The sequence below is a fragment of the Phyllobates terribilis genome, unplaced genomic scaffold (genome assembly GCF_046119375.1).
Source record: "Phyllobates terribilis strain yellow unplaced genomic scaffold, ASM4611937v1 Scaffold_3__8_contigs__length_932513732, whole genome shotgun sequence".
NCBI lineage: Eukaryota > Metazoa > Chordata > Amphibia > Anura > Dendrobatidae > Phyllobates > Phyllobates terribilis.
The window spans coordinates 530,305,180-530,366,974 of NW_027362763.1; the positions used below are offsets into that span (position 1 = coordinate 530,305,180).

The 61,795-nt window shown below is 43.5% G+C and overlaps 1 protein-coding gene across 3 annotated transcripts; it reads right to left on the reverse strand.

The window, feature by feature from the left end:
- Window positions 1-5,126: 5,126 nt before the first annotated feature.
- On the reverse strand, window positions 5,127-60,587 carry ALDH8A1 (aldehyde dehydrogenase 8 family member A1). 3 transcript variants are annotated; one of them, XM_073673228.1, is made up of 7 exons: window positions 60,362-60,582; window positions 55,563-55,710; window positions 53,931-54,086; window positions 53,702-53,851; window positions 31,357-31,613; window positions 11,692-11,853; window positions 5,127-5,645 (listed from the first exon to the last, which is right to left on the reverse strand). In XM_073673228.1, the coding sequence occupies exons 1-7, from the start codon at window positions 60,575-60,577 to the stop codon at window positions 5,193-5,195; spliced, it is 1,542 nt and encodes a 513-aa protein (XP_073529329.1). In that variant the 5' UTR covers window positions 60,578-60,582; the 3' UTR covers window positions 5,127-5,192. The 3 variants fall into 3 exon arrangements, with proteins under 3 accessions (XP_073529329.1, XP_073529332.1, XP_073529331.1); XM_073673231.1 differs by lacking the exon at window positions 60,362-60,582 and adding an exon at window positions 56,510-56,642; XM_073673230.1 differs by lacking the exon at window positions 11,692-11,853 and having other exon boundaries at window positions 60,362-60,587.
- Window positions 60,588-61,795: the final 1,208 nt, after the last annotated feature.

The window sequence follows — 61,795 nt, forward strand, 5'->3', positions numbered from 1 at the left end:
AGAGAGATAAGTGAATCGATTAGATTCAAATCAAATTTGCAAATTCAAGCAATTTGGGATTGGATTTGTTCAAATCACCAAAACTGGTTTGCATCATTTTACACATGGTATAAGACTGCATCAGCCAAAGAAGGTCTAATCATGCAGGCTTCCTCATAATGCTTTGTAGCTATCATATCTCATGGTATAGCCATCCAGTCAGGGGGGATTATTATAGTCTTTATAAAAGCAGAGGCAGGAAATTCAGCAGCATTTTGGGGATACATCTGGATAAGATAATGTCATGTCACAGCTCACATTTTAACAACAGAGATAAGGAGAGAAAGCAATAAAAGACTGAATAAAGAACAGTTGTCATCTATTTACCAATAGACATTTATAATATGGTCCCTTTGACATTACTAGGATGTGCTTATGTTAAAGAGCTTGAAATGGGTTAGATACTGTCCTAGGAGACCTCATATTGTTATACACATATCTTCAAAACAATTGGAGTACTTGTGATTCATTGAAATCAATTTGGCTCAAATCGAATTTTTTGGAAAAATTTGCTGAAGCTGGAGAAATCAAACTTCAAAAGATTCCCTCATGTCTAATAAACATCTGCTCTGTACAATTATCAGAGTTCTCTTTTATATTGAACCTTTCCCTATGTGTGCACATAACATGACCAGGACTGATTTTATCTCCCGAAGAAGCGAGGGTGAAACGCGCGTAGGGTCGCGGGGATATACACCAGACAGAGCGCAAGAGTAAGTATACGGTCTTCATGCCCTACTTTGATTATACAATTTTTGAGGATATGAGACTTCCATCTTGGGCATCAATGTTTTAAACTATGTGCATTAGACACTTTATGGAGGAGTAGGAAGTTAGCACTCTAACATACCCTTTGTGCTGACAACTGTCTAGGTTGTTTTCCCTGTTTGGTAGCATCATAGTGCTGTGTTTTTATACATTTTATAGCAACTAAGGTTGTTTCAATAAAGATATTTAAAATTTAAAACTCTGGTCATGTTGGGTTTTTTTAGACCCTGGTTGTGTTTAGTTAAGTGTTTGGAGTTTCAAACGTGTTTAATAATTAAGGATACTAATGAGCTTACTATTGTCTGTACAATTATCAGAGTTCTCTTTTATATTGAACCTTTCCCTATGTGTGCACATAACATGACCAGGACTGATTTTATCTCCTGGAAGAAAACAGTGCAGGTCCCTAATCACTAACAGGAAGAAGTGATCTTACATATTATGAGGAATTCGTATAGAAAGTATATTGAAATTCTGTTTAACATTTTTATGTAATGTACCCTTATGTAAGGACGGTGCCAACATCGAAGTTAATTGGACATTTCTAAGTTCTTCACATGTATATTATGCAAAGGGAAGTCATTTTGAAAGATTTGGAAGGACCCCTCTGCTGAACAAACTTGATGCGGGGATGTTAAGTAACTTTTGTTGCCGGCCACAATGTATGCAACACTGAAGTGAGTCAGACTGCATTCACCAAGTTGATATTGATGATAGTCGTTACTTAGGGCAGCTTCTGTTATGAGGCAAGTCAAGATGATCATGAGTGGTCCGAGTTGTCTCTCAAGGGCGGTATTTTGCCTCTCCAAGAACTAGTTGTTAAACTGATAGTTTGGTTCCTTCAGACATGAATACAGTTGAAAATATGAGCAGCGTGCTGGCACTTCCGGGGTTGAGGTGACACGCCACAGCATGATGAGTAAAGATACCAGGAAAACGGAGCATTGTGGAGACAGGTGCAGTTGTGGAGAGTATGTGCCAGCTGCATAGGCAGCTTCCTTCTGAGAAGTGCCCCCACCACCAGGAAAGAGGAGCATGCTGACAAAGGCCCTGTATGGGGAGCTGTGTTTTTGTGCATCCGGCAGTCACATGTGTGACACAGCGTGTAAACAGTGATCTTTGCAGAGTAAAACTGGCAGAGTCTTGGTTGGCATGTATTGATTTTGGTGGCTTTGGCCCACTTCAAGTGAACTTGTTCACAACTGTAGCTTTCAAGGCTATGCCAAAGTCTATAACCACCAAGCCAAGTGCCACTGATTGTAACCATTAAAGCAGATATGTCACTAGAATGCAACACACACTGAATATATTGATTAATAGACCACATATGAGGCTGGTGTACTTACTTTCAAAATTCAGGTTAGAATGGCTGTATAATCCTGATTGGATGAGAATTTTATAAATTCAGCTAAAGAATTAGGCGGCGTGCCCACTATGCATTTTTCAAGTGCTTTTGCCTCGGAATTTCCGCAGCGAAAACGCTTAAAAAGTGCTTGGTAATACACGCCCCATGGTCCCCAATGATAATCCGCATGTGCTGTGCACATGCTGCGGAAATTTCCACTGCGGATTATCATTGCGGAAAAATACGCAGCATGTCCATTAATTTTGAGGACACGCAGCGTAATTGCCGCCATTGACTTGCATTGAAACGCATATTATTCGTGTCAGCACATTTGCACACACGGATATTAAGCGATTCTATGTGCGGATGGTACACGGGTTTGGAGAAAAGGAAACTCTCCTCCAGACCTGGGTACCATAGAACCTGTTAAAAAAAATAATTTAAAATAAAAAATAAAGATTATACTTACCTTCTGATGGTCCCCGGTCTCCTCAGCGATGCGTCCGGTCAGTTGTATGGGTCGCGGTGGTGTGAGGACCTGCCATGACGTCATTTAGTCATGTGACAGGTCACGCGACCGCCAACGTCAGCGGTCGCGTGACCTGTCACATGACTAAATGACGTCATCGCAGGTCCTTTCACACCACCGCGACCAAACAACAGACCAGACGGAGTGGAGAAAATACCGGGGGCCATCGGAAGGTAAGTATAATCTTTATTTTTTACCATTTTTATTCTTTTTTTTTAACTATTACTTGGTCACACTATATAAATCCATGCCTGTTGCATGGATTTATATAGTGTGACCAAGTTGTCAAGCACTTTCCAAGTGATGCTAAAATCGCTTGGAAGAGCGCTTGATAACCCGCATGCAGAAATGCATGCAAAAACGCTTGACAAACGCTTCTACCTGGCAGGAAAAACGCATGTAAAATCCGCATGCATTTTTCCTGCCAGGGAGTAGTGGAAAACATATGCAGCATTTCTGCATCATGGGCACTTAGCCTTAAATACCTCATGAGTCCAAGTGTACGCAAACTTTGCCCTCTCAACCTGACTGACAGCTGCAACTTATACTGATCAGTGTGAGATCTCAGCAGTAGTGACATTGAGGGATACTTAATCAGACTACAATGGCAGAGATTGAGTTTAAACCCCATGTCACACATCAGTGTAGTAAGCCGGCTTAAAAGCTGAGCCCACTCCATACAAAGCAGGGGGGCTGCTGTACAACCAACACCTGTCTCTAACAGCAGTGATTGGAACTGGCTCTTAACACTGCTGTTTAACCACTTAAAGGCTGCTGCCAATCTCTGACAGTAGAATTTAAGTGGTTCATATATCAATGCACATGATATAAAAGAAAGTTTGTTATATTCTGGGCAATATTTTCAGGAATCTTTGAGTGTGGATATGAATATGCTACTTTGACATGTACTCTACAGTACCTTGCAACTTAGAGGATCTGCTTCGAATGTCTTGGTGCCAGATAGCAAAAGTTTTGTGAAGTCCATGCCTCAGGCTATGTGCCCACGATGCAGAAATGAAGCAGAAAATTTCTGCAGCATTTCTGCATCTCCCTAGCAGAAAAAAACGCATGCAGATTGTACATGCAGATTGTACATGCAGATTGTGCATGCGTTTTTCCTGCAGAATACATGCGGATCCACATGCGGATTCACTTGCGTTTCCGCATGCAGATTGACAAGCGCTTTCCAGGCGATAGCATCACTTGGAAAGTGCTTGTCAACTTGGTCACACTATATAAATCCATGCAAACAGCATGGATTTATACAGTGTGAACCGTAAAAATTAAAACAAATAAAGCTATACTCACCCCCGAGGCCCCGGTGTGTGCTGCAGCGCTGCTTCCAGGCTGGTTCCCGGCTGCCGGCATATCGCGAGACAGAGCGGTGAAGGGCCTGCGGTCACATGACTGTGACGTCACCGAAGGTCCTTCAGCGCTGCTGGAATTCAGAGAGAAGACGCCGGACAGGTGAGTATAAACTTTATTTGTTATTTTATACTTTTTTTACAGGTACAATGGTACCCAGGTCTGGATGAGAGTCTCCTCTCCTCCAGAACTGGGTACCATCCGCACATAGAGACGCATAGAAGCCGCTTGTACAAATGTACAGTCGCGGTTTCTGTGCGTCTCAATGCAAGTCAATGGCGGGAGTTCCGCTGCACTTCCGCAAAATTAAATGACATGCTGCGGATTTTTGTACGTAGCATAAACGCTGCGGAAAAATCCGCAGCATGTGCATAGAACATGCGGAATCCCCTTGGGGACCATGGGGTGCGGATTACCTAGCGTTTTACAAGCGTTTCCGCTGCGGAAATTCCGCAGCATAAACGCTTGAAAAACGCTACGTGGGCACACAGCCTCAATGTTTAGAGCTATTTTGGTGGCATAACAAGGACCTACAAAAAGGTTGGTTTTGATGTTATGGCTGATCAGTGTATATATAATTAACTAGATAGTGGCCCGTTCTAACGCATCGGGTATTCTAGAATATGTATGTGGCCGACCAGGTGCGACTAATCAGCAAAGCAGTGTTTAAATGGGTTGTGCACTACTTTAAATTAACCCCCCAATGTATCCCCCCGGGGCCCCTAATGAATTTTGTAATTATGTCATGTTGTCAATACTGCTTGTGACAACATCGTTGACCATGCACAGCCAGCACGTAATTCCCCCGGCTGCAGCCGGCTCTTGCTTCCGCTTACATCACGACTATTTGCGGCTGCAGCCAGGGGTCTCCTGTTCGCCGGCCGCGACCAATCAGCGAACCGTGCTAGTGAGCTGCATCGCCGCTGACCTCCGTGCGGCAGATGAGCCGCTAACGGCTGCCATCTTGTTCTGAAATCCCGCATCGCTGATTGGCCGCGGCCGGACCAATCAGCGACGCGGGATTTCCTGGACGGACAGACAGACGGGATAAGCCGATTATATATAGTAGATAAAACACAGTTTGTAAATGGAATTATTCTGAGCTTTTTATTTCCTGTGTGATATGACACAGGTAAAATCGATAAATCAGTGTTTTATTGTAACAGTTTTTACTTCCGTGAAGAACTCATATGAATCCTTTGCCCCTTCTCTACCCAGGCCTGATGCCTTCATACCACCAAATGGTAGATTAAGGTCCCTCACTAACCAGCAGTTGGTCCATACCAGACCTGACTGAAGTCTCTTGGCAACACGATGAGTGCGGCCTACATCTCTTGTCCAAACAGTTGCAGCTAGGCCATATTTGACACCATTAGCCTTTTCAATCACTTCCTCTTCTGTATCAAATGGAACCACACATGTTACAGGGCCAAAAATCTCTTCTTGCATGCAGCAGGACTCTTCCTTCAATCCAGTGATAATCGTAGGCAACATGAAATAACCACCCTGGTTATTTGGTGGGATGTTTAGGGTATCCACGCCTTCACCACAGTTAACGGTAGCTCCTTCTGCCAAAGCCTTCTTTACATAGCTCCTTACCTGGAGAAAGATCATGTAGTGTAGGCTTTAGTTTTGCAAGATGGGGATAAAGAAGTTTGGATCCTAAAGCAAGCAAATGTTTAGGGATGTAACCAGGGGTGGATTAAGAGTAGCCAGGGCCCCGGGCAGTTTAGAAGGAGTGGGCCCCCCCCCACAGGTACCCGATGTATCACGTGACGTGTCACATGATCCCCTTTGATAGATCATGTGATAGGTCATGTGACTAACACAGATGCTTTGGTGACATCTGTAGACGGAAAATTATGGAATTTTTTTTCCATTATGTACACAGCCCTATACATAACATAGCACTATATATAGTAGAGCAGCGGTGGGAGATTAATTTCCTTGAGGGGCCACATGAGAGACCATGACTGTTGTGGAAGGTGAATCAATGGGCTGAAATCAATTCTGCTCAATATTAATAATATTAACAAAATAATAAAAAAATATATTAATTGTATGACTCAGGCTATGTGCCCACGATGCAGAAATGCTCTGGATTTTTCCTGAGCGTTTCTGCATCTCCCTGGCAGAAAAAAACGCATGCGGATTGTACATGCGGATTGTACATGCGGATTGTACATGCGGATTGTACATGTGTTTTTCCTGCCAGGGACAAGCGGATGCAAAGCGTTCTTCACTTGCATTTCCGCATGCGGGTTGACAAGCGCTTTCCAAGCGATTTTAGCATCACTTGGAAAGTGCTTGACAACTTGGTCACACTATATAAATCCATGCAACCGGCATGGATTTATATACTGTGACGAAAAGAATGTTTAAAAATAAAAAATAAATCTATACTTACCTTCTGATGGCCCCTGGAGTCTTGCTTCTCTGCATTCTCCCTTGTCGGAAGATCGCAGTTCACTGAAGGACCTGCCGACGTCAGCGTTGCGTGACCCGTCACATGACTAAATGACGTCAGCGCAGGTCCTTCAGTCCATCGCGATCTGCCGGCATGAGAGGAAGAGCGCACCACAGGCCGCCAGAAGGTAAATATAACATTTATTTTTTATTTTATTCTTTTTTTCACAGTTTCTATGGTACCCGGGTCCGGAGGAGAGTCTCCTGTCCTCTAGACCTGGGTACCATCCGCACATTGAAACGCGTGGATTCCGCATCTACATAAGCAGTGACGCGGAATCCATGCGTTCAATGCAAGTCAATGGCGGCGAAAACGCAGCACTTCCGCAAAATAATTGGTAGTGCTGCGTTTTTTTCCGCAATGATAATCCGCAGCGGAAATTTCCGCAGCATGTGCACAGCACATGCGGATTATCATTGGGGAACATGGCAGACCTTCTACCAAGCGTTTTTTAAGCATTTCTGCAGCGTTTTTGCCGCTGCGGAAACGCTTAAATGCATCATGGGCACAAAGCCTTAATATTGAGCAGAATTAAGTATGCCGACATCCCCCTATATACAGTTTGAGCCCCCACATAACTCCCTAGATACAGTATGAGTCCACACATAGCTCTATAGATACAGTATGAGCCCTCACATAGCTCCCTAGATACAGTATGAGCCCCCATATAGCTCCCTAGATACAGTATGAGCCCCCACATAGCTCCCTAGATACAGTATGAGCCCGTACATAGCTCCCTAGATACAGTATGAGCCCGAACATAGCTCCTTAGATACAGTGTGAGCCCGTACATAGCTCCCTAGATACAGTATGAGCCCCCACATAGCTCCCTAGATACAGTATGAGATCCCGCATAGCCCCTATATACAATATGAGCCCGCACAAAGCCTCCTATATATAGTATGAGCCCCCACATTGCTCCCTATATACAGTATGAGCCCGTACATAGCTCCCTATATACAGTATGAGCCCCACATAGCTCCCTACATACAATATGAGCCCGTACATAGCTCCCTTCTCTGATCGATTGTCGGTTCCACAGCCAGCTCAGAGAATGGTCGAATGCAAAATGCAGCTACCTGGGAGACACCTCTGACCACCGCATGAGGTGGCCCGAAGGCACCCCCCTGACGGCTGTACCCAGTTCACATGCCCCCCCTGATTCCCCTAGGTATGGCCCTGTATAGTTTATATGACAATACATGACTGGTATCTATAGTATAATCAGGGATGTGTCCTTCTGCCAGAAGCCTCTATAGATTGTGCAAGAGCAATACCTGCGCAGTCTGGCCACAGACAGAAAGACACATCCACATCCCAGACAGGGATGAGGAGTGTGGCGCCAGAGATCGCGGTATGCATAAGCACTGTGCGCATACCGCGATCTCCGGCACCATAAACACATACATGTTCGGTCCTGTCATCTCTGGAGAGGCCAGGGGAGGAGTGTGGCGCAGGCGCCGATTTCCGGCGCTATTTTAGTGAAGACAAATATGAACAGTGTCTTCGACAAAATGGACAGCGTGGTATGCACATGTGCGTACTTTGGCACCATTTTGTTGTATACACTCTGCACATTTGTATTCATTCGAATGAAACCAGATATTGCACTATGCGGACATGTGAAGCATGGACCAGAGTGAGGGGGGAGCATATACAAGGATGGGGGGAAGCATGGACCAGGATGGGGGAGCATATACCAGAATGGGGGAGCATATACCAGGATGAGGAGAAGCATGGACCAGGATGGGGGAGCATATACCATAATGGGGGGGAAGCATGGACCAGGATAAAGGAGCATACACCAGGATGGGGAAGTATACACCAGGATGGGGGAGCATACACCAGGATGGGGGAGCATATACCAGGATGGGGGACCAGGATGGGGAAGCATACACCAGGATGGGGGAAAAGGATGGGGGAGCATATACCAAGATGGGGAAGCATACAGCAGGATGGGGGAGCATATACCAGGATGGGGGACCAGGATGGGGGAGCATATACCAGGATGGGAGACCAGAATGGGAAAGCATACACCAGGATGGAAGACCAGGATGGGGGAGAATATACCAAGATGGGGGACCATGATGGGGAAGCATATACCAGGATGGGGGACCAGGATGGGGGAGCATATACCAGGATGGGGGACCAGGATGGGGAAGCATATACCAGGATGGGGGAGCATATACCAGGATGGGGGAGCAGGATGGGGAAGCATATACCAGGATGGGGGAGCATATACCAGGATGGGGGAGCATATACCAGGATACGGGGCCAGGATGGGAGAGCATATACCAATAAAAAAGCTCACCACCCTGGCGTAGAACAGGTTCAATAGCTAGTATGATATACTGTGATACAGACATTAGATGTTATATGCTATACACATTGTTATATCCCAGCTGATGTCTGTACCACAGTATACCATACAGTAATCGATATACTGGATGACATTTTTTGTACATGGGTATACACTGTACTGATCCCACTTGGACCTGCCTACAGGACCTCACATATTATACAGTACAGACCAAAAGTTTGGACACACCTTCTCATTTAAAGATTTTTCTGTATTTTCATGACTATGAAAATTGTACATTCACACTGAAGACATCAAACTATGAATTAAAACATGTGGAATTATATACTTAACAAAAAAGTGTGAAAGAACTGACAATATGTCTTATATTCTAGGTTCCTCAAAGTAGCCACCTTTTGCTTTGATGACTGCTTTGCACAAACTTGGCATTCTCTTGATGAGCTTCAAGAGGTAGTCACCGGAAATGGTTTTCACTTCACAGGTGTGCCTTGTCAGGTTTAATAAGTGGGATTTCTTGCCTTATAAGTGGGGTTGGGACCATCAGTTGTGTTGTGCAGAAGTCTGGTGGATACACAGCTGATAGTCCTACTGAATAGACTGTTAGAATTTGTATAATGGCAAGAAAAAAGCAGCTAAGTAAAGAAAAACGAGTGGCCATCATTACTTTAAGAAATGAAGGTCAGTCAGTCCGAAAAATTGGGCAAACTTTGAAAGTGTCCCCAAGTGCAGTTGCAAAAACCATCAAGCGCTAAAAAGAAACTGGCTCACAGGAGGACCGCCCCAGGAAAGGAAGACCAAGAGTCACCTCTGCTTCTGAGGATAAGTTTATCCGAGTCACCAGCCTCAGAAATTGCAGGTTAACAGCAGCTCAGATTAGAGACCAGGTCAATGCCACACAGAGTTCTAGCAGCAGTCACATCTCTACAACAACTGTTAAGAGGAGACTTTGTGCAGCAGGACTTCATGGTAAAATAGCTGCTAGGAAACCACTGCTAAAGACAGGCAACAAGCAGAAGAGACTTGTTTGGGCTAAAGAACACAAGGAATGGACATTAGACCAGTGTAAATCTGTGCTTTGGTCTGATGAATCCAAATTGGAGATCTTTGGTTCCAACCACCGTGTCTTTGTGCGATGCAGAAAAGGTGAACGGATGGACTCTACATGCCTGGCTCCCACCTTGGAGCATGGAGGAGGAGGTGTGATGGTGTGGGGGTGTTTTGATGGTGACACTGTTGGGGATTTATTCAAAATTGAAGGCATACTGAACCAGCATGGCTACCACAGCATCTTGCAGCGGCATGCTATTCCATCCGGTTTGAGTTTAGTTGGACCATCATTTATTTTTCAACAGGACAATGACCCCAAAACACACCTCCAGGCTGTGTAAGGGCTATTTGACCAAGAAGGAGAGTGAAGGGGTGCTACGCCAGATGACCTGGCCTCCACAGTCACCAGACCTGAACCCAATCGAGATGGTTTGGGGTGAGCTGGACCGCAGAGTGAAAGCAAAAGGGCCAACAAGTGCTAAGCATCTCTGGGAACTCCTTAAAGATTGTTGGAAGACAATTTCCAGTGACTACCTCTTGAAGCTCATCAAGAGAATGCCAAGAGTGTGCAAAGCAGTCATCAAAGCAAAAGGTGGCTACTTTGAAGAACCTAGAATATAAGACGTATTTTCAGTTGTTTCACACTTTTTTGTTAAGTATATAATTCCACATGTGTTAATTCATAGTTTTGATGCCTTCAGTGTGAATGTACAATTTTCATAGTCATGAAACTACAGAAAAATCTTTAAATGAGAAGGTGTGTCCAAAATTTTGGTCTGTACTGTATATGGAGCAGTATAGTATGTGACGTCCTGTAGGTTCAGGGTTGATCAGTCAGTGCAGGATCCGCTCTGCTGATGTCTGTGGTCGCTCTGCAGGGGCTCAGTGTGATTTATTGCAGGACTCTGAATTTTCCTGCAGATCTGGTGACTCTGGAGCCGATGACCCAGAGTGACCTGATTTGTAACAAAGGTCAGACTCCGGCAATAAGTCATACAGGGCCCCAGCAGAGCGGCCGCTGACCTGACACTAAGGGATCCGTGTGAACTCATCAGGAGGGGAGCAGCGTCCTGCAGCCCCTTCCTCACTCCAGACATCCTGCCCAGGGCCCGACCTCGACCTCGTATTTACCGCCATCCACTGATGCATGAGCTCCTCTCTGGCAGGATGAAGTGAAGAAGCTCCAGGCGCTGCTGTGTGACGTCAGTCCTGGAGACACAGCCACAGCGTGCAGGGGGCATGTCTGTCTCCCTGATGCGGCCGGCATCTAATGGTAATGTGCGGTCCCTCTGCCCCTGCCTCTCCAGAAAACATTATAATGAGGGCGATCTGGCCTTGGGCCCTGCCAGAGCCTCGGGCCCCGGGCGGTAGCCCAGATCGTCCCCATTATAATCCGCCTATGGATGTAGCTATATAAGGTGCAGTTGCAAGATTTGTATTTGGTCTCTGATGCCTGAAAATACCAAAAGCCCGAACGCCGCATAAAACACCTGTATTAGGCCATGGTCACATGTTCACTATTTGGCCACTGCTTTACATCAGTATTTGTAAGTCAAAGCCTGGAGTGGAGCAGTCAGAGGAAGAGTATGATAGAAACAAATCATTTTTCACTCACTCCTGGTTTTTGCTTACACATACTGAGGTAAAATACTGACCAAATACTGAGTATGTGAACGTGGCCTTATAGATGTAACAATGTAGGGGGGGTTCTCTTAAAAAATGTCCAACTGAAATTCAAAAAAATATATTATAGCTATAGAACACATTCATATTCCATAAATCAAAAACACTGTAAAGTAACATAAAATTACCTTTGCTAAATGCGCCTCACTAATCAAAGCTCCCATGCTGGCTGTGGGGTCAGAGGGAACAGACACCTTCCATTTTCTTGTAGCTTCCACAAACCTCTGCAGAAATTCATCATAAATTGAGCTCTGAACGTAAATCCTGCTAGTGCAAAGACAAATCTCCCCCTGCAAAACATGTATATCGCCAAGAGAATAAGCTCAGGATATGCTGCAGGAATGAACTAGAAGCTTCTACGATCCTCAACAATTAAATTTTAACACCAAGAAGAAAAAGTGTGACCTGGCATTGTTGTGTTGAAAAATGGCTCCTGGGACACTTTGGGGAAATGGACGTTTTTCAACACAAATTCCAGACTTCATGTTGCTTGTGCTATTACGAGCATCCTGCATGGCCTAAATGTGCTACTGTGGCGCCCCTGAGGGTTCGGTCGCCACAAGGGGGGATACTGCAGCCTGTCAGCAGGTGTAGTGTCTCCTCACCCAGGTAAGGAAGGTGCACTGGTCAGGACCCTGAATCTACATTCAACACTACACACTCCTGACCTATGGGAGGCAAGTTATGCACCATAGTGCTGCCTCAGCAGGATCACGAGTGGGAGGAACCAAAAGTTAGGGGAACCAAGTAGTGGGTGAAGGGTAGAACACAGTTTTAGTTTGCACACATAGTTTCATATATAATAGCCAGCCATCTTAAGCACAAGGTTCTTTGATTGTGGTCTTTGCAGCTGACAGTGGCCTTGTGTAGGAGCCTGCAGTGTGCTGAAGATGCACAGTCCTCGTGCTCTGACCTTGACACGAGGAGCGGGTATGAGTTAACAGTGTCTCTATCCCGGTCAAGTTCCCTTGCTTAAGAAGGTCGGGAGCTATAGTGACAGCTCCACAAGCAAAAGGATCCCAGGGAGCACGGATGGAGTGGCGTACGCCACCTGTACTCTCCATTCTGGCCCTGCCAGAGGGACTCCTGCTGCAAGAGGGGTACCGGCCCCCGAAATCTGACTTTGCCACTTCACGTCTCTGTCAGAGAAGCCCGGTAGGCTACAGTGGATCCAGTCGGGTGACAGGCGGAACGGAATTGCCGCCTTACCCTATATCTGTGCATAGTCCAGAGGGAGACCCAGCCTTTGCACGCACACACACAGGAGAGGTTCAAAGGGGACTGTTGGGAACACTCGGAGGGTCCTGATTGAAGTACCTGAATACCTTGGGTGCGCTGAACCCTCATCCCTGGAGGCCACAGTGATCCGTGAGGAGCAGGGAGAAGCCTTGCCGCTGCTTAAAAGAACTGTGAGTAAAAGACCTGGAAGACTATCCTTATGGCCTCTGGTTCCTTTATTTCTGCGCTGCACCGCACCGCACCTGAGTGACCCAGGACTACTCTCCCCATCCTCCTGTTACATCTGCCCTGAGGTCCAGCTCCGCCTGTGGGGAGTTATACCATTGCCTGCTGCCACAACATCCAGCCTCAGAGGACTGCTAGCAGCGCTGGTGGCTCATCACCAGACACCCCAGGTGGCGTAGTCGATAAATACCACTCAACCCTGATAGCCCATTATTTTTAATGTGACGGCCCTGGGCACGGAACGGGTCCAGGCCACGACTGCCTCCCCAACATCTGACCCGGCTCCGAGTACCCCATCTTCCCAGGGCAGGGCTGCGAGCGTCACACTACCATGGCCTGCGATATCTCCAGACTTGACTCCCATCAAGTAAATCTGGGACATCGTTGGTTGACAATTGCAAAGGGAGTTGCCAGCAGCAGATCTTGATGATTTGTGCGCCCAAGTTCATTCAGCATGGCAAAACATTCCTCAGACAACCATCAATAACCTCACTAATAATAGCCAAGGTATGTAACTGCGGGTGTTTCTAGGTGTGGTGTTTGTGCTCAATAGTGAATAAATCAAGATGTTTTGAAAATGATGTTTAATATTTTTTCATCCTTTGCATATCAATAATTTGTCTATCCATCCTGTGATATTCATAAATCCATGACTTTTCCTTCTTGGTTATGCAATTTCAATGTTGAGGAGTGTATTTAAAATCATACAGAACAACAATACTGATTAAGCCACGGCCCCACAGTATTTGGTCAGTATTCGGTCAGTATTTTTTCTCAGGAGTGGGAGTCAAAACCAGGCAAGGAACAATCAGAGAAAAGGTATAATAGAAACAAGTCACAAATTCTGCATTTATCACCCACTCCTGGTTTTGGCTCCCTCTCCTGAGAAAAAATACTGACCGAATACTGACCAAATACTGATAGTGGGGCCGTGGCCTTTGCAAAAGAATTGTAAGTAAATGTTATCTAAATAGTAAAAAGTAAAATTTATATAAAAAATTTGCTTCTTATTTACAGTAAAAGTATATATTTCACCCTGTTCTTCTTTAGAAATGCAACAGTGGCCTTAGATGTGTGTTTTGGATCATTCTCATGTCGGAAAATTGCACAACTACCAAGAGCACAGAGTAATTGTAGCATCTTCTCTTTCACTATAGAGCAGCACATGTTTAGATACATAATGCCATCAATGAGATGTAGCTCCCCGACACCAGCAGTACTTATGCCGCCCCACATAAGGACACTGCCACCATCATATTTCACTGTAGGCAAAATGCAATGCAATATAGTTTTGATGGCATCAATTTCAAAACTATTCATCTTGGTCTCATCACTGTAGCATCCCTGTAGTCTTCATATTTTTCAACATGGACCCTGGCAAATTGTAGGCAGGATTTTTGTGCATGGGCTTTAGGAGAGGCTTTCTTTGTAGACTACACCCATGCATGCCATTCATCTGCAGTGTACGCTGTATTGTCTCACATGAAACACTCACCCCGGTTCGTCTTTCTACTTTTTTAGGTAACTGCAGTGAACTTGCATGTAGATTTTCTTCAACCCTTGTGATCATCAGAAGATGCTCGTGTTTAGGTGTTAACTTTCATGGTCATCCTGGACGTCTCTGTGAAATGGTTGCAGTTCTATTTTTGTTTTATTTTTGTATAACTTTTGGTACAGTATTCTGACTGATAAGTAAAGCTCTACTGATCTTCTTGTAGGCTTCACCTTTCTTGAGTAAGCAAATTACTTTCTGTATCAGATCTTGTGACATTTCTCTTCCATATGGTGCTATTGCTGAGAGCATGAAATGGGATGGGGTTTTCTTTGATAATTAAGGCCCTTTTATAGTCAGCTGTCTGCTAGACACCTGTATAATGAATAATTAGATTTACCTGTGGTTGAATTCCTGTTAATTAGATCTTTGTAGCCTAAGACTTTCAATGGATGTACTTATTTTTGCACTATGGGCTTGAATGAATTTATTAGGAAAATTACTTTTTGGGTGTGCAAAATAACAAGTTTTGTTTTCAATCAATGGCCCACATTTGTGGGAGAACTTTGTATATGGTATCCAATACAGTGGTGGCCAAAAGTATTGGCACCCCTGCAATTCTGTCAGATAATACTCAGTTTCTTCCTGAAAATGATTGCAATCACAAAATCTTTGGTATTATTATCTTCATTTAATTTGTCTTCAATGAAAAAACATGAAAAAACACGAAAAGAATTGTCCTAAAGCCAAATTGGATACAATTCCACACCAAACCTAAAAAAGGGGTGTAACATACCTGGCGGCGTCCTTGCATAGTGGTCCATCTCCCACTGTGCAGGAGCGCGCATTTGATCTCCAGTCCAGACTGCCACTTTGGCTTCTTTCCATGTTGTCTGCTTTGCTTTGCTCTTGCTGTTTAGGGCGACGCCCGCCGAACTTCCTGATTCTTGTAGCTGCTGCAGACACACCCCTAATGCATCCTCAGCCTATTGCTGTATGTCACCTGGTATTTAAACCAGCTGCTTCTTGGAATCCATGCCTGAGCATCTTGTTCTGTCAGTTGGCTTCTGGTCGCTGACATGCCAGGTCCTGTCTATGTTTCCTGCCTTACGGTATCAGTTCCCGTGTCTGAACTGTGTCCTGTCTGTGCACTCTAGCCAGCTGTCTCTCTGCCTTCCTGGAGGCTGTATTTCCAGGCCTGTCTGAACACGCTCCTAGGCTGTTTGTCTCGCCCTCTGGGGGCCGCATACCCGGACTCGCTCCTGTATTTGTTGTAGTACAGTTCCTGTCTGAATTGTCTCCTAGCTTCCTACCTGTTTTATCTTTATGTCCGTTTGTTCCCTTTTTCGGCAGTGTCTGAACCAGCACTTGGCTTTACCTAGGCTCGTTCCTGCATTTTGTTGCAGTAACTGTTCTTGTCTGAACTGTCTCCTAGTTTCTTATCTGTTTTGTCTTTATGTCAGTTTGCTCCCTTTTTCTGCAGTGTCTGAACCAGCACTTGGCTTTACCTAGGCTCGTTCCTGCATTTTGTTGCAGTAACTGTTCTTGTCTGAACTGTCTCCTAGTTTCTTATCTGTTTTGTCTTTATGTCCATTTGCTCCCTTTTTCTGCAGTGTCTGAACCAGCACTTGGCTTTACCTAGGCTCGTTCCTGCATTTTGTTGCAGTAATTGTTCTTGTCTGAACTGTCTCCTAGTTTCTTATCTGTTTTGTCTTTATGTTCGTTTGCTCCCTTTTTCTGCAGTGTCTGAACCTGCACCTAACTTCTACTCGTTGTCATTTTACTTCCGTTTGTGAGTTGGAGTCCTTTCGCTATTTCTTTGCAAGTACCTTGTGTGTATTTGGTTCAGAGCCCTGTCCCCTTTGCTTTGTCTTTGTTTACCGCTTCGGCAATTTATCTCTGTCCAGTCTTACTTACCGCTTCGGCGGTTCCTGCCTGCTCAGCCTTGTCCACCGCGTCTGCGGTTTCCCTCTGCTTAGCCTTGTCCACTGCATCTGCGGTTTCGCTCTGCTCAGCCTTGTCCACCGCGTCTGCGGTTTCGCTCTGCTCAGCCTTGTCCACCGCGTCTGCGGTTTTGCTCTGCTCAGCCTTGTCTACCGCGTCTGCGGTTTCGCTCTGCTCAGCCTTGTCTACCGCGTCTGCGGTTTCGCTCTGCTCAGCCTTGTCTACCGCGTCTGCGGTTTCGCTCTGCTCAGCCTTGTCTACCGCGTCTGCGGTTTCGCTCTGCTCAACCTTGTCTACCGCGTCTGCGGTTTCGCTCTGCTCAGCCTTGTCTACCGCGTCTGCGGTTTCGCTCTGCTCAGCCTTGTCTACCGCGTCTGCGGTTTCGCTCTGCTCAGCCTTGTCTACCGCGTCTGCGGTTTTGCTCTGCTCGGCCTTGTCCACCGCGTCTGCGGTTTTGCTCTGCTCGGCCTTGTCCACCGCGTCTGCGGTTTCGCTTTGCTCTGCTTTATTACCGCATCTGCGGCTCTGAACCCGTCTCCCAGTTTGTACTGGACCCTACCCAGCCTGCACTCTAGCCTGCCTGTTCCTGTATTCCCCGGTGTGGGTCAACAGCCGTGTCCGGAGTCTGACCTGGAGTAGACCCTGGTCCCTCTGCTCGGCTCCTCCCTGTTGCACTGGCGTCGTATGCCGTCGTGCGACCTTGGTCGGATCGAGCAGATACTTAGTTACGCCCCTCCAGGCACTCTCCGGTTCATGGCACAGTGGAACCACTAAACACGCACACGCCAGTCAGTCCGGGCGTGTGCATTACAAGGGGGTGGACAAAAGTATTTGCACTGTTTGAAAAATCATGTGATGCTTCTCTAATTCGTTTAATTAACAGCACCGGTAACTTACCTGTGGCACCTAACAGGTGTTGGCAATAACTAAATCACACTTGCAGCCAGTTAACATGGATTAAAGTTGACTCAACCTCTGTCCTGTGTCCTTGTGTGTACCACATTGAGCATGGAGAAAAGAAAGAAGACCAAAGAACTGTCTGAGGACTTGAGAAACCAAATTGTGAGGAAGCATGAGCAATCTCAAGGCTACAAGTCCATCTCCAAAGACCTGAATGTTCCTGTGTCTTCCATGTGCAGTGTCATCAAGAAGTTTAAAACCCATGGCACTGTGGCTAACCTCCCTAGATGTGGACGGAAAAGAAAAATTGTCGGGAGATTTCAACGCAAGATTGTGCGGATGGTGGATAAAGAACCTCGACTAACATCCAAACAAGTTCAAGCTGCCCTGCAGTCCGAGGGTACAACAGTGTCAACCCGTACTATCCGTCGGCGTCTGAATGAAAAGGGACTGTATGGTAGGATACCCAGGAAGATCCCACTTCTTACCCCGAGACATAAAAAAGCCAGGCTGGAGTTTGCCAAAACTTACCAGAGAAAGCCTAAAACGTTTTGGAAGAATGTTCTCTGGTCAGATGAGACAAAAGTAGAGCTTTTGGCAAAAAGCATCAACATAGAGTGTACAGGAAAAGAAAAGAGGCATTCAAAGAAAAGAACACGGTCCCTACAGTCAAACATGGCGGAGGTTCCCTGATGTTTTGGGGTTGCTTTGCTGCCTCTGGCACTGGACTGCTTGACCGTGTGCATGGCATTATGAAGTCTGAAGACTACCAACAAATTTTGCAGCATAATGTAGGGCCCAGTGTGAGAAAGCTGGGTCTCCCTCAGAGGTCGTGGGTCTTCCAGTAGGACAATGACCCAAAACACACTTCCAAAAGCACTATAAAATGGTTTGAGAGAAAGCACTGGAGACTTCTAAGGTGGCCAGCAATGAGTCCAGACCTGAATCCCATAGAACACCTGTGGAGAGATCTCAAAATGGCAGTTTGAAGAAGGCACCCTTCAAATATCAGGGACCTGGAGTAGTTTGCCAAAGAAGAATGGTCTACAATTCCAGCAGAGCATTGTAAGAAACTCATTGATGGTTACCGGAAGCGGTTGTTCGCAGTTATTTTGGCTAAAGGTTGTGCAACCAAATATTAGGCTGAGGGTGCCAATACTTTTGTCTGGCCCATTTTTGGAGTTTTGTGTGAAATTATCAATGATTTGATTTTTGCTTCATTCTCTTTTGTGTTTTTTCCTTGCAAGCAAATTAAATGAAGATAATAATACCAAAGAATTTGTGATTGCAATCATTTTCAGGAAGAAACTGAGTATTATCTGACAGAATTGCAGGGGTGCCAATACTTTCGGCCACCACTGTATAAATGTTTTCTGATAAATCTGTTGGGTGTACTCACTTATGCTGAGCACTGTATTACACAGAGAGAGAGAAATGAAAGCAGCAGCATGGAATAGGAAGTTTAACCTGACATCTCACTGTGTTGGAGGTCTATGGTGCTTTGACATAGATACATTTGAGATATTTTTCAGAGTGGATGGTGTGTTTCTTATATTTCCCTATTGATTTATGGAAAGTTTAATGAAATGACAATAACCATTTAAATGTGTTCTCCCTAGCACACACATCCATCATCAGCAAATCCCAAAATCTAAGTCTACCACCGTGACATGCTTAACATATCGCTCTCCACAAGGAGAAATGTTACCCCTTAGATACAAGGTAGTAGTGAGTTTGATGTTTTGCAGAGTAGCACCATCTTGTGGTACAAATAGATACTGCTATGTATTTGATCTGAACTGATGAAAATACTGATGGCAGTTTCCAGGAGTTTCACAATCTGTCATACATTGACCTCAGTGATCGAAAAAAACAAACCTTATTAAGTTTGTAGAGAATATGCTGATCCTGACCGAAGCAAAGAAAGCTGATAAAGCATCAATATAATTCAAATAAATGTGAAAACAATCTTTGTCTGCCTTGTAATTATTACATGTACTTCTATGCTACAGCATGTTAAGGATATTTTTGTACTTCTTGTACCAATTTATTGTGCACTAAAGGGGTTGCCCACTACTCTGACAACCCCTTCTGAATCCCTATGTTTCCCTCAGTAAAATAATAACGCTTAGACCCACCTCCAATGCCAGAGCTATTTCAACTGTGTCGACACTGGCTCTCCTGAGGGTCATGTGACATTCTTATGTCATGCAATCCCTGGGGCCACTGTCAGACTGGAGTGTCTGGGGCCCACAGGAGGAATTGATCCTAGGAGCCCACCCTACAGCTATATGCTAATACCTGTTAGCCGTTATCCCTGTTAGAGTGGAGCGTCGACTGTAAATCACAGGCGGCTCCTGCACATCTACTGTACACCACTATAACTGGGATATACAATTACGGTAGTTTGCATTAAAGGGGTTCTTTGGTTAAAACAAGTTATCACCGATCCATGGGCTCCACAAAATAGGTGATAACTTATTGATCGTTTGGGTCCAAACATTGGAAAACGCACCTATTGGAAGAACGGGGAAGTTTTATCCATTGTCAGGACACTTATCCCCCCATTTTAAAATGCAGCGGCAGGTGTGACATCTGAAAGCATCTCCATTCATTTCTTTGGGGCTTCCAGAAAAAAACAAGAACAGCCACAGAGGGAATGAATGGATCAATGGTCAAGTCGCACATGAGCTCCAGTCTAATGGGGAAAAAAACTCCACATTCTACTAATCGGTGCAGGTCCCAGCATTCAGACCCCCACTAATCAATAATTTATCACTTATCCTGTGGAGAGTTTTCCCCGGAGAACCCCTGTAAGTGCATCTTGTTCCAAGTATTTAATCACTAATGGAAATAAAGAATCTTCTCCTAATTAATATCAGAAAGAGCAAATGACCGCCATACACAACACAATCCACTATACCAACACCAATAGTACCACATACAAGGGAGAAATAATGCCACACCATGACTAGACCACATATTACCACCACATAGTGACTGAATAATACTACATACAAGGGAGAAATACAGTGACACCTGTGACCAGACCACATATTACCACCACATTGTGACTGAATAATACCACATACAAGGGATAAATACAGTGACACCTGTGACGAGACCACATATTACCACCACATAGTGTCTGAATAATACCACATACAAGGGAGAAATACCACCACACCATGACCAGACCACATATTGCCACTACATAGTGACCAAATAATACCACAGACAAGGGAGAAATACCACCACACCGTGACCAGACCAGATATTAACAGAATATAGCGTCCAAATAATTCCCCATCATTGCTCTCCCCCATCCCCATCATTGCTCTCCCCCATCCCCATCATTGCTCTCCCCCCACCTCCTCCATCATTGCTTTCCCCCATCCCCATCATTGCTCTCTCCCATCCCGATCATTGCTCTCCCCTATCCCCATCATTGCTCTCTCCCACCTTCTCCATCATTATTATATCCTCCCTACCTTCTCCATCATTGTCATATCTCCCCCCACTTTCTCCATCAGTCATATCTCCCCCACCTCCTCCATCATTGCCATATCTCCCCCACCTCCTCCATCATCATTGCCATATCTTCCCCCACCTCCTCCATCATTGCTATATCTCCCCCCACCTCCTCCATCATTGCCATTTCTCCACCCACCTCCTCCATCATCATTGCCATATCTCCCCTCACCTCCTCCATCATCATTGCCATATCTCCCCCCACCTCCTCCATCATCATTGCCATATCTCCCCCCACCTCCTCCATCATCATTGCTATATCTCCCCGCACCTCCTCCATCATCATTGCCATGCCATATCTCCCTCACCTCATCCATCATCATTGCCATGCCATATCGCCCCCACCTCATCCATCATCATTGCCATGCCATATCTCCCCCCACCTCGTCCATCATCATTGCCATGCCATATCTCCCCCCACCTCCTCCATAATCATTGCCATATCTCCCTGCACCTCCTCCATCATCATTGCCATGCGATATCTCCCCCCACCTCCTCCATCATCATTGCCATGCCATATCTCCCCCAACATCCTCCATCTTCACTGCCATGCCATATCTCTTCCCACCTCCTCCATCATCATTGCCATGCCATATCTCTCCCACCTTCTCCATCACAATTGCCATGCCATATCTCCCCCCACCTCCTCCATCATCATTGCCATGCCATTTCTCCCCCCATCTCGTCCATCATAACTGCCATAGCTCCCCCCACTTCCTCCATCATTATTGCTCTCCCTCATCCCCAGGGTATTAGTTAAAGAAAAAAAAATTACCTCTCTGCTCATTCCCCACAGCATCGTCGTAGCCGACAACCTTCTCCCTGACATAGGCCCGCGCTGCATGATGATGTCATCAAGCCGCATATGCCTGTGTCAGGGAGAAAGAGCCGGGCAGGAAGCAGAGAATGGATCCCTCAGCTCCGCTGCCATTTTCCTCCTGTCAGCAGCGGAGATGGAGGGATCGCTCCCTGCCTGCCGCACATGATGTGGGCAATCTGGCCATGGGCCCACCGGAAGCTGGGGGTAAAAGAAGCAGGCCAGATTGACCACATTATCAGCCGCACTGCAAGGGCCCCCCTGCACCTCCAGGCCCGGGTGCAGGTGCTCCGGCGGCCATGTTAACCAGCGGGCCCCGGTGCATCCTGCTCGTGGGCCCGCCGAGGACCCGGGCCCACCGGAAAATTCTCTGGTGTCACGGTGCCCCAGTCCAACCCTGCCTGGGGCCAATTATCGGCCACTTCACTGACCCTTCCTTTGGACATTATTGATATCCGGAAACAGTGAGAGAGCTGCCACAGCTCTGACTTCCTCTAGATGTCAATTATGTCCGAAGGAGGGGTCACTGAAGTGGACACTAATGGACTGCAGGGAAAATAGCAACAGTAACAGTAAAATAACAACACCTATACTCAGCCACAGTGGTGGCACCATTCCAGTGGTGTTGGCACTGGCTCGCCTAAGAAAGACAGTGCCAACACTACTGGAACGGTGCCTGCACTAAAGATGAGTATAGGGATTGCTATTTTTCCTGGGAGAAAATATAGAAATTGAGAAGGGATATTCTGAGTAGTGGACAACCCCTTTAATACCAATCTTCATAGAAACGCCCTTAACCCCTTAAGCCCCGCGGGTGGTTTGCACGTTAATGACCGGGCCAATTTTTACAATTCTGACCACTGTCACTTTATGAGGTAATTACTCTCGAACGCTTCAACGGATCCCCCTGATTCTGAGATTGTTTTTTCGTGACATATTGTACTTCATGATTGTGGAAAAATTTCTTCGATATCACTTGCGTTTATTTGTGAAAAAAACAGAAATTTGGTGAAAATTTTGAAAATTTTGCAATTTTCAAAATTTGAATTTTTAAGCCCTGAAATCAGAGCGATATGTCACACAAAAGAGTTAATAAATAACATTTCCCACATGTCTACTTTACATCAGCACAATTTTGGAACCAAAATTTTTTTTTGTTAGGGAGCTATAAGGGTTAAAAGTTGACCAGCGATTTCTCATTTTTCCAACAAAATTTACAAAACCATTTTTTTAGGGACCACATCACATTTGAAGTCACTTTGAGAGGTCTTTATGACAGAAAATACCCAAAAGTGACACCATTCTAAAAACTGCACCCCTCAAGGTGCTCAAAACCACATTCAAGAACTTTATTAACCCTTCAGGTGCTTCACAGGAATTTTTTGAATGTGGAAGAAAAAAATGAACATTTAACTTTTTTCACAAAAATGTTAATTTAGACCCAATTTTTTTTATTTTCACAGGGGTAACAAGAAAAAATGGACCCCAAAATTTGTTGTGCAATTTCCCCTGGGCACGCAGATACCCAATATTTGGGGAAAAAATACTGTTTGGGCGCACGGCAGGGCTCGGAAGGGAAGGAGCGCTATTTGACTTTTTGATTGTAAAATTTGCTTGAATAATTAGTGGACGCCATGTTGTGTTTGGAGAGCCCATGTGTGCAAAAACTTTGGAGCTCCCCCACAAGTGACCCCATTTTGGAAACTAGACCCCCCAAGGCACCTTTCTAGATGCATAGTGAGCACTTGGAACCCCCAGGTGCTTCACAAATTGATTCGTAACAATGAAAAAGTGAAAAAAAAAACACTTTTTCATTTTTATGAATCAATTTGTGAAGCACCTGAGTGTTCCAAGTGCTCACAATGCATCTAGATAGGTGCCTTGGGGGGTCTAGTTTCCAAAATGGGGTCACTTGTGGGGGAGCTCCAATGTTTGGGCACACAGCGGCTCTCCAAACGCAACATGGTGTCGCTAACAATTTGAGCCGATTTTCCGTTAAATTTGTTAGAGGACACCATGTTGCATTTAGAGAGTCCCTGTGTGCCCAAACATTGGAGCTCCCCCACAAGTGACCCCATTTTGGAAACTAGACCCCCCAAGGCACCTATCTAGATGCATAGTGAGCACTTGGAACCCCCAGGTGCTTCACAAATTGATTCGTAACAATGAAAAAGTGAAAAAAAAAACACTTTTTCATTTGTATGAATCAATTTGTGAAGCACCTGAGGGTTCCAAGTGCTCACTATGCATCTAGATAGGTGCCTTGGGTGGTCTAGTTTCCAAAATGGGGTCACTTGTGGCGGAGCTCCAATATTTGGGCACACAGCGGCTCTCTAAATGCAACATGGTGTCCGCTAACAAATTTAACGCAAAATTGGCTCAAATTGTTAGCGACACCATGTTGCGTTTGGAGAGCTGCTGTGTGCCCAAACATTGGAGCTCCCCCACAAGTGACCCCATTTTGGAAACTAGACCCCCCAAGGCACCTATCTAGATGCATAGTGAGCACTTGGAACCCCCAGGTGCTTCACAAATTGATTCGTAACAATGAAAAAGTGAAAAAAAAAACACTTTTTCATTTTTATGAATCAATTTGTGAAGCACCTGGGGGTTCCAACTGCTCACTATGCATCTAGATAGGTGCCTTGGGGGGTCTAGTTTCCAAAATGGGGTCACTTGTGGGAGAGCTCCAATGTTTGGGCACACAGGGACTCTCTAAATGCAACATGGTATCCGCTAACAAATTGAATGGAAAATCGGCTCAAATTGTTAGCGGACACCACATTGCGTTTGGAGAGCTTCTCTGTGCCCAAACTTTGGAGCTCCCCCACAAGTGACCCCATTTTGGAAACTAGACCCCCCAAGGCACCTTTCTAGATGCATAGTGAGCACTTGGAACCCCCAGGTGCTTCACAAATTGATTCGTAATAATGAAAAAGTGAAAAAAAAAACACTTTTTCATTTTTACGAATCAATTTGTGAAGCACCTAGGGGTTCCAAGTGCTCACTATGCATCTAGATAGGTGCCTTGGGGGGTCTAGTTTCCAAAATGGGGTCACTTGTGGGGGAGCTCCAATGTTTGGGCACACAGGGACTCTCTAAATGCAACATGGTATCCGCTAACAAATTGAATGGAAAATCGGCTCAAATTGTTAGCGGACGCCACATTGCATTTGGAGAGCCCCTCTGTGCCCAAACTTTGGAGCTCCCCCACAAGTGACCCCATTTTGGAAACTAGACCCCCCAAGGCACCTTTCTAGATGCATAGTGAGCACTTGGAACCCCCAGGTGCTTCACAAATTGATTCGTAATAATGAAAAAGTGAAAAAAAAAACACTTTTTCATTTTTACGAATTAATTTGTGAAGCACCTAGGGGTTCCAAGTGCTCACTATGCATCTAGATAGGTGCCTTGGGGGGTCTAGTTTCCAAAATGGGGTCACTTGTGGGGGAGCTCCAATGTTTGGCCACACAGGGACTCTCTAAATGCAACATGGTATCCGCTAACAAATTGAATGGAAAATCGGCTCAAATTCTTAGCGGACGCCACATTGCGTTTGGAGAGCCCCTCTGTGCCCAAACTTTGGAGCTCCCCCACAAGTGACCCCATTTTGGAAACTAGACCCCCCAAGGCACCTTTCTAGATGCATAGTGAGCACTTGGAACCCCCAGGTGCTTCACAAATTGATTCGTAATAATGAAAAAGTGAAAAAAAAAACACTTTTTCATTTTTACGAATTAATTTGTGAAGCACCTAGGGGTTCCAAGTGCTCACTATGCATCTAGATAGGTGCCTTGGGGGGTCTAGTTTCCAAAATGGGGTCACTTGTGGGGGAGCTCCAATGTTTGGGCACACAGGGACTCTCTAAATGCAACATGGTATCCGCTAACAAATTGAATGGAAAATCGGCTCAAATTGTTAGCGGACGCCACATTGCATTTGGAGAGCCCCTCTGTGCCCAAACTTTGGAGCTCCCCCACAAGTGACCCCATTTTGGAAACTAGACCCCCCAAGGCACCTTTCTAGATGCATAGTGAGCACTTGGAACCCCCAGGTGCTTCACAAATTGATTCGTAATAATGAAAAAGTGAAAAAAAAAACACTTTTTCATTTTTACGAATTAATTTGTGAAGCACCTAGGGGTTCCAAGTGCTCACTATGCATCTAGATAGGTGCCTTGGGGGGTCTAGTTTCCAAAATGGGGTCACTTGTGGGGGAGCTCCAATGTTTGGGCACACAGGGACTCTCCAAATGCAACATGATATCCGCTAACAATTTGAGCCGACAATTTGTTAGCGGATATCATGTTGCATTTGGAGAGTCCCTGTGTGCCCAAACATTGGAGCTCCCCCACAAGTGACCCCATTTTGGAAACTAGACCCCCCAAGGCACCTATCTAGATTCATAGTGAGCACTTGGAACCCCAGGTGCTTCACAAATTGATTCATAAAAATGAAAAAGTGTTTTTTTTTTCACTTTTTCATTTTTACGAATCAATTTGTGAAGCACCTGGGGGTTCCAAGTGCTCACTATGCATCTAGAAAGGTGCCTTGGGGGGTCTAGTTTCCAAAATGGGGTCACTTGTGGGGGAGCTCCAAAGTTTGGGCACAGAGGGGCTCTCCAAACGCAATGTGGTGTCCGCTAACAATTTGAGCCGATTTTCCATTTAATTTGTTAGCGGATACCATGTTGCATTTAGAGAGTCCCTGTGTGCCCAAACATTGGAGCTCCCCCACAAGTGACCCCATTTTGGAAACTAGACCCCCCAAGGCACCTATCTAGATTCATAGTGAGCACTTGGAACCCCAGGTGCTTCACAAATTGATTCATAAAAATGAAAAAGTGTTTTTTTTTTCACTTTTTCATTTTTACGAATCAATTTGTGAAGCACCTGGGGGTTCCAAGTGCTCACTATGCATCTAGAAAGGTGCCTTGGGGGGTCTAGTTTCCAAAATGGGGTCACTTGTGGGGGAGCTCCAAAGTTTGGGCACAGAGGGGCTCTCCAAACGCAATGTGGTGTCCGCTAACAATTTGAGCCGATTTTCCATTCAATTTGTTAGCGGATACCATGTTGCATTTAGAGAGTCCCTGTGTGCCCAAACATTGGAGCTCCCCCACAAGTGACCCCATTTTGGAAACTAGACCCCCCAAGGCACCTATCTAGATTCATAGTGAGCACTTGGAACCCCAGGTGCTTCACAAATTGATTCATAAAAATGAAAAAGTGTTTTATTTTCACTTTTTCATTTTTACGAATCAATTTGTGAAGCACCTGGGGGTTCTAAGTGCTCACTATGCATCTAGATAGGTGCCTTGGGGGGTCTAGTTTCCAAAATGGGGTCACTTGTGGGGGAGCTCCAATGTTTGGACACACAGGGGCTCTCCAAACGCAACATGGCGTCCGCTAACAATTTGAGCCGATTTTCCATTCAATTTGTTAGCGGACACCATGTCGCGTTTGGAGAGCCCGTGATGTGCCTAAACAGTGGAGCTCCCCCACAAGTGTCCCCATTTTGGAAACTATACCCCTCAAAGATTTTATTAAGGTGTATAGTGAACATTTTGAACCCAGAGGTACGGCACATTATTTGTTTACATTAGGTCATCATATTGAATAAGTTTTCATTATTCTTGAGCGCAAGTGCTCGCTACTTGAGTTTGCATCGGGTACTCAGGTATGCACCATGTACAGCGTGTGCTCGAGTGACATGCTCGAGTCCCTGCTCCGCATGTTTCACGGTTATTAGACACCCAAAAAAAAACATGCGGGGATCGCTCGTGCATGGCAGGCAATCCCCGTAAAGTTTTTTGGCCGCGAAGCATATGGGGCAGAGACTCGAGCATGTCACTCAAATACCCACGATACTAAATGCATACCAGAGCACCCGATGCAAACTCAAGTAGCGAGCACTTGCTCTCAACACTAGTCGCCATATCGTCATCTTTTTTTCTTACTTTTGAAAAAAATCCCAACCCCAGCCCTAACCCTAGCACAACCCTAGCCCCAGCACAACCCTAGCCCCAGCACAACCCTAGCCCCAGCACAACCCTAGCCCCAGCACAACCCTAGCCCCAAACCCAGCCCTAACCCTAGCCCAATCCTAACTCAAGAGTTTATTTTTGACGCCGTTCCTTGTGCGGTATAAGTGATTAGACGACTTTATTCTTCGGGTCGGTGTGATTACAGCAATGCCAGAATCATATGGGGTTTTTATGACTGACAGCTGTCACACACTAAAAGACGCATTTTTTGTAAAATCTAGTTTTTGCATCGCCATATTTTGAGAGCTATAATTTTTCCAAATTTTGGCAGACAGTCATGTGACGGCTCGTTTTTTGCGGGATGACTTGACGTTGTTATTGGTGCCATTTTCAGGCACGTGACATTTTTTGATCGCTTTCTATTCCGATTTTTGGGAGGCAGAATAAACAAAAACCAACAATTCAGGAATTGTTTTTTTTTTTTTTTTTTTATTCTGTTCCGCGTGTGGTAAAATTGATGAGGCAGCTTTACTCTTCGGGTCAGTACGTTTACAGCGGTACCATATTTGTATAATTTTTCTATGTTTTGGCGCTTATACACAATAAAAGCTATTTTATAGAAAAAAATATTTTTTAGTATCGCTTTATTCTGAGAGCTATAACTTTTTTATTTTTCGGCTGATGGAGCTATATGGCGGCTTGTTTTTTGCGGGACGAGATGACGTTTTCAGCGGTATCATTTTTATTTATATGCGTCTTTTTGATCGCGTGTTATTCCACTTTTTGTTTGGCAGTATGGTGATAAAGCATTGTTTTTTGCTTGTTTCTTTTTTTTTTTTTTTATCGTGTTCACTGAAGGGGTTAACTAGTGGGACAGTTTTATAGGTCAGGTTGTTCCGGACGCGGCGATACCAAATATGTGTACTTTTATTGTTTTTTTTTTATTTTTTTTATAATAATATTTATTGATGGGTACATTATATTTTTATTTTTGGTGTATTATTTTTTTTATTTTTTTATAATATTTTTGCACATTTTTTTTTTTTTTTTTTTTCCACTTTCACACAGTTTATACACTTTATTACTTTGTCCCACTCTGGGACTTTCACTTTTTTTTTTCTGATCGCCTGCATGGCACAGGAATGGAGCACCATCCCTATGCCATGAAGGCTGTCAGAAGTGCACAGTGTGAAGATTGCTTGGAGATGCACTGCGCATGTCCAAGCAATCTTCCTGCTCTCTGGTGACCCGGATGTTGTCATGACGACATCGGGTCGTCATGGCAACACCCGGGAAGCCTTTGCAGACTGCGCTGGAAGCCGGAAGAGGAGGTGAGTATCGGCGATCACCTCCCCTTGCCCCCGCAATGCCGCGATCGACTTCGATCGACTTCGATCGCGGCATCGCGGGGGTTAATGTGCTGGGAGCGGTGCGTGACCGCTCCCTGCACATAGTACCGGGTGTCAGCTATGACAATCAGCTGACACCCGGCGGCGATCGCGCCCGCACAGCCTGTGTGCGCGCGCGATCGCCATGACGTACTAATACGGGTCTGGCTCTTAAGTCCCAGGGCACAGACGCGTATTAGTACGTCAGATGTTATTAAGGGGTTAAAGTGTAAGCGTTGTTTTAATTCTTATTTCATAAATCAATAGTACATATGAAAATAAGAAACTTTGTAATATATCTTATCAGAGAAATCTGCTTCTTTCTCTGCCAGGGTTGATCAATCATTATTAAACTTCTCAATTATGGGGTAAAATTCATATTCAGTAAAGACAGACTTTCCCATTACTGATATAGGAGATGGAAGCTGCTACTGATAAGATTCTTTGTAAATAGGGGGGAGGAGGAGGGAGGGGCTCTGTCACTAGCTCCTCCCTCCTCCTATCTGTATAGAATCTTATCAGTAGCAGCTGCCATCTCCTATCTCAGTAATGGGAAAGTCTGTCTTCACTGAATACAGATTTTACCTGAGAATTGAGAATTTTGATAATTACTGATCAATGTGTGACCCGGAGAGTTTGAAGAGCAGTGACATCACTCAGAGAAGGCCAGGAATGGCACAGGATACCAGAGAAGATGGTGGTAGGTGACTATATTAAGACACACACAATACACTATTTAGACATATATACATGTGTAAAAAAAAGTTCATGGGAGGGCTTCTTTTAAGAAGCACTTACATTATTTCTTTTACTCCCTAAATCTATGTAAATGTTAATGTAGTGTAGTGTCAGGGTGTTAATATACTCACTGATTGCCGTCTTCTCCTGTATTCAGCGCCACTCCACTTCTCTATGGCGCTCTGCGTGAACCGGAATTGGCTTTTACAATGTAAGTCTATGGGGCGTCAGAACAAGATTCAATAGGCTTACTTTGTAAAAGTGACTTCTGCCTCACACATAGGCCCCGATTCATCAAAAGTGCTTTATCCAGAAATCTGGAGTAAAACACTTTAATAAGTCATAAAACTATTACAGATCTCAAGATTTGCAAACTTTTTGCACATTTTGGGCTTTTTCATGCTAGTTTCACCCATTTCTGCCAAAATTAAGGGAGGTGGGGTGGGTCGGGGGAGTGACACCACAGGTTGCCTAATTCACGACAAGTTGTGGCATACCATACCCCAGAAATATAACTTCAGTACTTGACTGAAATAAGATTTGTCCAAGGCTCACGGAGTTGCTCACTACTTGTCAAATGCTCCTGATTCATTCTGGCCTTTTAATGAATCAGGAGTATCTGACTCCCCCAAACGTCCTCAAGACTGGCATTTATGACCCTCCTGATAACTGGGGGCCATTGAGTGCAGTGTGATCAAGAATCGTCCTACTGTGACTCAGCAGTGGAGTGGATAGGAAATGGGTGAGTATATTAACATACTGAGGCCACGGCCCCACTATCAGTATTTGGTCAGTATTCAGTCAGTAATTTTTCTCAGGAGTGGGAGCCAAAACCAGGTGAGGAGCAATCAGAGAAAAGGTATAATAGAAACAAGTCACCAATTCTGCATTTATCACCCACTCCTGGTTTTGGCTCCCACTCCTGAGAAAAAATACTGACCGAATACTGACCAAATACTGATAGTGGTGCCGTGGCCTGACACTACATTACACCAGTAATGGTCTATAAAAATAACTTTACACAACATTTTTAAATGTCTAAAAATGCACCAAATTTTTCCTCCACCATGAATCATTGTGATATCACCACAGCAGTGGTTCAGTCCCTTGCTTTGCAGGTACTCTTGTACAAGTTAGTTTCCTGAATGAGCAAGTAGTTCACATTGAAGTAAATGAACTCAACTGATTCAAAAATGTTGGTTCTCTGCCATTGCCATCTGGTGACCATTATTGGTACTGCAGTTATTTATTTTTTAACAACTTTTCATTTTTATTTTATTTTTTTTACTTTATATTTTTAACCGGGCTGGATTTCACTGCCTCCTCAGAAATTTTCATTGGCGAGTAAGCATATATTCCATTAAAGTTCTCATATTAAACTGCTCTAACACTCTTAATGCATTGAACATTTTATTGTTCAGGGAAATGTTTATATTTTTATATATATATATATATATATATATATATATATATTTGTTTATATATATATGAAAACAGAGATGATGACTTTTCATTTATAACTATACATGTCACTTACCTGATTAGAGAAACTTGATCTTACGGTAATAGTAACACATTCTTCTAGGTTTGCATCATCAAACACAATAGCTGGGTTCTTCCCTCCGAGTTCTAATGACAGCTTTTTGCAGAAGGGGGCGCTCTTTTCTATTATGCGCTGAGCAGTCACAGTACTCCCGGTAAAGGAGATAATGGGTACATAAGGATGACAGACCAGAGCCTCCCCTGCTCTTGGGCCTATTCCAAACACTATATTAACAACTCCTGGTGGGACACCTGTAACAAGAATGTACAATGTTAAATGTAATGTAATCACCGGGAAGCACAAGGAAAAATTTCCTCCTGGAATAGCACTGCTCATCATAGCTCTATCGCTTGCCCAAGTATGAGGCTTGCATCGTACATGAGACAGTGGCAATTTTGATCTCGTGTTTATTGCACCAATATCACTGGGGATCAGAGCCCTTATGTCATAGAAAATATTAAAAATCTCTGAAATCCCTCTCACCACCTCCCTCCCTCCCTCCTTCTTCCTTATACCAATTTCCAGTGAGGAGACAATAGATTGATACAGATATGAAGTTAATTATCCAGGTTAATTAACATAAAAGAGCCCTACCATTGGCAGGTAATTGGGACAGGAGAAGTCTTTTCATAGACTTGGACAGCCATATAGACTTGTGTTGATGCATAGACACAGTTTAAGATATGGGCCAGGTACTGAATGAGGATGTGTATTGTGTATAGACAAAGATTGAAATAGATAGGAAACATCTTGTTTTGCCACCAGGTATTAAATGTTGTTTGCCAAAGGAATCAAATACTTATTTCTCACTGCAAAATGCAAATAAATTGATCTAATTTATACAATGTGACTTTCTTGATTTTTTTTTTGGATATTCTATCTCTCAATGTTAAAATTAACCTACCCTTAAAATTATAGACTGTTCATGTCTTTGTCAGTGGGCAAATTTACAAAAACAGCAAGGGATCAAATAATTATTTCCTTCACTGTATACTATATGCTCCCTGTTAGTTTCTGATAACCGAATTGTGAGATTTGGGCTAATGACGCGCCCCCTGGCCATGGGGTACTCGGTGCCAGGCCGGTCGTTGCTAGGGGAGATGTCACAGTGGTGGTGACCCGGTCCGTGACCCAGGGCGGTCAATAAGAGGGGATATTTACAGGGGAATTAAAGTTCTTATATACAGTTCGTGACGCCACCTGTGGTATGCGGCTAAAGGGAGCCGCCGCTGCGGAGCAGGTCCTCTGGAGATGTTGTTAATGCAGCAGAGTTGGTTTAGCTCTCCACAGGTAGAGCTTAGTTCCAGGGCAGTGTAGATGTTAAAGATGTTGCTGTGTAGTGCAGGGGGTGATGGCGCAGCAATAACTTCACAGAGACAGTGGGGTGCAGTCCTCAGAGTTTACTCACAGTTGTTAAGTTCCTCAGGTTGCACTGTCCGGATTACAGCCTCCCACGTCGCACTGCGTTCACCAGGCAGGGGTTCAGCAAACTCCCAGGTGTTTCAAGAGTGCCTGACAGGACCCCGTTCTATATGCCCTTCTCAGCCGTCTTCCTGGGCTGGCCCTCACCCTTTTTGCCCTGCGCCTCGCCAAACAATGTCCCAATCCGGTATCCCCAGATCTTTCTGGGCAACCTGGAGTTCCCTGGATCCTACGTGGTTACCTTTTTGGCGACTTGAGTGCGGATGTGGCAACTGCACCCTTAAAGTACAGAAGCCTGCGGTTTCCAGTTGAACTTTGTAATTCTCACTGATTAGGGGCCAGTCCCCTCTACGGCTTGATCCCTCCACCGCCTGGCAGATTTGGGCGTACGGGTGACCTCCAGCACTGCCCGTACCCCTGGGATCCCTTTCACGTTCCTGGAGCCTTTCTCCTGCTCCTCTCTCCTTCCTCAGTCTGTCCTGGGCCTCTCTGGCTAGGCCCTACTCCTCCTGAGCAGAGCTCCAGCAGAGCTCCTGCTCCCACTACTTCTCCTCTCAGACAGCCTTGTCTTTCTAAGATGGTTCCCTCTTTTATATCACTTCTAACAAGTGCTCCCCTGATCTATGTCCTCCACCCACACCCACTACATGGTTCCCCCTACTTTGATTCCCCCCCACTCCAACCAGGGTCAGGGCTCAGCAGGAAGCGCGACACATCTTGCCCCTCCAGCTGGTCTGGAATAGTGTAGTGTTGGATGCAGGTGTTAGGGTCCCAGGCAGCACTCCATCCTTACCTGAGAATGAGATACCACACCTCTGGATGAGATGCAGTACCTCTGTGGCGACTGAACCCGCAGGGGCGCCACACTAATAATCCCTGACAAATTGGTGGCAGCGACGGGATGTTGCATGATCTCGCCGGTGTCGCCCTGACAAATTGGTGGCTGCAGTGGGATATTGCATGATCTCGCCGGTGTCGCCCTGACACCTTATAATTCTTTTTTTTATCAAGGAGAGATTGAATTGATAATTTTGTTACCAAAATCTATGGAGTCCGACCCCAATCACAAAACAAAGACCAACGCCATCTTCTGTTAACAAAAACAAAATCACTCAGCTGGGGGAGCACTTCTTTGTTCTCTATGAAACAGCCACTGTTAGACTCCTCTGGGGTCGGCTTATCTCACACAGAACAAAAGGATCAGCCATTGGAAGTCAGACATTTCCCATCTGACTCTTAACCCCATTCTGACGTCGGACGTAATAATACGTAACTGCGCCCTGGGCCCATGTAAGGATTATTACGACCTGGCAATCGCGCCCGCACAGAAGCTGTGCTGGCTCGATCGTCACCTAGTATCAGCTGATTTTGACAGCTGACATCTGTTACTATGTGCCAGAAACGGTGCCGCACCGCTTCTGGCACATTAACCCCCGGGTCACCAGACATCAGGAAGTTAGATAGATCATGCTCAGTGCACGTTCTACCTAACTTGTGTCTGCAGGGCTAACAGCCTGCATAGCATAAGGCATGCTGCAGCATCTCTATGCTGTGCAAGCGATCAACCTGCAACAAAATGTAATTTCCAAAGTGGGACAAAGTGTAAAAGTGCAAAAAAGTGTCAGAAAGTGGGAGAAAAAAGTGTAAAAATATTTTAAAAAATGCAAAATAATCCAAAAAAATAAAAATATACTGTACAAAATACAATATTATTAAGGAAAAAAACAAAACAATACACAAATTTGGTATCGTCACGTCCGTAACGACCTGGCCTATAAAACTGTCCCACTAGTTAACACCTTTAATGAACACGGTAAAAAATAAATAAAAAACTACCGGCAAACAAAAAATGGAATAAAACGTGATCAAAAAGACAAATGTAAATAAAAATGGTACCGCTAAAAATGTCATCTTGTCCCGCAAAAAACAAGCCGCAATACAGCTCCATCAGCTGATGCAAGAATAAAGCGATGCAAAAAAAATTTTTTTTTCTATAAAACAGTTTTTATTGTATAAAAGCACCAAAACATAAAAAAAGATAGAAATCTCTGTAAACGCACTGACCTAAAGAATAAAGCTGCCTTATCAATTTTACCACACACGGAACGGCATAAAAAAAACAAAAAAACAATTCCTGAATTATTGTTTTTTGTTTATTCTGTCTCCCAAAAATCAGAATAGAAAGCGATCAAAAAATGTCACGTGCTCGAAAATGGTACCAAGAAAAACATCAACTTGTCCCGCAAAAAACAAGCCCTTACATGACTCTGTTGGCAGAAACATGGAAAAATTATAGCTCTCAAAATATGGTGATGCAAAAACTTGTCTTTGAAAAAAAAAGTTTTTTTAGTGTGTGACATGTGTGAATCATAAAAACCCGATATAATCTGATATCTCTGTAATCGCACCGACCCAAAGAATAAAGTCATCTAATCACTACTGCACGAGGAAAGGCGTAAAAAATAAACGCTAGGGTTAGGGTTGTGCTAGGGTTAGGGTTGTGCTAGGGTTAGAGTTGTGCTAGGGTTGTGCTAGGGTTAGGGTTGTATTAGGGTTAGGGTTAGGGTTGTGCTAGGGTTGATGTTGTGTTAGGGTTGTGCTAGGGTTGGGGTTAGGGTTGTGTTAGGTATAGGGTTGTATTAGGGTTGGGGTTAGGGTTGTGTTAGGGTTGTATTAGGGTCGGGGTTAGGGTTGTGTAAGGGTTTAGGTTGTATTAGGCTTGGGGTTAGGGTAGTATTAAGGTTGGGGTTAGGGTTGTGTTAGGGTTGTATTAGGGTTGGGTTTCAGGTTGCGTTAGGGTTACATTAGGGTTGGGATTTTTTCAAAAGTAAAGAAAAAAAATTATGACAATATGGCGACTAGTGTTGAGTGCAAATGCTCGCTACTTGAGTTTGCATCGTGTACTCGGGTATGCACCGATTATCGTGGTGCTCGAGTAACATGCTCGAGTCTCAGCCCCATATGTTTCCCGGCAGTTATACACCACCAAAAAAAGGGGATTGCCTGCCATGCACGGGCAATCCCGGCATGTTTTTTTGGGTGTCTAACAACCGTGAAACATGCAGGGTGGGGACTCGAGCATGTCACTCAGGCACCCATGATACATGGTGCATACCTGAGTACCCAATGCAAACTCAAGTAGCGAGCACTTGCGCTCAAGACTGATGACAACTTATTCAATATGATGACCTAATGTTATCAAATTCTGTGTCATACCTCTGGGTTCAAAATGTTCACAATACCTCTTGATAAAATCCTTGAGGAGTGTAGTTTTCAAAATGGGACCAATTGTGGGGGGTTTCCGCTGTTTAAGCACATCAGGGGCTTTTTAAATGCGACATGGCGTCTGCTTTCGATTCCAGACAATTTTGCGTTCAAAAAGTCACACAGTGCTCCTTCCCTTCTGAACCCTGCCGTGTGCCCATACAGTGTTTTTTCCCCACATATGGAGTATCTGCATACTCAGGAGAAATTGCACAACAAATTGCATGGTGCAATTTCTCCTGATACCCTTATGAAAATGCAAAACTGGGGGCTGAAAAATATTTTTGTGGGAAAAATGTGAAAATTTTATTTTCACGGCTCCATGTTATAAACTTCTGTGAAGCACCTGGGGGTTCAAGGTGCTCACCACACATCTAGATAAGTTCCCTGAGGGGTCTAGTTTCCAAAATGGTGTCACTTGTGGGGGGTTTCCACTATTTAGGCACATCAGGGGCTCTCCAAACGCAACATGTCGTCCGCTAATTATTCAAGCAAATTTTACAATCAAAAGTCAAATGGCGCTCCTTCCCTTCCGAACCCTGCCGTGCGCCCAAACAGTGGTTTTCCCCCACATATGGGGTATCTGCTTACTCAGGAGAAATTGCACAACAAATTGCATAGTGCAATTTCTCCTGTTTCCCTTATGAAAATGCAAAATTGGGGGCTGAAAAACAGTTTTGTGGAAAAATGTGAAAATTTTATTTTTACGGCTCAATGTTATAAACTTCTGTGAAGCACCTGGGGGTTCAAGGTGCTCACCACACATCTAGATAAGTTCCCTGAGAGGTCTAGTTTTCAAAATGGTGTCACTTGTTGGGGGTTTCCACTGTTTAGGCACATCAGTGACTCCCCAATCGCAACATGGCGTTCGCTAATTATTCAAACAAATTTTACAATCAAAAAGTCAAATGGTGCTCCTTTCCTTCCGAACCCTGCCGTGCACCCAAACAGTGGTTTACTCCCACATATGGGGCATCTGCTTACCCAGGAGAAATTGCACAAGTAACATTTTTGTGAAAAAAGCTAAATGTTCATTGTTTTCTTCCACATTTCAAAAATTCCTGTGAATAACCTGAAGGGTTAATAAACATCTTGAATGTGGTTTTGAGTACCTTGAGGGGTGCAGTTTTTAGAATGGTGTCACTTTTGGGTATTTTCTGTCATAAAGACCCCTCTAAGTGACTTCAAATGTGACGTGGGCCCTAAAAAAATGGTTCTGTAAATTTTGTTGGAAAAATGAGAAATTGCTGGTCAACTTTTAACCCTTCCTAACAAAAAAAATTGGTTCCAAAATTGTGCTGATGTAAAGTTGACATATGGAAAATGTTATTTATTAACTATTTTGTGTCACTCTCTGATTTAAGGGCATGAAAATTGAAATTTTCAAAATTTTCTCCAAATTTCCGATTTTTTCACAAATAAATGCAAGTCATTTCAAATAAATTTTACCACTTTCATGAAGTATGTATGTATCTGTCACGAAAAAACAATTTCAGAATCAGTGGGATCTGTTGAAGCATTCCAGAGTTATTACCTCATAAAGTGACAGTGGTCAGAATTGTAAAAATTGGTCTGGCCATTAACCCCTTTACACCCCAGGGTAGTTTGCACGTTAATGACCAGGCCAATTTTTACAATTCTGACCACTGTCACTTTATGAGGTAATAGCTCTGGAACGCTTCAACGGATTCTGAGATTGTTTTTTCGTGACATATTATACTTCATGATTGTGGTAAAATTTCTTCGATATCACTTGCATTTATTTGTGGAAAAAAGGAAATTTGGCGAAAGTTTTGAAAATTTGGTAATTTTCAAAATTTGAATTTTTATGCCCTTAAATCAGAGAGATATATCACACAAAATAGTTAATAAATAACATTTCCCACATGTCCACTTTACATCAGCACAATTTTGGAACCAAAATTTTTTTTTTATTAGGGAGCTATAACGCTATGTGCCCACAATGCAGAAATGCTCTGGATTTTTCCTGAGCGTTTCTGCATCTCCCTGGCAGAAAAAACGCATGCGGATTATCATTGCAAAAAAATCCGTAGCAACACCAATTATTTTGCGGAAGCTCTGCGTTTTCGCCGCCATTGACTTGCATTGGAACGCATGGAATCCGCATCACTGCATCTGTACATGCGGATTCCATGCGTTTCAATGTGCGGATGGGAAGGAGCACCATTTGACTTTTTAAATAAAATTTGCTTGAATAATTAGCGGATGTGCCCCTGATGTGCCTAAACAGTGGAAACCCCCCATAAGTGACACCATTTTGGAAACTAGACCCCTCAGGGAACTTATCTACATGTGTGGTGAGCACGCTGAACCACCAAGTGCTTTACAGAAGTTTATAACATGGAGCCGTGAAAATAAAAAAATCAAACTTTTTCCACAAAAATTATGTTTTAGCCCCAATTTTTTTATTTTCACAAGGGTAAGAGGAGAAAATGGACCCCAAAAACTTTTTTGCAATTTCTCCTGAGTACGCCAACACCCCATATGTGGGGAAAATCCAGTGTTTGGGCGCACGGCAGAGTTCAGAAGGGAAGTAGCACTGTGTGACTTTTTGAACGCAAAATTGTCTGGAATCGAGAGCGGACACCATGTCGCGTTTGGAGAGCCCCTGATGTGCCTAAATTGTGGAAACCCGCCACAAGTGACCCCATTTTGGAAACTACACCCCTCAAGGATTTTATCAAGAGGTGCATGGCAGGCAATCCCCGCAAGGTTTTTTTGTCCGCAAAGCATATGGGGCGGAGACTCAAGCATGTCACTTGAGCACCTGCGATACTCAGTGCATACCCGAGCACCCGATGCAAACTCAAGTAGCGAGCACTTGCGCTCAACACTAGTCACCATATCGTCATCTTTTTTTTTTTTACTTTTGAAAAAAATCCCAACCCTAACCCTAGCTCAACCCTAATCCTAGCCCAATCTTAATCCTAGCCCAACCCTAATCCTAGCCCAACCCTAACCCTAGCCCAACCCTAACACTAACCCCAACTCTCGCCCAACCCTAACCCCAACCCCAACCCTAGCCCAACCCTAACCCTAGCCCAACCCTAACCCTAGCCCAAACCTAACCCTAGCCCAACCCCAACCCTAACCCTAGCCCAACCCTAGCCCAACCCTAACCTAACCCCAACTCTCGCCCAACCATAACAAAAACCCTAACCCTAGCCCAACCCTAACCCCAACCCCAACCCTAACCCCAACCCAACCCTAGCCCAAACCTAACCCTAGCCCAATCCCAACCCTAACCCTAGCCCAACCCTAACCCCAACCCCAACCCTAACCCTAGCATAACTCTAACCCTAACCCTAGAGTTTATTTTTTACGCCGTCCCTCTTGTGGTATAAGTGATTAGACGACTTTATTCTTCGGGTCGGTACGATTACAGCGATACGAGAATCATATCGGATTTTTATGATTGACAGCTGTCACACACTAAAAGACACATTTTTTTGTAAAATCTAGTTTTTGCATCACCATATTTTGAGAGCTATCATTTTTCCATAATTTGGCCGACAGAGTCACGTGACGGCTTGTTATTTGCGGGATGAGTTTACGTTTTTATTGGTGCCATTTTCTGGCATGTGACATTTTTTGATCGCTTTCTATTCCAATTTTTGGGAGGCAGAATAAACAAAAACAAACAATTCAGGAATTGTTTTTTTTTTTATTTTTTTATTCTGTTCCGCGTGTGGTAAAATTGATAAGGTAGCTTTATTCTTCGGGTCAGTACGTTTACAGCGGTACCACATTTATATCGTTTTTCTATGTTTTGGCGCTTTTACACAATAAAAGCTATTTTATAAAAAGAATTATTTTTTTGCATCACTTTATTCTGAAAGCTATAACTTTTTTATTTTTTGGCTGATGGAGATGTATTGTGGCTTGTTTTTTGTGGGATAAGATGACGTTTTCAGCGGTACCATTTTTATTTATATTCGTCTTTTTGATCACGTGTTATTCCATTTTTTGTTTGGCGGTATGGTGATAAAGCATTGTTTTTTGCTTCGGTTTTTATTTTTATTTTTTACCGTGTTCACTAAAGGGGTTAACTAGTGGGACAGTTTTATAGGTCAGGTCGTTCCGGACGCGGCGATAGCAAATATGTGTTCTTTTATTGTTTTGTTTTTTTTATAATAATATTTATTGATGGGTACATTATATTTTTATTTTTGGTGGATTATTTATTTATTTTTTTAATATTTTTACAATAAAAAAAAGCACATAGCACCAGGTGTCAGCTGTGACAATCAGCTGACACCCGGTGGTGATCGCGCCTGCACAGCCTTTGTGCGGGCACGATCGCCTTGACGTACTAATACGTATCTAGCTCTTAAGTCCCAGGGCGCAGATACGTATTAGTATGTCTTGGGCTTTAAAGGGGTTAACGTGCAACCCACCTTCGGGGGTAAAGGGGTTAAAGGGAATCTATAATCTGATCTTTGTGTAGTATACTAATAGTATCCTGAAATAGGGCTTGGGCACATTTATTTCTCTACTTGGCCCCGTTGTGTTCCTGTAAGCCCCGGACAAATTTGTTGTCTCATGCCAGCAAGTCAAGCATATGTAAATTGCAAATGAATATTCATCACTCCCATAATCCTGCCCACCCCTCTGTACTGGCGTCACTGATTTAGTCAGACTGCCGTATGCCCGAGGATCGCATCGCAATCCTCGGACTGCCATCTACTCTCCTGCTGGGAGGGGTGGGTGGGATTATGGGAGGGGGAAGGGGTGAATATTCATTTGGCATTTACATACATTTGACTTACTGGCATGAATGTAAATGTGAAATGAATATTCCAGTGCAGATGGGTGGGATTATGTGCTGGGGAAGGGGTGAATATTCATTTACAATTTACATATGCTTGACTTGCCAGCACAAGACAATACATTTATCCGGGGCTTACAGGAACACAACAGTGCCACATAGAGATAAAAGTTAAATATACTGCTGAAAGGCCTGCCCTAGCCCTATTTTAGGATACTGTTACGACTGCAGAAGCACATGCACATGGGTAGCGTACAAACCATGGGGATAAATACCTGAACTTGACAGATCCCTGTTCAGACTGGTAAAAGCCCTACTCTGTCCCTACCTAACCGTGGAGGTTGGCACCCTAAGATAATGCAATGGCACCCCCACTCGATGGTAGCTCACCTTGAATGCTCCTAACAGCTCCTAGCATAGCTGTGCCCGTGTAGCAGCTCACTTGGGAAAATAAGTTATACACTAAAAACTGTAACTGACCCTGCCGGTTCTTTTGCAGATTAGATATCCTGACTCCACAGTCCCAAGTTGTGCCTGCGGGTGCAGAGATACACCTAACCACAGAATAGAAGATGGCAACTCTTGCCTAAACTACCTAAAAGGCAGATGAGTTGCTTCACGTTGCTTCTAAAGAACAGGAGGGCAGAGCAGAGTGTGAATTTCCTACAAGAAGTGTGCTGAAAAAAGGAAAGAAACCAAAGTGAGTAAAGTAAATAATGAAATACCAAAGAAAGAATAAAGCAAGTACTATTAACAAATATACTGCCTACTTACTAATGATAAACAGAAGATAGTTGCAAAGTATAGCAAAGAACAGCACAGTGAAAACCCTTAGCTGGAATCTCACAGACTGGCTCCAAACATCAATAGAATGTCAGAACATCGAAATGAATCTATCACCAGCAGGAACCACCAACCGGGAGTACAGAATATAAAGCTTCACCCAAAAGGTGATAGGCACAAAAATGAAAACACCTGTGTTAAGCTAAGCAGACTGCAGCCAGAAAAGTAGAACCCAATCACCCAAAGAAAAGGTGCATCTCCTGTGGCTCAGCAGAAAGAGAAGCCGACCACAGAACACAAACTCAAAGGATCGAATTCAGGAACGTGACAGATACTATTATATACTACACAAAAATCACCTGACAGATTCCCTTTAGGACCATATTCACATGATCAGTATTAGTAAGCCAAAATCAGGAGTGGGTGAAAAATGCAGAAGTGGTAACATGTTTCTATTATACTTTTCCTCTGATTGTTCCACTCCTTATTTTGGCTTACAAATACTGATGTAAATATCCACCACATACTGGAAATGTGAACGTGGCCTAAAAGTGACGAGGTCCTCCTACACGTTACACTATATCGGCTGGTCCCACTGACATAAGTCTAATGTGTATGGGGGTCTCAAGAATAGGTCATAAATGTTTAAGTCCTGTAAAACTCAACCATTAATCAACATCTAATAGTTGTACAAAAAATTATGAGCAATTTTCAGTAATACAGTACATACTGATAATAATACTAAATGTGTCATGAATAATCACCTACACCCACCATCTCTGCTACCATGAATCATATTGAGATGACTACTATATATCATTTACGTATACGGATAGGTAAATGCACCCTTATGGGTAAATGTATTCTTTCATTGAGCATTTTGGTGCCACACTAAATTTTTCATATTGAGATGACTACTATATATCGTTTACGGATAGGTAAATGCACCCTTATTTGCTGAAGGAGGGAATCATGTTCCATATACAGTGGCACAAAGAACTTCCCCAATAATACACCAGTTGGTCATTTTCTGACAAAGTTGCCAGACATAGTTCTGTGAACACCACGTTACAAAGACAAATCAATGATTTGATCCTCGCCTGGTCTGTAACCTGGGGGAGGTATCTGCTATTATCTGAAACCTGGCGTGGGGCTTCTATTGATGGGATGTACATCTGTCGTTTGCCATGAATGACTTTTAATGACTGCACTCCACAACAACCAAAAAAAATCCAACATTGCTGGCTGAGATCTTTACAGATATCTACCTTCACTTGGTGTCTAACGTATGTTGTCCGTGTTACAAAAAAATAAATGGTTAATGTTTGTCATTACATATGACAAAAATCACTAGCATATGTCTAAATTTACTGTCACTTGTGATATCCTTTAGTAAATGTCATACCTAGGCTTTCCTTTAAAGGGGATAAGATACATTTGGTGCATTGATGCCCCTCTGACACACCAAAAATTGGACACCGTTGCCAGCTATGACTTCACGTTTAGGTAGAATGATCTGAATAAATTTAGTGTGAATATTGTGAACGTGGTTGGTGGCTCAGATTGTTTTACTTCGTCGTCGTGGAACCAAATTGCAATTTACAAAAAAATATTTTTATGGTTTCAGGTATTTATATCCACAGGTAAAAATTCATGAATTCAATATCATGTTCAGCTACTAGTACATACAAGACAACAAGAGGCTACTTAAAGGAATTCTCTGCTTTCAGAAAGCCCCTCTCCCCCAGCTGCATTTTGTTCTGCTTTAGTCACCGTCCTCTGGTCTAGCGCTGAGTCTCAACCTTCTGGTATCTGCTATTGTTTGCAGTACAGACATCATGTGAACAGCGCTGCAGCCAATAACTGAGCTTAGCGAATCTGCTTGAGTTGATATAAGGGTATGGCCTATGATGTTGCGTTCCTGCCCCTAAAGACAACAATCGCATAATGTGAATAATGTCATGCATCTTTAACATATATTGTGTCATGTGAAGTGTAAACTATGTCCTGTGTTTTTTATTGTGATATGGTAATATGCATAATGTAAAGGTTAGGCATAATGTGAGTAGTGTACAGTACAGTGCAGAATAAGCATAGGGTAAGACATAAGATAGTGTGTGATAGGCACTGTAAGTGTAATATGCTTAGTGCATACTGTTTGAAGATAGTGACTGTAGTTAAGTAGTGATGTTAGAATGTAGGTGAAAGGTTAAGTCTGCCCAGCAACAGACTGCTTGGGCAGAAAGAGTTAAGAGCTGGGACTAGCCCACAGTGGAAAGCAGACTACTTCCTGATAGTGAAATAGGAGATAGAGTTTGGAGTTCATTAGAGGCAGTGAGAAGGTCAATTACAAGGTGCAGTGGGCTGATAGTAAGTGGAGTATATATTGTTCTGTGTGGTATGAGGCCTTACAGGACTCCCTGCAGACATTTCTGCAATGTCTGGAGCCTAAGGCTCGAAACAGCTGCTATAGGGAGCACCTTAACCCCTTCCGTACAGAGGAGGATGGATGTGGAACTGCGTGAGGGAAAGGTAACGGATCTCGGCAATACTGCGGGGCCGGACAAGAAATTACTGGGGCTGACAGGAACATTGAGCATAGGGACAGTCCGAGCAGAATGCAGTCTGAGCAGAATGTTAAGAAAAGCTGAAAATGTACTGTATTAACCGCTTCCCTACCGCCCACTGTATATAAGCGCCGACGTTTATAAACGGTCAGTGGTCCCGTAGCGCTCAGGACCCCCAGGGTCCTGCAAGCACTGCGGGTGTGGTGCAGAGCGACAGCTCTGACAGGGGACATCATCGGGACCTGATTCGATCAGGTCCCAATGATGTTAACCCTTTGCTATCTTCTAGATGCCGCGATCTATAGTGATCCTGGCATTTAGAAGATAGTGAGAGGAGAGGGGGTTGTCCACTTACCTCTCCGACGGCCCCCCTGATGTCTGAGAGGACCTGGCGTTGTCATGGCAGCCGGAGGTCACATGACCGCCTCCGGGTCTGCCATGTATGGTGTCCTGCTAGGCTCAGTCTAGCAGGAGATGATGACAGTTTTACACTGTCAGCAGAGCTCTCATGCAATGCAATACATGTCTATTGCATTGCATGAGAACAGTGATTAGAAAAATAAAAATTAATGTCCCATACAGGGACAAAGTAAAAATGTAAAAAAAAAGTCTAAAAAATGTTTTCAAACTGTTAAAAAAAATCACAAAATAAATAAAAATAAATAAATTAAATATTAAACCAATATTTAAACCAATAAATCCGTATATTTATGCAAAAACAAAAAAAGTACACATATTTGTGTTAGAACTCTCCTGTTAGGTTTTTTTTAGTTTGCTGGTCACATGACCATTTTTGCCTATTTAATCCTGCTCCGCCCTCCTGGCCTTGCTGGACTTCATTGTATTTACTACTCTTGAACTAGCTTGGTGCTCTGTTGCCGTTCTCTGTTAGTTTTGCTAGGTCTTCTGACCTCTATGCTTTTTGTTGTGTGTTTGTCTTTGACTGCTACTATTTCTGCTAGGAGGTGTCCAACTTATCCCAGTCCCTAGTTCTTGTAGGGATCCCTCCCTCACATCTTTAGGTCTTCGTACAGACTAGCCGAGGACTTTAGCGGGTCTGATCGCAGGATCAGGTTCCCCGTTACATCGTAGGGATCTAGTTTAGTTATATTGTAGGGACAGATCTCCTGTCTTTCCTTAGTTCCTGTAGCAGATCATAACAGTAAGTCCAGCTCTAAAAGAAAAAAAAAATTTCTCTAAGGAAAGACTCCAGTTTTCCATCATGGTCTCGGTTCAAGATTTGGCTCAACGCTTGCAGGGACTCTCTCTGGAGGTGGACAAGCTCCAACAACACGTGAGTAGCTGTTCTGGAGCGCATTTTGTGGAACCAAAGGTACGTCTGCCTGATCTATTTTTTGGCGAACAACAAGATTTTTTTTCTTTTAAAAATGCTTGTTTATTGTATTTTCGTTTGAGACCCGTATCCTCTGGTGATGAATCACAGCGCATAGGGTTCATAATGTCACTTTTGTGCAAAGATCCTCAGGGATGGGCCTTCTCTCTCCAACCTAGTGATCCGTGCTTTAGATCAGAGGATAGTTTTTTTTCTGCTTTGGGTTTGTTGTATGATGATCCTGATCGTGTCTCATCTGCTGAGTCTGAATTGAGACGTTTGAGGCAGGGATTAGGTAATGTGGAAAAATATTGTTCTCACTTCCGTCGGTGGTCTGCCCAGGTGGGGTGGAACGATTCAGCTTTGAAAAGCTTGTTTCTTGCAGGGCTAGGTGAAAGGGTTAAGGATTTACTGATTGCTTATCCCACACCTGGAAACTTGCAGGAGGCAATGCAATTAGCTATACGGGTGGACAGGAGACTGTGTGCAAGGGTTAATGAGAGCAAATCCTCTGCTATGTCAGCTCCGAGTCCTGAGAGGGTCTGTGCTGACAATGGAGAGCCGATGGAGATTGGGGCGATGACACCCCGCTCTCAGGAAAAAGACCGCAGGCTTTCTGAAGGCTTGTGCTTCTATTGCGGAAATTCTGGTCATTTTATTAAGAACTGTGTGCTTCGTATGAAGAAAGAAAAAAAAAATGGTCAGTTATGCCCGTATTGCCTGTTTAAATTCTAAGGGAGTATTCCTATCTGCCACTACTGCTGCTCAGGATGAATTAATTGAATTTCGGGTATTTGTGGATTGTGGTTCTACTCTGAATGTGATTGATGGGGGATTCTTGGAAAAACTTAGATTAGAACCTAAAACTTTGTCATCCCCTATTGCTGTGGTTTCTGTTGATGGCTCTCCCTTGAAGAGTGTTACTCATAAGGTCTGTGAATTTCCCCTCACTATTAATGGTATTCACCAAGAAAATTTGGATTTGGTGGTATTGGATAATTTGCCTTCTCCAGTAATATTGGGGTTACCCTGGTTAAAATTGCACAATCCTGTACTGGATTGGTCTACCAATGAAATTAAGTCTTGGAGCCCTAAGTGTTATGACAAGTGTTGTAACGGGCGCATTGCTGCTGTGGATAAAGGAGAATTACCTGTACCTATTCAGGATTTTTGGAGAGTTTTTTTCTGAGGAGGAGTCACAAATTTTGCCTCCCCATAGAGACTATGATTGTACCATTGAATTTGTCCCTGGAGCGACTCTTCCTAAAAGTCGTTTATTTAATCTTACTATTCCTGGAGGAATACATACAGACAAGCTTGGCCGCCGGTCACATTAGGCCTTCCAAGTCTCCTGTGGCTGTTGGATTTTTTTTTGTTAAAAAAAAAGATGGCGGGTTACGTCCTTGTCTGGACTTTCGTGAGATTAATAAAATTACTGTACGCAATCCTTACCCACTGCCATTGATTCCTGATTTATTTAACCAGTTAGTGGGGGCCAAGTGGTTCTCTAAAATTGATCTCCGGGGGGCATACAATTTGTTGCGCATGAAGGAGGGTGATGAATGGAAGACTGCTTTTAACACTCCTGTGGGTCATTTTGAGAATCTGGTTATGCCTTTTGGTCTTACCAATGCTCCAGTATTTTTTCAGAATCTTATTAATGACATCCTTAGACCTTTAATCGGCAAAAATGTGGTTGTGTATTTGGATGACATTCTGATTTATTCGCCTGATCTGGAGTCTCATTGGCAGAGCGTACGTGAGGTTTTACAGTTATTAATGGACAATTCGCTTTTTGCTAAGCTAGAGAAATGTGAGTTCGCTGTACAGAGAATTAGTTTTTTGGGTTACATTATCTCCAGTGAAGGTTTTGAGATGGATCCGGTTAAAGTTCAAGCTGTGCAGGAATGGCCTAGGCCTATTGGTTTGAAATCGATACAGAGGTTTTTGGGTTTCGCCAATTATTACAGAAAATTCATAAAAAAAATTTCTATTATTGTCAAACCGCTGACCGATCTCACCAGGAAAGGTGCTAATGCGGTTCAGTGGACTTCTGAGGCCATTGAGGCTTTTGTGCTTCTTAAGGAGAGGTTCACCTCTGCTCCCATCCTCATTCAGCCTGATGTGACTAAGCCGTTTTTGGTTGAGGTTGATGCTTCCTCTGTGGGGGTCGGTGCGGTGTTGTCTCAGGAAAATAAGGATGGAATACATCCCTGTGCCTTTTTTTCAAAAAAATTTTCTGAGACTGAACTTAATTACGATATTGGTAATCGGGAATTGCTGGCTATTAAACTCGCATTTGAACACTGGCGTCACCTCTTGGAAGGTGCTGAATTTCCCATTCAGGTTTTCACTGATCATAAAAATCTGATCTATCGTGATGCTGCCAAGCGCTTGAATGCCCGTCAGGCTAGGTGGGCACTTTTTTTCTCGCGGTTTAATTTTTCCGTTACTTACATCCCGGGTACCAAGAATGTTAAAGCGGATGCTTTGTCTCGCAGCTTTTCTCCCATGGTCGGTGTTGAGGAGGAAGAGGAGAGCATTTTACAAGAAGGTGTTGTGATTGCTGCTTTGGACTCCGTTTTGGAGGATGATATTCTTAAAGCTCAGGAGAATGCCCCATCTAACACTCCCCATGGGAGGTTGTTTGTGCCTAGGACCTTTAGGAGAGATTTGTTTGTTGAGTGTCATGAGTCTCGGTTGGCAGGTCATCCAGGAATTTCTGAGACCAAGAGACTTGTGGGTCGCAGTTTTTGGTGGCCTGGATGGCAGAAGGAAGTCATTAAGTGGGTGCGTCAATGTACTGTGTGTGCTAGATCTAAGTCTTCGCATGCTCCTGCTGCGGGGTTGCTTTGCCCTCTGGAGGTTCCTAGTGCACCTTGGACACATCTGGCTATGGACTTTATTACTGACCTTCCCCCCTCTGAAGGTTTCACGGTCATCTGGGTGGTCGTGGACCGTTTTAGCAAGATGTGTCACTTGGTTCCCTTCATCAAACTGCCTTGCGCTAAGACACTCGCTAAGGCCTTTGTCAAGGAAATTGTCAGACTACATGGTGTTCCTACTGACATTGTTTCTGATAGGGGACCTCAGTTCGTGGCTCGTTTTTGGCGTGCCTTTTGTGACAGGTTGGGAGTTCATTTGTCGTTTTCATCTGGATATCATCCTGAGTCTAATGGCCAGACAGAAAGGAAGAACCAGGATGTTGAGCAGTTCTTGCGTTGTTTTGTGGCAGACAATCAAGAGGGGTGGTCTGAGTTTCTGCCACTTGCTGAATTTGCTCTTAACAACCATACATCCTCTTCTGCTGGGTGTTCGCCTTTTTTTTGTTGTTCTGGGAGACATCCGTCTTTTGGGTCATTCTCCAAATTGGTTTCGGCTGTGCCTGAGGAGGAGAGTTTTTCCGGTGATTTGGAGAGAGTTTGGACGGATGTGCGTGGTAATCTTCAGGAGGCTAACAAAAAATCTAAGAGGTACTTTGATAGGAAACGGCAAGAGGTTTTGTTTGCTGTTGGTGACCTGGTTTGGTTGTCCTCTAAGAATCTGCGATTGAGGATTCCTTCTAAAAAATTGGGTCCCAAGTTCGTAGGGCCCTTTAAGGTGCTTCAGATAGTTAACCAATCTGCTGTTAGGTTGGAGGTTCCTACGTCCTGGAAGATTAACCCGGTGTTTCATGTTTCTCTGTTGAAAAAAGCTGATGTGTCGGATGGTGACGCCTCTGCCACTGTTCCTCCGGTGGTGGAGGACGGGGAATATGAAATTTCCCGCATCCTAAATTCTAGACGGTATAGAGGGAGTTTGCAGTATCTCGTCGCTTGGAAGGGTTTCGGACCTGAGGATAACTCATGGGTGAGGGCGGATGATGTTTCTGCTTCCAGACTGGTCAGAGCGTTTCACAGGAGGTTTCCTGGTAAGCCTGGGCCTAGGGGATCCGGAGGATCCTCTTAGAAGAGGGGGTACTGTTAGAACTCTCCTGTTAGTTTTTTTTTAGTTTGCTGGTCACATGACCATTTTTGCCTATTTAATCCGGCTCCGCCCTCCTGGCCTTGCTGGACTTCATTGTATTTACTACTCTTGAGCTAGCTTGGTGCTCTGTTGCCGTTCTCTGTTAGTTTTGCTAGGTCTTCTGACCTCTATGCTTTTTGTTGTGTGTTTGTCTTTGACTGCTACTATTTCTGCTAGGAGGTGTCCAACTTATCCCAGTCCCTAGTTCTTGTAGGGATCCCTCCCTCACATCTTTAGGTCTTCGTACAGACTAGCCGAGGACTTTAGCGGGTGTGATCGCAGGATCAGGTTCCCCGTTACATCGTAGGGATCTAGTTTAGTTATATTGTAGGGACAGATCTCCTGTCTTTCCTTAGTTCCTGTAGCAGATCATAACAATTTGGTATCGTCGCGTCCGAAGCAACCCGATCTATAAAACTGTCACACTATATAACTACTTCTGTGCACACTGTAAAAAATAAATAAATAAAAAATGGAGCAAAAAACTATGCTTTTTCATCATATCGCCAAACAAAAAGTGGAATAAAATGCGATCAAAAATCCAAATGGAAAAATGGTACCGCTGAAAACATCATCTTGTTCCGCAAAAAATAAGCCACCATACAGCTCCATCAGCCGAAAAATAAAAAAGTTATAGCTCTCAGAATAAAGCGATGCAAAAAAAAATATTTTTTCTATAAAATTGTTTTATTGTGTAAAAGCGCCAAAACATAAAAAAAAAATACGGTAAGTGTAGTATCGCTGTAAACGTACTGACCCGAAGAATAACGCTGCCTTATCACTTTTACCACATGCAGAATGGCATAAAAAAAACTCAAAAAAACAATTCCTGAATTGTTGATTTTTGTTCATTTTACCTCCCAAAAAACGGAATAGAAAGCAATCAAAAAATGTCACGTACCCAAAAATGGTACCAATAAAAATGTCAACTCGTCCCGCAAAAAACAAGCCCTCATATGACTCTGTCAGCCGAAATATGGAAAAATTATAGCTCTCAAAATATGGCGATGCAAAAACTAGATTTTACAAAAAAAGTATCTTTTAGTGTGTGACAGCTGTCAGTCATAAAAACCCGATATAAATCTGGTATCGCTGTAATCGCACCGACCCAAAGAATAAAGTAATCTAATCACTTATACCACACGAGGAACGGCGTAAAAAATAAATAAAACCAATTCTTCACCTGCTACTGATTTGTTTATTATGTCTCCCAAAGATCGTAGTAAGGCTCTGCTCATTTATCCTGTGCTCTGCACTGAGCACTTATACCAGAGTTTCCGTGTAAATCTCTGAAATATGTGATTCAGACAGAACACATGACAGAAGATTCCTTGTAATGAGGCAGATATAGGCCACTGTGGATGCCGTCTGGCCTGTGAGCCCACGGTGTCAGTTTTTTTAGGCGTGCATAAAAGTGCGGTTGGCCACAATTTTGTGCACTTCTGAAAAAAAGGACACCGCTAAACAGAGGCCAGACGGAGTCCAGAGTAACTCTGCTGCCTCATTATAGTGAATGGATCCCGCAGGGGTTTCATCTGAATTGCATCACTTGGAAATTTAGATGGAAACCCCGATGTAAGTGCTCAGCCTAGCGCACCGGATAAATGTTATGTAAAATGTTTCCAATAAAAGCTTCAACTCAGTCCTCAAAAAAGCTAGTCCCCATTCAGGGACTAAAAATATAAGGGACTTCCAAGTTACTGGTAGCAGAAAGGCTCTGGAAAAGCAAAATGGCCCTTGCCCCCCAAAAGAAATTCAGAAAATGTTGTGCTCCAAAATCCAAATGCCTCCCTCCCTTCTGAGCCCATAATGTGCCTAAACTACATTTAGGGTCCACATGTTTGGCATTCCTGTAGCGATGCGAGCTTGCCTAATTTACAGGTGCATGTCTCCAGAAGCACGAGCAGGGCATAATGTACTGGTCACTACAGCGTACTGGTCACTTCAACAGCAGTTTGAAATTTTCACTCAGCAACATCCACTGCTGCTTGTTTCTAAAAAAGACCCATGGAGTCAAAATCGTCTCTACACCTGTAGGTAAATTCCCAAAGGGGTATAATTTCCAAAATGGGGTCACTTGAGGGGGGATTCTGCTCTTCTAGCACTTAGGGGCTGTGTATATGGAGTCCGCAAACTATTCTACAATCATTTGTTCTCCAAGAGTTAAATGGCGCTCCGTCCCTCCCGGATCTCGCCGTATGGCTAAGCGGTACGATACAGCCACATATGGGGTATTGCCACGTTTAGAAGAAATTGTGTGACACATTTCAGCACCTTTTTTACCCATTGTCCTGTGTGAAAATGTAAAATCTGAGGGTAAAACATTTTTTTGTGGTAAAATTATAATTATTGTTTTCTTCACTGCCCAATGGTATAAATTTAAAAATTAAAAAATACTCACTACTTCCTTAGATGAATTCCTTGAGAGGTATAGTTTACAAAATGGGGTCACTTGTGGGGATTTCTGCTGTTTTGGCATGTCAGTGACTCTTCAAATGTGACATGGTGTCTGCAACCTATCCCAGCCAACATAGCGCTCCTTTCTCTTCCGAACCCTGCCGTACACCAAAGCAGTGGCGTACTCAGGAGAAATTGCACAACAAATTTCATGGTGCAATTTCTCCTGTTACTCTTATGATAATGCAAAATTAGAGGATGAAAAACATTTTTGTGGGAAAAATGTGAACATTTTATTTTTACGCCTCAATATTACAAAGTTCTGTGAAGCACCTAGTGGTGCAAGGTGCTCACCACACATCTAGATAAGTTCCCTAAGGGATCTAGTTTCAAAAATGGTGTCACAGTGGTTTTCCCTCACATATGGGGTATCAGCGTGCTCAGGAGAAATTGCACTACAAATTGTGTAGTCCATTTGTTCCTGTTACCCTTGTGAAAATAAAAAAATTGGGTCTAGAGTAACATTTTTGTGAAAAAAAGTTAAATGTTCATTGTGTTTTCTTCCACATTCCAAAAATTCCTGTGAAGCACCTGAAGGATTAATAAACTTCTTGAATGTGGTTTTGAGCTCCTTGAGGGGTGCAGTTTTTAGAATGGTGCCACTTTTGGGTATTTTCTGTCATAAAGACCCCTCAGTCACTTCAAATGTGATGTGGTCCCTAAAAAAATGTTTTGTAAATTTTGTTGGAAAAAAGAGAAATCGCTGGTCAACTTTTAATCCTTAGAACTTCCTAACAAAAAAAATGTTGGTTCCAAAATTGTGCTGATGTAAAGTAGACATGTGGGAAATGTTATTTATTAACTAATTTGTGTGACATCTCTCTGATTTAAGGGCATGAAAATTCAAAGTTTGAAAATTGCAAAATTTTCAAAATTTTCACCAAATTTCCGATTTTTTCACAAATAAACGCAAGTGATATCGAGGAAATTTTACCACTATCATGAAGTACAATATGTCACAGAAAAACAATCTCAGAATCAGGGGAATTCATTGAAACGTTCCAGAGTAATTACCTCATAAAGTGACAATGGTCAGAATTGAAAAAATTGGCCTGGTCACGAAGGCGAAAACAGGCTCTGGCTCGAAAAGGTTAAGGAAACGAGAGACAGAGGCTGCTGTTCCTGATACTGTGTGTTACAGTCTGATGTACCTCAACTGTCCAGAAAACTGTTACGTGTTGGAACGAACCGGTGTTTCCTAATATGTGTGAAACTGTTCCTGAACATGGAGAACTCAGGATAGTGGAGACCTGCGGCCTGCAAGTGAGTGTGATGCACCCCACATATGATGGCACACTGGGACACAATTTTTCTGTAAAGTGCCAGGGCGACATGGAGAAGCAGTTCGACCACAGCTATCGCCCTCGGTCACTTTACATTGACACTACGAGCTGCTGAGCTCACTGATTGACTGCAGCACTGTCGAGGTGACGTCAGTGCTGCAGACAATAACAGACATTGGGAGCAGTGATTAAGACTCTGCACTGGACCTGGGGAGGTAGAATAAAGCACCGTTTTGTTTTTTAAACAAAATGCAGCTGGGAAACAGTGGCTTTCTGAAACCGGAAAACTCATTTTAATGAAACCCCTCACCTTCCATTTTGCAATTTGTGCTTATCCCTGCTTTCTGCTAAGTATTATGTCCTTTAAATAGTCTACAACTTTATCACTGTTGTTTTAGTAAAGGAACAATTCTTCATACGCCAATAATGCTAGTACCTGCTTCACTCAGGAGTTTGCACATCATCCATGCTGTAACTGAGGTCATCTCACTCGGCTTGGCCACAACAGTATTTCCACACGCTATAGCGGGGGCAATCTTCCAGGTCAGCAAGTATAAGGGTAGGTTCCAAGGACTGATGAGACCGGCTGACAGGAGGAAATGCAGTTAAGAATGAAAGTATAATGTGATTGAGATCCAAACCAACCAATGGTTTGTAGATATTACCGACTCCAATGGGGGTGCGCACAGTGTAATTCATGCAGTTCAGGTCGTCCATTTGTGTGCATTCTGTGGTGTGATGCCGGATGGATGAGGCAAAGAACCGGAAGTTGTGCACAGAACGTGGTATATCCACAGTACGTGCAAATGTAATGGTTTTACCTGAAAATTAAGAAAAGGAATTCACTTTTTATAAGGACCAGTGGAAAATGTTACAAATTGAGGTCCAGTAGGATTATTTTTATGACTATAAAATGCCACCATTCAGTCTGAAATGTGAGGGATAAACAACCACACATGGGGCAATATGGCTTACGATTTAAAGGGAACCTGTGATGAGAAAATGAAGCTATGTTCTACCTGCAGCAGCTCGTTTTCAGTCATCTGGGGGTCCCCGGGGTCAGTGGAAAGTCACTGCCGTCTACACTTTGAAAGCGCTGTAATCACACCCACTGACTCCTTAATGACATCCTGCTGTGAAGTGCATGTGCTGAGAAGATTGTCCCATAGGTTTGGAATGGGGCCACAGGTAGCCTGATTTGGATAAGTAATAGGTGGTGATTGTGGGACAACCACTTTATACACCTCAGCTCAGCTGCTGCAGAACATCTTTTGAAAAAGCTAAGACTACTACTCGCACTAATTAGAAAATAATATGAACTTTCCAGTAATAAACTAGAAGAACTTTATATTCTTCTAACCAGTGAAACAATGTACCAAGCCCAATACTTAAATATTTGCTTATTGCCTTTTGATATTTTTGACAGTTGACATTTTTTATGATGTGATTTCTGGGAATTGTGGCCACCTAGTATTTTCTATCTTTTCATAGATGGATGGGTGAAGCGTAGAGAAGCACTCTCTGCATTTGGTGCAGGTACCTTGAGAGGAAATGGTTGATGTACAGTACAGGCAGAGGCGTGTAGACTGCTTCTTTAGGAAATACCCATGCACATTTTATTTTACTAGATTTAGTGCAAACCAACTCAGTTTTTATGCAAACTCATTTCCTTTAGCATACAAGCTAACTTTCCCTGTTTGGGATTTTGCAGGCATAAAGAATTCTTTTGTGACTCTTTTGTGACTCATTTGTGACCCATTACAACACCTTAAATGTATTTGCAAGTGAAGTGGTTTACCTTATGTGATAAAGGGTTAATCATGCAGCATAGTTTCATTAAACAGGATATATAGTGATAAATGCACTTCTTAATATAATGTTCAATTCCAGTAAAGCATCACAAAATGCTTATATGCGATTTGTCTTAAAGGGCAAATCCACTCTCGTCATCACATGGGACAGTGTCGCTGATATACAAAGCAGATTTGCTGAGTGTATATGTAGTACAGATTAATTTTCTCCTATTGTCCCCCCATGTGACATGGGTGACCACCACTTGTGGTAGTGCTGGCTTTATGCCATAGTGATTTAGGTAATCTTATATTGTCCTGGACAGGCTTTATAGTCAGGATAGGAATGTATGCTTTAGTTTTTCCAAAGGAGCAATGAACAGACTATAAGTTCGAACATGGAGTCCTAACATTGGCATTCATCATACATGGAGAGTTTATATGATTATAGACTGGTACAGGTTATTAAAAACTGCAGGTTTATACAGTAAAAACATCCTCTGTCACCTTGGTCTTTAGATTCTGCTTGTGCAAACTCCTCCAACTGGTTTTCAATAAGGTCTGCTAGATTATTCATAACTGTTGATCTGTCCTGAGGGCTCCAAGAAGACCAGATGGGAAACGCAGCCTTGGCAGCACTGACTGCAGCACCAACCTGTTCAGGATAAATTACTCATACATTATTGGCAGCCTATTTGCTATAACCATGTTAGTGCATGCCCTCATCAACTCCCGCATCGATTACTGCGATATCCTCCTTTGTGGCCTCCGTGTAAACACTCTTGCACCTCTACAGTCAGTCCTTATCTCTGCTGCTCGACTAATCCACCTCTCACCTTGTCACTCCTCCACTTCTCCCCTCTACAAATCCTTCAATAGCTCCCAATACCCCAACGTATCCAATTCAAGCTACTGACCTTTAAAGCCATATATGATCTGTCTCCTCCATATATCTCTGAACAAATCTCCCACTATGTAATCTCTGGTCCTCCGAAGACCTCCTTCTCTCCTCCACACTTATACGTTCCTCACCCAATCAATCGCCTCCAAGACTTCTCCAGAGTATCCTCCATCCTCTGGAGTTCTGTGCCTCAACACGTCCCATTATCCATCACATTAGAAACTTTCAGATGATACTTGAAAATCAATCACTTCAAGAAAGCTTACAGCCTGCAATAGCCCAACTCACCACCACCAGCGCTACCGCAACCTCCCCCACCTACTGTCTACTTCACCATTACCCTGTAGACTGTAAGCATACATGGACAGGGTCCTCTTCCCTCTGTACCAGTCTGTCACTAATAGTTTGTTCACCATATTTTATATTTGTATCTTGTATGTAACACCTCCTCATGTACAGCTCCATGGAATCATGCTCTAACAATAAATAAGAATAATTAAAAATCTTATAATTACAGATTATATTAGAATAGGTTAATAGCGGGGAGTCTGACCTCAGGTACACAGTGAAACATATCTGGGAAGCACAGTGGCTCAGCATTGTTACTGTGTGTTGCTGGCGTCCTGGGTTAAAATTTCATTGAGGACAATATATGCAAAGGCTCAGCCAATTATGAGCTCCAGGATGATCAAAGACAGTCTCAAGTTACCCGTGAGTACTGTGACAGTTAGAATATGCCTGTGTGAAGCTAATCTCTTAGCAAGAAGTCCCCGCAAAGTCCCACTGTTAAAAAACAAACAAACAAAAAAAAAACATGTACTGAAGTGGATACAATTTGCCAAAGAACACATCAACTGGCCTAAAGAGAAAAGGAGAAGCATTTTGTGGACTGATGAAAATTGTTCTTTTTCGGTCCAAGGGCAGCAGACAGCTCGTCAGACGACCCCCAAACTCTGCATTCAAGCCACAGTACATTCTGAAGACAGTGAAGCATGGTGGTGCAAGCTTCATGATATGGGCATGTTTCTCTTACTATGGTGCCGGACCTACAGTATAGACCAAAAGTTTGGACACACCTTCTCATTTAAAGATTTTTCTGTATTTTCATGACTATGAAAATTGTACATTCACACTGAAGGCATTAAAACTATGAATTAACACATGTGGAATTATATACTTAACAAAAAAGTGTGAAACAACTGAAAACATGTCTTATATTCTAGGTTCTTCAAAGTAGCCACCTTTTGCTTTGATGATTGCTTTGCACACTCTTGGCATTCTCTTGATGAGCTTCAAGAGGTAGTCACCGGAAATGGTCTTCCAACAATCTTGAAGGAGTTCCCAGAGATGCTTAGCACTTGTTGGCCCTTTTGCCTTCACTCTGTGGTCTAGATCACCCCAAACCATCTCGATTGGGTTCAGGTCTGGTGACTGTGGAGGCCAGGTCATCTGGCGTAGCACCCTATCACTCTCCTTCTTGGTCAAATAGCCCTTACACAGCCTGGAGGTGTGTTTGGGGTCATTGTCCTGTTGAAAAATAAATGATGGTCCAACTAAACGCAAACCGCATGGAATAGCATGCCGCTGCAAGATGCTGTGGTAGCCATGCTGGTTCAGTATGCCTTCAATTTTGAGTAAATCCCAACAGTGTCACCAGAAAAGCACCTCCACACCGTCACACCTCCTCCTCCATGCTTCACGGTGGGAACCAGGCATGTAGAGTCCATCCGTTCACCTTTTCTGCGTCGCACAAAGACACGGTGGTTGGAACCAAAGATCTCAAATTTGGACTCATCAGACCAAAGCACAGATTTCCACTGGTCTAATGTCCATTCCTTGTGTTCTTTAGCCCAAACAAGTCTCTTCTGCTTGTTGCCTGTCTTTAGCAGTGGTTTCCTAGCAGCTTTTTTACCATGAAGGCCTGCTGCACAAAGTCTCCTCTTAACAGTTGTTGAAGAGATGTGTCTGCTGCTAGAACTCTGTGTGGCATTGACCTGGTCTCTAATCTGAGCTGCTGTTAACCTGTGATTTCTGAGGCTGGTGACTCGGATAAACTTATCCTCAGAAGCAGAGGTGACTCTTGGTCTTCCTTTCCTGGGGCGGTCCTCATGTGAGCCAGTTTCTTTGTAACGCTTGATGGTTTTTGCAACTGCACTTGGGCACACATTCAAAGTTTGCCCAATTTTTCGCACTGACTGACCTTCATTTCTTAAAGTAATGATGGCCACTCGTTTTTCTTTACTTAGATGCTTTTTTCTTGCCATAATACAAATTCTAACAGTCTATTCAGTAGGACTATCAGCTGTGTATCCGCCAGACTTCTGCACAACACAACTGATGGTCCCAACCCCATTTATAAGACAAGAAATCCCACTTATTAAACCTGACAGGGCACACCTGTGAAGTGAAAACCTTTTCCGGTGACTACCTCTTGAAGCTCATCAAGAGAATGCCAAGAGTGTGCAAAGCAGGCATCAAAGCAAAAGGTGGCTACTTTGAAGAACCTAGAATATAAGACATTTTCAGATGTTTCACACTTTTTTGTTAAGTATATAATTCAACATGTGTTAATTCATAGTTTTGATGCCTTCGGTGTGAATGTACAATTTTCATAGTTATGAAAATACAGAAAAATCTTTAAATGAGAAGGTGTGTCCAAACTTTTGGTCTGTACTGTATATACCGCATACCAGGGATCATGGACCAGTTTACATATATTAAAATACTTGAAGAGGTCATGCCCTTGAAATGTGTGTTTCAACAAGACAACAACCCTAAACACACCACTAAACGAGCAAAATTTTGGTTCCAGTCCAACAAAATTGAGGTTATGGAGTGGCCAGCCCAATCCCTGGACCTTAATCCGATAGATCACTTGTGGGGTGACATAAAAAATCACGTTTCCCAAAAAATTGTGGGATGTAGTCAAAGCATTCTGGGTTGGAATAACAGTTGACAGGTGCCAGAGGTTGGTTGACTCCATGCAACACAGATGTGAAGCAGTTCTAAAAAACTGTGGGTATACAACTAAATATTAGGTTAGTTATTCACAGGAATACTAAATCATAAAAAAAAAAGATTACATATTGTGAGTTTGTAAAGACAAATGCAGACACTGCTATTTTTTAGAACAGCCCAATGTTAATTTTTTATTTTCTGTATAGTTAAAAATTATATACATTTCTCTTCATGTTTTCAATTAGAAAACAGTGTGCAATGTTCCCAATGCCCAAACTAATACAAAGATTTTGTGCTTAACTCATGTTTCTGAAAACACTGCTATCATTTTGAACACTACTGTAAGTAAAATTAAAGTTCTGCGTGCTCTTTTGGGTACTACAACGCCTTCATTGTTTGTGTTGTCCCATTGGCTCTTCTGTGCACTCACGTTAATTTGATTAAATACAGTACCAGTCACAGCCACTCCTACAGATAAGCTTCTGTGCTATCCTAAACATTGTAGAGGAAGTCACACTCACAAGAGCCTGGAGGTCAGACCCTCACTGATCAAACATCGATGACCAGGATATAATCCTGAAGATACCATTAAATTAGTAATTATTGGGAGAGCCACTTTTTATTTGCTTCCCAGTTGGAGAACATGTGTAATTTCAGCCTGTGAAAAGGTGGTCTGTAATACCGGAGAATCGTAAATGACATTCAACCATACCACTGGCGGATACAGACAGAAAAGAACAATAAATGGGCCCTTTGAAGTCCAATATCTCATCCAAATGCACAATTCCGACAGCTTAGGAGATAGAACTGGGCCCCATTACCTCTTAGGCCCCTGTGGTCCACACAGGTTGCACCAATGGTATGTCCGCCCCAGAATCACGCAATAAGGTGCAGCCATTTCTCCCAACTAGCACAACAACAGCTTAAAAAATTGCATTACTTTACATTCTATGTGGTTATCATTGCACAGAAATGTCATTACTAAAGGACTACGTTATATGATAAATAATCCCAAAAATCAGGTTCTAGCAGCAAGCGAACCGCTCCAGTGACGTTCGTGGCAAGGCCCTTAGATAGGAAGCTAGGCCCACCTGATGATCCTTATACTAGTCCTCTTGTGTGCAGTAGGACCAACAAACAAATTTAGCAGTGGTCGGTCATCACTTGGCATATGAACCGCAGCGTGCTATGGAATATGATTGTACTATATAAACAAAAGGAATATACCTATTGCATAACCTGTTCACACATGGCTTGTGGAGCTGACTTGATACGCATGGAGTTAGGAAAGTCAACAAAATATAGCTATACATCATCTACAAAAGGCAGAAAAAGGCACTGCCACAGAGAAACATGGTGACCGCTTTGGCCTAATGTATTTGCTGGTATGTAAGGTTGTATCACTTTAAAGAGACATGAAATAGATGTCTGCCGTCAGTCTCCTCACCTCCTCCTCGTCACTATCAGGCACTTCGCAGTAGACTTCGCCTGTAGAGGGATCATATGAATTCATGTAAGATTTACTTGGGATAAATTTCCCACCAATGTAATTTTGTAGCCGCAGAAGTGTCTTTTTAGTCTCCATGATAGCAGGAAAGTTATGTTCAGTCCCAAGCTGTAGATAGCAGGTAACATACTCTGGAATTTGGACTGTAAAGTTCATCAGGAGACCCTCCTCCTAAGTCTGCAAATGAACAACTGGGAAATAGCCGCACCTTCACCTACTCCACATATAGCGGCCAGTGTCCTGTCACCCTTCACATAAAACAGACGCTGAATTAAAAAGCAATGAGAGCCGGTCAGATTCAAGTCTGCAGATCACAGTAAAAGCTGCTATGGATCCAAATGAGTAGAAGATGGCAAATACATAGAACAGGAAAAGCCAGGAGTCATGCATTACAATATTGCAGTGCACATTCTCCATAGTCATAGCCATGTTTTCCTATGTGTTGTACTGTACAGCTAAAACAGCATAAATGTAGTATACATACGTGGCCAAAGGTTTTGAGACTGACACAAATTTTGGTTTTCCCAAAGTTTGCTGCTTCAGTGCTTTGAGACCCTCAAGGGCTCATTCACATGTCCGATTTTTCCACGCAAGAGAAAGACGGACCAATTATTCAGACTTTGATCAGAGTGTGGTCCGAGTGTCACACCACAAATAGGCAACTTTGCAATTGACTTATTAAAAACCTCAGTATTCTCAAAAACAGAAGGATTTTTAATTTTGTTTTCTGCTCATTGTCTAGGTTACCAGCAACTGCAGCAGTTTATCAGCGATGGTTGGTAACCAAGATAAGGAGAGCAGCACTTACAAGCACTTTACTATAGAGCTTGTAAGTGCTAATCTGAAGTTATTCGGATGAATGGATTCACCAGGTTCTGCACTCTTCTGATGCTGTAGAAGCAAAGCTACCAGCACCAAAGAACAATGATGCCGCTGGTCCAAACTGGCAAGAAGCACAAGCAGGAAACCCAGAGACTAAGGCATAGATGGGGAACCTTTTTTCTGCCAGGGGCCATTTGGATATTTAAACCATCCTTCCGGGGCGGTACAAAACTTAAAGGTAAAAGGTCGATGGCCATCAAAATACAGCTGCCGGTCCAAGCACTGTGGAATCTGCCAGGGGGCCGGAGAAAAGGTCATCGCGGGCCGTAAATGGCCCGCGGGCCTGAGGTTACCCACCACTGGACTAAAGGAACACTGTGCTCCTTTACATGCAACAATCATACCAATAATTATTATACATTTCTAACCACCAATATAATTTGCATTAAAAAATTGGCTGGTGCATTCCTGTGACTTAGGGAAAAAAATTGTACACACATCACAGTGAATGTAGACATATATGGTAAGAACTTTGCAGTTTGTTTTTTTTTA

Excerpts from the sequence above, each read along its gene's own strand:
- ALDH8A1 (XM_073673228.1), bottom strand. The coding sequence starts at position 60,577 with ATGAACTTTACAGTCCAAATTCCAGAGTATGTTACCTGCTATCTACAG. Across the intron at positions 31,614-53,701 it reads CAAACTCCTGAGTGAAGCAG|GTGTCCCACCAGGAGTTGTT; the intron begins GTACTAGCATTA and ends TTCTTGTTACAG. Across the intron at positions 5,646-11,691 it reads GTGAGGCGCATTTAGCAAAG|GTAAGGAGCTATGTAAAGAA; the intron begins GTAATTTTATGT and ends ATCTTTCTCCAG.